The 71,850-nt window shown below is 50.0% G+C and overlaps 2 protein-coding genes across 2 annotated transcripts; one reads left to right on the top strand and one right to left on the bottom strand.

Moving 5' to 3' along the window:
- The first annotated feature begins 8,775 nt into the window (after positions 1-8,775).
- LOC137522323 (chemerin-like receptor 1) lies at positions 8,776-9,822 on the top strand. Its single transcript, XM_068242354.1, has one exon. The coding sequence runs from the start codon at positions 8,776-8,778 to the stop codon at positions 9,820-9,822; it is 1,047 nt and encodes a 348-aa protein (XP_068098455.1).
- Positions 9,823-32,976: 23,154 nt separating this feature from the next.
- Positions 32,977-35,039, bottom strand: LOC137522324 (vesicle-associated protein-like). The gene is made up of 2 exons (XM_068242355.1): positions 34,408-35,039; positions 32,977-34,126 (listed from the first exon to the last, which is right to left on the bottom strand). The coding sequence occupies exons 1-2, from the start codon at positions 35,037-35,039 to the stop codon at positions 32,977-32,979; spliced, it is 1,782 nt and encodes a 593-aa protein (XP_068098456.1).
- Positions 35,040-71,850: the final 36,811 nt, after the last annotated feature.

Raw genomic sequence — 71,850 nt, forward strand, 5'->3', positions numbered from 1 at the left:
CAGACTATAATTGCCTACTGTAAGTGACAGCATCATAGGAAAACAGTCATTAATAATGCACTCTGAAAGGAATATACATTTATATTTATATTTTAAAATTTTACAATTTTTTTCGCAATAGTAGTCCTTTAACCACTTGAGGACCGTGGTCTTACCCCCCCCCCCCCCCCCCCCAGTGACTAGGCAATTTTCTACAATCTAGGCCACTGCAGCTTTAAGGGCTTGCTGCAGGGCCACACAACTCAGCACACAAGTGATCCTCCCCCTTTTCTGCCCACGGACAGAGCTTTCTGTTGGTAGGCTCTGATCGCTCCCAGGTTGTTTATTTATTTTAACAATACATTTTCCAATTTTTCTATTATTTATTTTAAAACCCATGTTAGTCAGTCAGGGTGATCGGCTGTCATAGGCTTCAGCCATGACAGCAGACCATTGTCTTGCTGCCCAGGGAGACAGCCGTGTCACACAGCTGTCCCCAGTGCAGTGCTGTCATAGATCGCAGCGCTGTACAGACTAAATAGATTGTGGTTCGCCATCTAACGGTCTCCTAGTGGCGACCGCCGCTGGGAGACTGAAGGCGGAGCTCCGTCATTCATGCAGAGAGGCCCAGGCATCGGCACAGGCAATCTCCTGCAAAACCCCGCCCCAGGACTTCCCGCCGATTGGTGTGGAGTGGTCCTGGGGCTGCCGTCCTGCTCACACCGATTGGTGTGGAGTGGTCCTGGGGCTGCCGTCCTGCTCACACCGATTGGCGTGGAGTGGCCCTGGGGCTGCCATCCTGCTCACACCGATTGGCGTGGAGTGGTCCTGGGGCTGCCGTCCTGCTCACGCCGATTGGTATGGAGTGGCCCAGCGGCTGCCGTCCTGCTCACGCCGATTGGTGTGGAGTGGTCCTGGGGCTGCCGTCCTGCTCACGCCGATTGGTGTGGAGTGGTCCTGGGGCTGCCGTCCTGCTCACGCCGATTGGTATGGAGTGGCCCTGCGGCTGCCGTCCTGCTCACGCCGATTGGTGTGGAGTGGTCCTGGGGCTGCCGTCCTGCTCACGCCGATTGGTGTGGAGTGGTCCTGGGGCTGCCGTCCTGCTCACGCCGATTGGTATGGAGTGGCCCTGCGGCTGCCGTCCTGCTCACGCCGATTGGTGTGGAGTGGTCCTGGGGCTGCCGTCCTGCTCACACCGATTGGTGTGGAGTGGTCCTGGGGCTGCCGTCCTGCTCACACCGATTGGCGTGGAGTGGCCCTGGGGCTGCCATCCTGCTCACACCGATTGGCGTGGAGTGGTCCTGGGGCTGCCGTCCTGCTCACGCCGATTGGTGTGGAGTGGCCCTGGGGCTGCCATCCTGCTCACACCGATTGGTGTGGAGTGGCCCTGGGGCTGCCATCCTGCTCACACCGATTGGTGTGGAGTGGCCCTGGGGCTGCCATCCTGCTCACACCGATTGGTGTGGAGTGGCCCTGGGGCTGCCATCCTGCTCACACCGATTGGTGTGGAGTGGCCCTGGGGCTGCCATCCTGCTCACACCGATTGGCGTGGAGTGGTCCTGGGGCTGCCGTCCTGCTCACGCCGATTGGCATTGAGCAGTTGTTAGGCAGTTAACTGACTTCAAGAGGAACCTTGCAGAATGTTTTTACGGTATCACGTTATATGTTATGCAGTCAATGTTCACCCCGTATAAAATCTCTCCCCCCCCGGGATTTATCACAGGTGGTGACGGCTTTACTGCTGGCAGGTGCATCACTGCGGAACGTTTGTTTACTGTTTATTCCAAAGTAAGCAGAAACAACACCCCGTCTCCCTCAGTGCTCTGGGGCAGAAGGCTGTGTGACATCATAGCCTAGGCTGTGACATCATGAGGAGGGTGGGGCCACATATTAATGTGCAGCGATATATACTGTAGCTATAGGAAGTGTTTATGATGACCAGGAAAATTACCATAACATTGACTATCCTGAATAATGTATTATGTTCTGCTGTATGTTGTAATAGTGCCTCTTGTGAATTGGGTTCAATTCCTCAGCAGTAAGTTATTTTCATAAATACTTTATAGAGTGTATTTCTGAAGCTAATATCTAACACAATGCTAGCTTTGTATGTATAATAAAACGATGCTGAAACTGAAGTATTGTTAATGCATTTAGGTACAATCACTATCTATAGAGATAATTCCCATCCAAGAAACGTCATGGAGAAGCATGTGACTGATGTGATCAGATGACTGCTTTGGTAGTCTCTGAATGGCTGGCTGTGATCATGTGATCATGTTTCATTGCTGCCTCTTATTTAAAGAGAACCCGAGGTGGGTTTGAAGAATATTATCTGCATACAGAGGCTGGATCTGCCTATACAGCCCAGCCTCTGTTGCTATCCCAAACCCCCCTAAGGTCCCCCTGCACTCTGCAATCCCTCATAAATCACAGCCACGCTGCTGACAAACAGCTTGTCAGAGCTGCCTGTGTTTATCTCTATAGTGTCAGTCTGCTGCTCTCCCCGCCTCCTGCAGAACTTCAGTCCCCGCCTGCATCCCTTCCCTCCCTGCTGATTGGAGGGAAGGGACGGGGGCAGGGACCGGAGCTATGCAGGAGGCGGGGGAGCAGCTGAGACTGACACTACAGATGTAAACACAGCCTCACAGCATGGCTGTGATTTATGAGGGATTGCAGAGTGCAGGGGGACCTTAGTGGGGTTTGGGATAGCAACAGAAGCTGGGCTGTATAGGCAGATCCAGCCTCTGTATGCAGATAACATTCTTTAAACACACCTCGGGTTCTCTTTAAGCTTACACAGGAAGGGGAGGAGAGAAAGGATCGCTCTATCTCAACCAACCAATCAAAGATTTAAGCTACATCTGACTCCTACATACCCTCACACACAACTGCTGTTACCTGCAGGGGTCAGTATTTGATTCCTCAGGTAACAGCTTAAAGGAATACTATCGATACCCAAGTGTTGTAAAATGACAGTGTACAAATAATATCTAAGTAGCTGTGTAAACATTTTCCTACTTTTCATGTTAAATATCAGAGGCAAAAGTTGTAATTTATTGAGGATAGGATTTAGCTATATTGGGACAAATCAATTGCAGAAGGGGTGTCTGCTTCAATGCACAGCCAGAGTTGTAAATCAGACTACAGAAAGCAAATATCAAACATATCAGACTCTGAAAGCAAAAACAGTATGAAAAGCTGTGACAATTAGTTACATTTCCTCTGCTCTCCTCAGACACGTCAGTCAGAAACACAGGACACAGGAGCTGCAGCTGTTGGGAGCTCTCTTCTCTCTCACACACACAGAGCTACACTGATCAAGTGTGAGGGGAATTTCCCCTCTCCTCATGGCTCAGTCAGCCGTCAGTTTTGACGTCAGTAAACTTTGAAAGTATTTTGCTGACAGTATACAAAGAAGTTGCCACTAAAATGTATACACCAGTACTTAGCAGCACTTCCCATACAATTCCTGTGTCAATTGAAAAAAATATGTGAATCGATAGTATTCCTTTAAGGCTGACTTAATGTATAATGAAAGGTAATTGGTGCACACGTTTACACAACAATATATATAATAGCAATACAGAGGTAATAACCCCCAGTGGTGAGGGCCCACTGGTGGAGGTGAGGAGTAACCCCCAGTGGCGAGGGCCCACTGGTGGAGATGAGGAGTAACCCCCAGTGTCGAGGGCCCACTGATGGGGATGAGGAGGAACCCCCAGTGGCAAGGGCCCACTGGTGGAGATGAGGAGTAGCCCCCAGTGACGAGGGCCCACTGGTGGAGATGAGGAGGAACCCCCAGTGGCGAGGGCCCACTGGTGGGAGCGAGGTCAGACAGGCAAAAGTCGGCAACAGATCAGATTGGTAAAGGTACAGAATTGTAAGGCAGAATCAGAGTAAATATTCAGGCAGAAGTCAGCAACAGATCAGATTGGCAGAGGTACAGAATCGTAAGGCAGAATCAGAGTCAAGAACAGGCAAAGAGTCAACAACAAGTAATCAATACAATGTATATATATTTCCTAGTCTAGTGTGAAATCCCCGTGGTCCTGCCGGATCAAAGCACACAAGGATCTGACTAGGGTCTGAGCGCTAGCACCGTGAAGTATTCGCAACAACAGACAATGGGCTACTGGCATCTCCAAGCTTAAATGCAGACAGGCAATTCCAAGCGTCCCGCCCAGAATACTTCCACCAATCAGCTGACTCGTCTCCTAAGCCCATATAGGTCCTGCCGTTCCATGCGCGAGCGTGCCGACCTGACCCGATGTGCAGCAGAGAGACCTGTTCTGCCGGAAGCCGTGATAGATGTCTGCGATGATGCGGCGACAGCCATCATGACGTCAGACGCAGAAGCGGCAGTCGTGTTGCTTTCCGCCGCTGAGGTAATTCCACTATTCCTAACAGCTCCCCAGCTGTGCATGTTCTGCAGGCAGCCTCCCCTCTGCACAGGTGGGGTCATTAGTGTCTGGCAAACCTGTCCTGGTGTCTCCCCGGCGGTGCATGTTCTGCAGGCTCCTCCCCTCTGCACAGGTGGGGTCATTAGTGTCTGGCAAACCTGTCCTGGTGTCTCCCCGGCGGTGCATGTTCTGCATGCAGCCTCCCCTCTGCACAGGTGGGGTAATCTCAGCTACATGGAATCCACCTACACTGAGACACTGATGACCCCACCTGTGCAGAGGGGAGGAGCCTGCAGAACATGCACCGCCGGGGAGCCACCAGGACAGGTTTGAGAAACACTAATGACCCCACCTGTGCAGAGGGGAAGCTGCCTGCAGAACATGCACCGCTGGGGAGACACGAGGACAGATTTGAGAAACACTAATGACCCCACCTGTGCAGAGGGGAGGAGCCTGCAGAACATGCACCGCTGGGGAGACACAAGGACAGGTTTGAGAAACACTAATGACCCCACCTGTGCAGAGGGGAGGCTGCCTGCAGAACATGCACCGCTGGGGAGACACGAGGACAGGTTTGAGAAACACTAATGACCCCACCTGTGCAGAGGGGAGGCTGCCTGCAGAACATGCACCGCTGGGGAGACACGAGGACAGATTTGAGAAACACTAATGACCCCACCTGTGCAGAGGGGAGGAGCCTGCAGAACATGCACCGCTGGGGAGACACGAGGACAGGTTTGAGAAACACTAATGACCCCACCTGTGCAGAGGGGAGGCTGCCTGCAGAACATGCACCGCTGGGGAGACACGAGGACAGGTTTGAGAAACACTAATGACCCCACCTGTGCAGAGGGGAGGAGCCTGCAGAACATGCACCGCTGGGGAGACACGAGGACAGGTTTGAGAAACACTAATGACCCCACCTGTGCAGAGGGGAGGCTGCCTGCAGAACATGCACCGCTGGGGAGACACGAGGACAGGTTTGAGAAACACTAATGACCCCACCTGTGCAGAGAGGAGGCTGCCTGCAGAACATGCACCGCTGGGGAGACACGAGGACAGGTTTGAGAAACACTAATGACCCCACCTGTGCAGAGGGGAGGCTGCCTGCAGAACATGCACCGCTGGGGAGACACGAGGACAGGTTTGAGAAACACTAATGACCCCACCTGTGCAGAGGGGAGGAGCCTGCAGGACATGCACCGCCGGGGAGCCACCAGGACAGGTTTGAGAAACACTGGCCTGAGGAATACCAGCCTGCATGGAAACATCAGGGTAACAGCGCTTAGTTATTTAACTTAATCTGTTTTGTCACTTTACATTTTGAAAGTTTTATCAGTTGATTTAGGGGGATAAAAATCAATCAGTTAAAGGATGGGGAACCTACTGAGAAAAACATGTAAACACAGCACGGGACATACATTTTTTTCTGCAAAACATTTAAAATGTATTTTCTCAAAAACTAAAAGGCCTTTCCAACAAAAATGGAGACATATTCCCACCACTGATCCAGACCTATGTAGCAAACTTGGGCATAACAACATATAGTCGCGAGTGACCGTACTCACCCTGTCCATCCGTTCAGTCATCCTGATCACTCTCGTCACAGGGAGTGTTCTGCGCAGAATGCTTCCGGAAATGGGCGTGCGATTGAGACAGGAGTGCAGACAGGCCACGCATGCGAAGTCGCCTATGCCTTATGTTCAGGTCGCAAGTCAAAAATCAGGCTGAAATTGGTTTCATGTACCGATCGGACATGGTGGAAAATCTCAGGCTGACGGGCTCAATCAGGTGTGCGGCTGTAACAGTGTGCGATATTTGCAAATGACAAACGTGATGGAAACCCTTGGACCCGCCCCCTTAAATGCTACATGGAACCCCCCAACCCCCCAGTTCCATGCCTTAATACTTTACCTGTGTCACGTTTTCCCCTGAGTGTCCGACGTGAGGCACCAATGAGGAAGATGAGAGAAGATACTTGGGGACAGTGTCCAGGTAAAGTATTAAAGCTCAGGCACTGCGGGGGTTCATCTAACATTTGGGGAAGGCGACCAGGAGCGGGGAGATAAAGAGGCAGTGTCATGAGGCAGATTCCAAAAAGATTTCATGCTAAAACCAATCAGGAATGAGGATTATGGCGGCCAAAAGCTCTCTCTCTCCGATCAGAGATTGGTCTATCTCTTGGTCAGTTGGCCAGCAGAATCGCTAGATGTATCGGCTTCTGTATACTCCTTTCCCACTACGGAGCTGATCATCCCACTCACTTATCTCCTAAGCTTTCCCCTAGGTCAGCCTTTCACACCTCATCAGTAAAATGCCTTTCAGCCACCAGCAGCCCGGAAACACTCCGAATATTTTGTGATGACGTCTTTCTTCACCTACTTTTGGTTCTTTGTAATTTGCAACGAATGCTGAAAAGTTATTTTAAACAGAAACTGAAAAGTGATCTCTGGGAGAAAAAGTGTGGCCCATATGCAATGAACGTTTTCTCCTAAGTTTTCTCCCAGGTGATCAGTTTTTTCATCTTCTATTTAAAAGAGCTTTCAGCATTTTATAATTGTAAAAAGTACCATGATACAAAAACGTTGGACACGGCTTCACCACACAGTCTCTGGACCACGCTAGAGCCAGGTGTGCAAAACTCCAGCACAACAATGAAAAAGAAATGGTCCACACTGATCCAAACAGGACTCCTTTATTAATGGACATATCCACTACTCCTGACATCATGCAACTTTTTTCAAAAGTAGTAGAAAAAGTACTATCACAATGAATGTGTGCCTTTTCTTGCTTGCTGGAGGTTTTATAGGTGTTTTATTGACACAGCGTGAAAATATCAACTTGGAGAAAGCCAAGGAGTAAAAGTTAATTGCATATGGGCCCAGTTGTCAATAAAATGCCTTAAACCATCAGCAAGTGAGAAAACACTCCGAATAATGTTGACAGGACTTTGATACCTACTTTTTGGTACTTTTTCATTTGCAGAGGAAGAATAATCTCCCAGGAGACAACTTAGGAGAAGAATGGAATGGAATAAGGGCCAGTGTGTGGAGCTTATTTAAAACATGTGACTGTTGTGTGAAAAAGAGTCTAAAGATCTAACAGTCAGCTTGTGATGTCCCGTCTCTGTCTAGATACAAATCTCCAGTGATAAAATCAGAGAACATTACAAGCTGGAACATCATCTTCTCATTAGTACATAGCAAGGAAATGAACAGCGCTACTTAAAAACAGACTAGTGCCTACCTGCAAAAGTGTGCAAGCCCCACTTGTGGGGTCGAATACACACCGAGCATACACATGACCTGTCTACCACTACAGGAGGATGTTGGTTTCCTGTAACAGCTTGCATGCAACCTATTAAGTACTCGTCCCTCCCACTGCGAAGAAGTCAATCCTCCATGGGAGGGGCCTAACACTAACTAAATCCTAACCTATGTATACGCATAGCCTGGGTGCGCCTAATCAAATAAAATCGAAAATTGAAAATTGTGCAAAAGGTGGATCAGCGCAACACCAGGCCGCCTCCGAATGGCCTCCAATCAGAGGTGCGCTGAGCCCCCCCAGGAACTACAAACGCACCTTGAACCCAAACAGAAGCTCTGCATATACACCAAAAGCATGGCTGTTAAGTGGGAGCAGCTGACCAAAAACGAAATAAATTAAATAAATTAGTACATAGCAAGGAAATGAACAGCGCTACTTAAAAACAGGCAAGTGCCTACCTGCAAAAGAGTGCAAGCCCCACTTGTGGGATATAATACACACCGAGCATATACCGCGCGTCAACTGACTCCCCCTCCTAGATGCATAAAGGTCCTGTCGGTCGTCTTGCACGTGCGTAGCCCTTAACCTGTGAGCAATAGAAGGACCAGGCAAAGTCTCAGCATGTAACCGCGCAGAAGAGGCCGCTGGTTGATACGCGGAGATAGCCGCCATGCCGCTTGTCTCTGCGGCGGTATCTCCGCTATCGATTACAAAGGGGAAGTGGGTGCGACGTTATCGTTGCACCGCGCACTAATATAGGAGCACCCGCGCTGCGCGCGCAGTGTGTGGGGCTGCGCGTAAAGTAGCTTTGCACGCACTAGCAGAAAAAAATGGCTTTTCACACCTGCACTAACACTTAGCGCTGGTTAGTGAATCAAGGCCATAATTTGCAATGCGTTGTTGAGGCTCCTTCCATGCAGTCTACATACTGATGCAGCAAGTGGAAGCCATCTATCTCCAAGCACAGCTTTCTCTTCCTAGGTCAGTAGAGATGCAGGGAAAATGTTCCGGTCATTCTTCGTAATGAAGAGATTAACTATTGTTGTTGTTATTATTATTCTAATTAGTGATTTTAACATTATATTTTTTTTCTTTTCCACTATAGAACCTTTAATAGGAGAGTAAAATGATGGATGCAACCACAATTTCATTCAATTTTACGGACAATGCAACTGACTACTTTCTGCCCACAGATGAAACCGAGGAGGATACAGATCAAATTATCTTTCAGGTGACAAAAATATTGGCCATCCTTTTTGACAGCGTAGCTTTCTTCTTGGGGACTCTGGGGAATGGCCTGGTCATTTGGATTGCTGGATTTAATATGCGCAAATCAGTCAGCATAATTTGGCTCCTCAACTTGGCTTTTACTGACTTATTGCTGAACATCTTCTTAGCACTTCAGATAGTGGAGGAGATCATGGACGGTCACTGGGCCTTTAACCCGGTTATGTGCAATATGGTATTAACAGCTGTCTCCTTAAACATGTCTACCAGTGCGGTCTTTGAAATGATCATCAGCATTGACCATTGCGTAACTGTTACATGTCCGAAGTGGTCAGGAAATCATAGGACTCCCAAGTTGGCTTTAGTAATCTCAATACTTATCTGGATAATCTGTTCTATATTCACGTTTCCTGATTTTGCCTTCTCCGGCATTGCTCATGACCTAGACAATGATTTCTCCTACTGTGCTCCAGTATATGCAGAAGACCTCCATGCATTCTCTTGGTACCAAGCGATGTACTTTGTCAGATTTATATTTGTGTTCCTTATTCCTCTTACAGTTATGTTTCTGAGTCATGGCCTCCTCTTGCATTGGCAGAGGAAAAACAAGAGTTTATCTGGATCTAGTCAACCCTTCAAAAGAAGTGTTACGACAATACTATGTTTCTTCTGTATGTGGTTTCCCTTCTACCTCTGGCCTTTCCTACAATTTATGGACATTGAAATTAGCTTCCAAGTGGACTTAATTTTGTCTAACATTGTTTTTGCATTGGGTTTCATTGACAGTTGTATCAACCCCATTATCTATGCTTTTTCTGGAAGGGATTTCAAGGGGGGTATACTAAAGTCATTTCCATTTCTCTTGGAGAGCACGTTCCACGAAAATGATGAAACAAAGACTCAACGTGATCAGATTGTGGTGGAAACAGTCATACGTCAGACATAAATATACTAAATAGACGGACATGTTCGACTTGCATAGCAAAAAATCAGTAACATTTCAGTGTAGAGGATCAGGTATTAGTTTAGCTTGGCTCATGAGCGGTCAGCACAGTGCCCTCCTCCCTGGCTGAGTAGCCTTTTGGGGTATTGCAGAGTAGTGAGGTTGGTCCAAGGGCAGGTTCGTTATGGGGGTAGCACTAGATTAAGACATTACTTAATGTAAAGTACCAACACAATGAGGTAGCATTAGACTACATTGGAGTTCCAGTTATAGCCAGTTTGGAGTTAGAATAAAGCTTGGTACACACTTCAATTAGGATTGGCCAATCACTGACCAGTTTTACCACCTCCACGTAGAATGAGGGTTTACCGACACAATCAGTTTATAGTACTCTATATTCGGTAACCCTCATACTACATGGAGGTGGAATCTGAAGATGGTAAATTCATGGCGTGTTAGTGACTCCCGTTCACCAGCCACAAGCGGTGCACCGGCAGCCCCCGCAGGAAGTTGCATCCGAGCACAGCAGTTGTGCGCGGACATGACACTTTGCCGACACGTGTCTCGTGGCGGGTTACCAAACGCTGTCATTGCAGAAGATGGGCACATGTGGCCGCTACCCGGGATGATGAACTGACAGAAGGATGGGGTGGGGATGCCCAAAATATATGGGTGCTAAAACTTTAAAACATAACTTGTACATGAGAGGTAATCGCCTCCCTCTGCAGAAGATACAGACACCAGTTCAACTGGGAAAATATGTATCCAAAAACGTGGGTTTCGTGGTGGCAAAGGCTGTAGAGCTGTGCAGGTCACATATATAAACTTCTCAGACTTTTGTTAGATCGCTCTTAAAGTCCCTTTATTGTTGGTGCAATCCACCTGTAGAAGCATTTCAGGTGCCAAAACAAGAAAGAAAGGGATCTTCTCAGTCATGTCTCTCCAATACAACCTGTTCATGGAAGTGTAGACCGAACAAAGAACTGTCAACCACGGAACCCCTTCTACGGGATGATGAATTGCTCGACAAATGAGGCGTCTGGAAAAGAGGCCTTAAGATGATGGCCAACTGAGATAAATGTCAGAATCTATATCGGGTGTGGAAAGCTTTTACAATGGACAAACCCAGACTAAATAAACTATAAATGAATCATGTTCAAAAAGAAAAATAAGCAATGTTATTAAGTATGTTATTGTGAGTACAAGTCCTCCCTATTTATCAGTACCGAGGAATGTCACTCAGTAGAGGCGTAGTGTTATGTTTGCATTTGCAGTAATACTTCCTTGTATGTTTTCCCATTATAGCATTTTACTATCAGTTCAGTATTAAAACATTATTTTTGTGCCAAGAAGTTCTATGTTATGTAACTAATCTGCAGAAGTTCTTCCCTTGGAATTAGGAACTTCCTAATCTGCCATTCTGCAAATGAACACTAGATGGCAGCAGAACACATACAATGCATCTAGACCAGTTTCTAGTCAGTTGGTGACAGTGGCACAAGCTTTTGATAGCATCTTCCTGAGGTTACTGAACATTGCTGTATAAACTCCTGTGGCCATTCTTCTAGTCCGGCAGATATTATGCAATCCACCCCACCAGGAACAATGGATTTTTATTTTTGAAAGAAATGTGAAAAAAAAGAAATAGCGGAAGCTGCCATTTCGATTTCCCTTTAACCACTTGACCACTGAGGGTTTTTTCCCCTTTAGGACCAGCGCAATTTTCACCTGTCAGCGCTCCTCCTCCCTTTCTTTCGCCAATAAGTTACTCACAACGACATGATCTATATCTTGTTGTTTTCCAATTAGGCTTTCTTTGGCGGTACATTATGCTAAGAATTATTTTATTCTAAACACATTTTAACTGGAATAATGAAAAAAAATTATTATTTCTCCGTTTTCGGCCATTATAGTGTTAAAATAAAACGTTCTACTGTGAATAAAACCCACACATTGTATTTGCCCATTTGTCCCGGTTATTGCATCGTTGAAAATGTTTCCCTAGTACAATGTATGGAGCCAATATTTTATTTGGAAATAAAGGTGCATTTTTTCAGTTTTGCGTCCATCACTAATTACAAGCCCATAAATTAAAAAATAACAGTAATATACCGCCTTGGCCTTATTAACCACTTGAGGACCGTGCTGTCAAACCCCCCCCCCCCCCCCCTAAGGACCTGGACTTTTTTAGCAAAATAGGCCACTGTAGCTTTAAGGGCTCGCTGCAGGACCGCATAACTCAGCACACAAGTGATCCCCCCCCCCCCCCCCCCCCGCCCCTCCCTTTTTGCCCACCAACAGAGCTTTCTGCTGCTGGGGTCTGATCACTCCCCCAATGTTTATTTATTTATTTTTTGCAAATATTTATTTCTTTATTTTAGAAATAAAAATGCCTAATTTGTATTAATTTTGTAACCCCCCCCCCCCCCGCCAGCCAATCAGCATGATCTGCTGTCAAGGGCTTCAGCCTATGACAATGGATCACCTGTTTGCCTCCCAGGGGGACAGCTGTGTCACACGGCTGTCCCCAGCACAGCGCTGCTGTAGATCACAGCACTGTACAATGTTAATAGACAGTGGCTTTGCCGTCTAACAATCTCTGAGCGCTGATCGCTGCTGGGAGATGGAAGGCGGAGCGGGGGATCGGCACATCGGCACACACGATCACCTGCAATCACTGCCCAGAGCCATTCACGACAACCAGTGTGGAGCAGTCGGCAAGCAGTTCAAAAAGTTCAGTCCCTAAGGCAACTATTTGTGTATTTTTCAATGTCATTATGTATATATATATATATATATATATATATATATATATACACACACATATATATATATAAATAGTTAATTTTAGCTGTAAGTGTAGGTATTTTTCTTAAATAAAGTGTGTTATGCTGTACAGTAGTTTTACTATTTGGCCACAAGATGTGTGTCAATTTTTTTTACGATTTGCGTACATAAGGACATGAATCATAAATAATGCGCGGCAGTGTAACACCCGGAAGATACAATGACGCGGCGTTTAACCACTCAATGACAAGTGGATGTTTATAAAAATGTCGGGTGTGTTTGTGGAGAGTGCATCACCAGTTTGTTACATGAGGCACATGTGATATCATTGTAACCGAGAGAGTTGTAGAATACATTTTGGTGGGTCTTAAAGCTTGGACCCACCTCACATGAAAAATAGGTACGGACAAACTCAATCCAACATAAAAAAAGTCATTTTCTAAATTATGATCAAATTTGGGAAACTTAACAAAACTACAAGAGACATGTGTAATAACGTTTTTACCATGACAAGTAGTAGAATAGAGTTTAGACAGTTTTAGGGTTGAGGCCCATGTCTTGTGTATTCTTTTTAGTCACAAACCAAATCAAAGGCAATTATATTTTTGCATATGCTGTACCAAAATAAAAGACTTCTAACATGAAAACAAAGTGACAGAATATGAAAGAAACAATATATATGGTTACCTTAGAAACTTGGCTTTTTAAAATATGTATGCCATGAGGGTATATTACTATTATTTTTGCAAATAAGGTCTTAGAATCATCAATAGTAAACAATGAGAAAACAAAAACGAAAAACAGAAAAAAAGACACCTTTATTTTTAAATACAATATTGTCACCATACATTGTGCTGGGACATAATCTAAGGGTTGTTATAGCCAGGATGAATAAGCAAATACAATTTGTGGGTTTAACTTCTAGTTAGCACTGTTTATTGTAAAGCTATAATGAATGTAAATGGAGAAATAGTGTGTTTTTCAGTTTTATTTCTCTACCTTTCCCTATAAAATGTATTGAAAATAAGGTAATTACTAAACAAAATTATCACACGCTAAAAGCCTAATTTGTCCTGAAAAAAAAAAAAAATATATATAGATCATTTAGGTGTGATTAGTAGTAATAAAGTCATTGGCGAATGAATGGGAGCAGTGCTGATATGTGAAAATTAATTTGGTCCTGAACTTTGAAAACTAGAAACCTTTATGCTGGCCAGAAAAGTGATGGAAAAGATGTTTCAAGGGGTCTAACACCTGGAGGGGGGCATGGCGGAGTGGGATACATGCCAAAAGTCCCGGGGAAAAATCTGGATGTGACGCAAAGCAGCGTTTTAAGGGCAGAAATCACATTGAATGCTAAATTGCAGGCCTAATGTGCTTTAAAACATCTTGCATGTGTATACATCAATCAGGTAGTGTAATTAGAGTTCTGCTTCACACTGACGCACCAAACTCACCGTGTAACGCACCGCAAACAGCTGTTTGTGTAGTGACGGCCGTGCTGGACTGGTGCGCACCGTGGCCAGAGTGCAGGCCTCGGCGGTTTTCAAGCCCATATGGTGGCCGGGCTGTGGTAGCTCAATGACAGAACAACAGTGACTGTCCAGCTGATCAAATTTGGTCTGTCCACAATGAAGCAACGACCTTATTATCTTCTTGTATGTAGGTAGGCATAGGTAGGTGCCCCAGTATAGGTAGGTAGGCATAGGTAGGAGTCCCAGTATAGGTAGGTAGGCATAGGTAGTTATCCCAGTATAGGTAGATAGGCATAGGTAGGAGACCCAGTAGTTAGCTAGGCATAGGTAGGAGTCCCAGTATAGGTAGGTAGGCATAGGTAGGAGTCCCAGTATAGGTAGGTAGGCATAGGTAGGTGTCCTAGTATAGGTAGGTAGGCATAGGTAGGTGCCCTAGTATAGGTAGGTAGGCATCGGTAGGTGTCCCTGTATAGGTAAGTAGGAGACCCAGTATAGGTAGGTAGGTAGGCATAGGTAGGTGCCCTAGTATAGGTAGTTAGGCATAGGTAGGTGCCTTAGGTAGGTGCCCCTGTATAGGTAAGTAGGTGCCCCAGTAGTTAGGTAGGCATAGGTAGGAGTCCCAGTAAAGGTAGGAAGGCATAGGTAGATACCCTAGTATAGGTAGGTAGGTAGGTGTCCCCGTATAGGTAAGTAGGTGCCCCAGTAGATAGGTAGGCATAGGTAGGTGCCCTAGTATAGGTAGGTAGGCATCGGTAGGTGTCCCTGTATAGGTAAGTAGGTGCCCTAGTAGATAGGTAGGCATAGGTAGATGCCCTAGTATAGGTAGGTAGGTAGGCACAGGTAGGTGTCCCCGTATAGGTAAGTAGGTGCCCCAGTAGTTAGGTAGGCATAGGTAGGTGTCCCGGTATAGATAGTTAGGCAGGGCCTGGCTGGCACAGTAATAGCAATTACCAAGGTCCAGCAGCAACAGATAGGGCTGTATAATGCAGTGTCAGTGGGCAACACACACAAAAAAAAACACATCAGGAGAACATTAGCTCTCAAAAGAGCTGTTGTGGGGTGCTATTTTAGCAATAACAATCAGCCAGGAGCAAGCTAACAGGCCTACAAGAGCCTAACTAATCTTTCCCTATGAGAGTCTGCCAGCAGCTGTTCCTTCACTAATTAATGCAGGTACACGAGTGAGTGTAATAGCCAGCACTTCCTGCCTTTTATAAGGGGTGGGGGGGGAGTGGCTCCAGGAGGGAGTGTAGCCTGATTGGCTACAATGTGCCTGCTGACTGTGATGTAGAGGGTCAAAGTTGACCCTACTGGTGCACTATGGGGGCGAACCGAACTTCCGGAAAAGTTTGCGTTCTATGGCAAACGTGAACCACTGGAAGTTTGCCTGGAGCTGTTCACCGGCGAACTGTTCGGGCCATCTCTAGATATGGCATCCCACAATCCTTTCATACCCAAGGGACACTTTGTGAGTCATGGATGATGTGTCAGCATGGCCGGCCTTTGACCTGAGTGACCAGAGCAGTCGCTCAGGGCGCCGGCTTCCAGGGGGCGCACGTGATGTGCACTCAACTGGCCCTGGCCGCATTTCTACCTGCTGGCTGCGGCTGTGGACTCCGGGTTCGTCTGTGGCTGCTGCGAGTGGTAGCTCCGCCCCCTGGTGCCACTGGGGGTTATGGGGGGCGAAGACTCCAGGAACCTGCTGCTGCCTCTTGCTGAGTCTGTGTGAGCCATGCGTGCTAGTAGCTCCGCCCCCTGGTGCCACTGGGGATGATGGGGGCGGAGACTCCAGGAACCTGCTGCTGCCTCTTGCTGAGTCTGTGTGAGCCGTGCGTGCCAGTAGCTCCGCCCCCTGGTGCCGCTGGGGATGATGGGGGTGGAGACTCCTGGAACCTGCTGCTGCCTCTTGCTGAGTCTGTGTGAGCCGTGCGTGCTAGTAGCCCCGCCCCTCGCTCACAGGTGATGTCTGCGCACTAATCAGAGAGAGAGCTGCTTGTCACTCCTGGCCAGCTTCTGTCCCCAGCTACAAGCAGGAAAGTAAGATTCCCCAACTGCCTCCCGGTTGGGGGTTGCCCTTATACGCTAAAGGGGATCTGCATGTATACTATACACCATTTATCTGCCTAGCTATATACACTAAAGGGGAGGATCTGCCAATGTGAGTATTTTTCCTATTGCAACAAAACACCAGACCCACTGACTTCCCCCAACCCCATTCCAGCTACTGCTAAGACATCCCACAAGCGTTACATAGTGGGCTCCAGAGATGGCTGAACTGTTCATTGCCCAGTGAATAGTTTGCGGCGAACATGGGGTGTTGTCATTCGCCCCCTCAGGTGAACACTTGGGGCTTGATTCACAAAGCGGTGATAACTCAGTTATCACGCCTAAAAGACTTTAGGCGTGATAAGCGGTGCAAAGCTGAGTTATCACCGATTTGTGCTGCTCTTCGCGCGAAGCTCCCGCGCGCAAAGTTTTGCGCGCGTAGCGCACCGCGCTGCGCGCGCAAAGTCCCATAGGGCTCAATGGACGCTGCGCGCGAAGCACGGCACACTGCGCGCGCAGCGCGGTGCGCTACGCGCGCAAAACTTTGCGCGCGGGAGATCGCGCGAGTTTCTTCTTATCACTCCTAAACTGAGTTTAGGCGTGATAAAGGGCTTTTCACAGGCGTGCAAACACTTTGCACCGCTTTGTGAATCAAGCCCTTGGTGTGTTCCATTCGCCCGCCATACATTGTAATGGAGCCAAAAAGTGACCCGTCACCCCAGAGTCAGCAGACACATCATGTCAGCCAATCAGCTATCCCTCCAGCCTGGACTGCCCCCCCCCCCCCCCACCTATCAGAGAGCCAGCAGAGCAGACATTTTACACCATGACTGTGGCTGCTGTGCAGGAGACTAGGGACAGAGCTGCACTGCTATTAGGGAGAGTGTTAGTTAGGCCTGTGTTCTGTGTCCCCAGTGCAGTTTCTTGCTGCTACAATACCAATTCACCTTCTACATAACCCCAGAGCCCTTCTAAGGGCTGTGCTCTGATCTTGTGATATTGCTGTTCAGTGTCCACACAGTGCACTTTAGCTGTTGCAGACAGGTGCAGTCAGTGGTAAGTGCTACAGTAGTTCACCCAATCGCTCTTCTAAGGGCTATTCTTGTTCTTGCTATTGTAATATTTCAGTTCTGTGTGTCCAGTGAACACTTTAGCTTTGGGGACAGGTCTGCTGGTCCTAGTAGTGCACCTAACCCAATAATCCTTCACCACCAGTACTGGCATCTAGTATCCACTACTGCCCCCTGTATAAGGCCTCAGTGCAGAATCAGTGGGTTTTTTTTTTTGGGTCACTTAAAGGGAACCTGAAGCGAGTAAAATTATTTAAAGGGGATCTGTAACATGAAAAGATCCCCTGGGGGGTACTCACCTCGGGTGGGGGAAGCCTCCGGATCCTAATGAGGCTTCCCACGCCGTCCTCTGTCCCTCAGGGGTCTCGCTGCAGCCCTCCGTGGAGTCCAGGCAGTGGTGACGTCAATATTTACCTTCCTGGCTCCTGCGCAGGCGCTCTGACGGCTGTCGGCTCCGAAGTAGGTGGAAATACCCGATCGCCGTCGGGTCTGCTCTACTGCGCAGGTGCAAGTTTCCGGCGCCTGAGCAGTAGAGCGGACCCGACGGAGATCGGGTATTTCCGTGTAGTTTGGAGCCGAGAGCAGCCACAGCGCCCCCGCTGGAGCCTGGAAAGGTAAATATTGAACTGACAGTCGGGTATGTCGCCGGCTGTTCGGAGGGCTGCAGCGAGACCCCCGTGGGACAGAGGACGGCGTGGGAAGCCTCATTAGGATCCGGAGGCTTCCCCCACCCGAGGTGAGTAACCCCCAGGGGATCTTTTTAATGTTACAGATTCTCTTTAAAATAAACACATGAGATAGCTGCAAATGAATATTACATACTAACCTTGCCATCAGTTCACCATTTTCTTCTTACTGTGATCCCTTCCAGTTCTGACAATATTTTGTCAGAACCGAAATATACCAGTTGCTGTCAGTTTTATATTAGCAGCTGTCAGTTACAACTGAATGTGCAAGGTAATGTCCATGTTTCCCTATGGCTCAAGTGGCTGATATTACAGTTTAACAGTGTGCTGACCAGGAAGCTGTTATGGGGTAATGTCCTTTTTTTAAATGGTGGATGGAGAATTCCATTGATCACAGTGAACAAATGGGACCCAGGAGAGGAGAAAGTGATTGAGGATTAGACTACGCAGGAGGGGAAGTAGTACACTGTTAATGGCAGGGTTCTCAAACTTTGCACATTTGGTCACTGGGTATCCGGATTTAGTATTCAGGAAAATAGGTGGAGCCTAAAAAAAGCCAATCAAAATTCACCTGTTGATTTTCAAGGGAAATATTTACATTGCTGCCATTCTTACACTGTTAATGGCAGATGCCTCAAACCTGCTACAATTGGTCATTGGGTGCAGAGCCAGGACAAGGTCCTCCAGCACCCAAGGCTGAGACACCAAAGTGCGTCCCTCCCACCCCAGCCGTCGCACACTGATTGCTATTACACTAAGAGACTCCCCAGGGCCCCCAACCCCTCCTCCCCACCCCTGAAAAAACTCAATCTCTAGTTATCTGGCTTGCAGTCATTGCCATGTATCCCCTTCTCTTATTTCTCTCTGCTTCAAACACAATAGGGGAATGATAGCTGAGTGAGTTGTGCATCCCTCCTACACTGCGCCCTGAGGCTGGAGCCTCTCTGCCTCACCCTGCACCCCCTCCTACACTGCACCCTGAGGCTGGAGCCTCTCTGCCTGGCCCTGTACAGTATTATGGTGTGTGATGTTATTGGGAGGGAGGAGGGTGACTGGAGTGATAGCTGAGTGAGCTGTGTGTCCCCCCTACACTGCGCCCTGAGGCTGGAGCCTCTCTGCCTGGCCCTGTACAGTATTATGGTGTGTGATGTTATTGGGAGGGAGGAGGGTGATGGGAGTGATAGCTGAGTGAGCTGTGTGCCCCTCCTACACTGTGCCCTGAGGCTGGAGCCTCTCTGCCTGGCCCTGTACAGTATTATGGTGTGTGATGTTATTGGGAGGGAGGAGGGTGACTGGAGTGATAGCTGAGTGAGTTGTGTGCCCCTCCTACACTGCGCCCTGAGGCTGGAGCCTCTCTGCCTGGCCCTGTACAGTATAATGGTGTGTGATGTTATTGGGATGGAGGAGGGTGATGGGAATGATAGCTGAGTGAGTTGTGTGCCCCTCCTACACTGCGTTTTGAGGCTGGAGCCTCTCTGCCTGGCCCGGTACAGTATTATGGTGTGTGATGTTATTGGGAGGGAGGAGGGTGATGGGAGTGATAGCTGACTGAGTTGTGTGCCCCCTCCTACACTGCGCCCTGAGGCTGGAGCCTCTCTGCCTGGCCCTGTACAGTATTATGGTGTGTGATGTTATTGGGAGGGAGGAGGGTGATGGGAGTGATAGCTGAGTGAGTTGTACCCCCTCCTACACTGCACCCTGAGGCTGGAGCCTCTCTGCCTGGCCCTGTACAGTATTATGGTGTGTGATGTTATTGGGAGGGAGGAGGGTGATGGGAGTGATAGCTGAGTGAGTTGTGCGACCCCTGCTACACTGTGCCCTGAGGCTGGAGCCTCTCTGCCTGGCCCTGTACAGTATTATGGTGTGTGATGTTATTGGGAGGGAGGAGAGTGATGGGAGTGATAGCTGAGTGAGCTGTGTCCCCTCCTACACTGTGCCCTGAGGCTGGAGCCTCTCTGCCTGGCTCTGTACAGTATTATGGTGTGTGATGTTATTGGGAGGGAGGAGGGTGATGGGAGTGATAGCTGAGTGAGTTGTGTGCCCCCTCCTACACTGTGCCCTGAGGCTGGAGCCTCTCTGCCTGGCTCTGTACAGTATTATGGTGTGTGATGTTATCGGGAGGAGGGTGATGGGAGTGATAGCTGAGTGAGTTGTGCGCCCCCCTCCTACACTGCGCCCTGAGGCTGGAGCCTCTCTGCCTGGCCCTGTACAGTATTATGGTGTGTGATGTTATTGGGAGGGAGGAGAGTGATGGGAATGATAGCTGAGTGAGTTGTACCCCCTCCTACACTGCGCCCTGAGGCTGGAGCCTCTCTGCCTGGCCCTGTACAGTATTATGGTGTGTGATGTTATTGGGAGGGAGGAGGGTGATGGGAGTGATAGCTGAGTGAGTTGTGCGCCCCCTCCTACACTGCGCCCTGAGGCTGGAGCCTCTCTGCCTGGCCCTGTACAGTATTATTGTGTGTGATGTTATTGGGAGGGAGGAGGGTGATGGGAGTGATAGCTGACTGAGTTGTACCCCCTCCTACACTGCGCCCTGAGGCTGGAGCCTCTCTGCCTGGCCCTGTACAGTATTATTGTGTGTGATGTTATTGGGAGGGAGGAGAGTGATGGGAATGATAGCTGAGTGAGTTGTACCCCCTCCTACACTGCGCCCTGAGGCTGGAGCCTCTCTGCCTGGCCCTGTACAGTATTATGGTGTGTGATGTTATTGGGAGGGAGGAGGGTGATGGGAGTGATAGCTGAGTGAGCTGTGTGCCCTTCCTACACTGCGCCCTGAGGCTGGAGCCTCTCTGCCTGGCCCTGTACAGTATTATTGTGTGTGATGTTATTGGGAGGGAGGAGGGTGATGGGAGTGATAGCTGACTGAGTTGTGCGCCCCCTCCTACGCTGCGCCCTGAGGCTGGAGCCTCTCTGCCTGGCCCTGTACAGTATTATGGTGTGTGATGTTATTGGGAGGGAGGAGGGTGATAGGAGTGATAGCTGAGTGAGCTGTGTGCCCCCTCCTACACTGCGCCCTGAGGCTGGAGCCTGTCTGCCTGGCCCTGTACAGTATTATGGTGTGTGATGTTATTGGGAAGGAGGAGGGTGATGGGAGTGATAGCTGAGTGAGCTGTGCGCCCCTCCTAGACTGCGGCCTGAGGCTGGAGCCTCTCTGCCTGGCCCTGTACAGTATTATGGTGTGTGATGTTATTGGGAGGGAGGAGGGTGATGGGAGTGATAGCTGAGTGAGTTGTGTGCCCCTCCTACACTGCGCCCTGAGGCTGGAGCCTCTCTGCCTGGCCCTGTACAGTATAATGGTGTGTGATGTTATTGGGAGGGAGGAGGGTGATGGGAGTGATAGCTGAGTGAGTTGTGTGCCCCCTCCTACACTGCGCCCTGAGGCTGGAGCCTCTCTCACCTTCCGCAGAAGGTTTGGTTCGCGCGAACCTTCACGAAGCGCAATAGACTTCAATGGGGAGGCGAAGTTTGAAAACTAGAAACACTTATGCTGGCCACAAAAGTGATGGAAAAGATGTTTCAAGGGGTCTAACACCTGGAGGGGGGCATAGCGAAGTGGGATACATGCCCAAAGTCCCGGGGAAAAATCTGGATGTGACGCAAAGCAGCGTTTTAAGGGCAGAAATCACATTGAATGCTAAATTGCAGGCCTAACGTGCTTTCAAACATCTTGCATGTGTATACATCAATCAGGGAGTGTAATTAGAGTACTGCTTCACACTGACACACCAAACTCACTGTGTAACGCACCGCAAACAGCTGTTTGTGTAGTGACGGCCGTGCTGGACTACTGCGCACCATGGCGAGAGTGCTCTTCCTCACTCAGTAATGTCAGGTAATGTCTGACTGCCTTATCAACTTTCAATGGTTCTTTCTCTACCATTGTTAAAGCTTACATCTATTTTTTTTTAAAATACTTGTTCTGCTTGCTGTTCAGTACCTGCAACGAGAGTCTTATGGAGGGCAAGTCTGCTATTGTGAGTGACCACGGGTAATGGCCGGGGAATACTGGTTCAATTCCGGTCCGGAGTTGGAGCCTAAGAAACGGCTACCACCACACATCCAAGGGAGGCAGCAGGTATGGCATGCACGTCCCGAGGTAGTGACCAAAAATAACAATACAGGAGGACTTTCGAGGCCCTGCTGTATATGTGAAATGAATAAACTTAAAATCCTTTCACGAGAATCTGTTATGGAGGGCAAGTCTGATGGTGCCTTCACTGCGATTCACCAGGTTGGTCACCTCCTCAAACGGCCGCATGGTCCTGCATGCATTTCTCATCAGTGTCCAGTTGTTGGGCCAGAACATCCCCATCTCCCCAGATTGTGTCCTTCTACTGTAATTGTACAGGTACTGGGTGACGGCTTTCTCCTGTTCTAGCAGGCGAGAGAACATGACCAGGATTGTATTCCCACGAGTTGGTCTATCACATATCAAGCGTCTCATTGGCAAGTTTTTCTCCGCTTAATGTCCGCAAAACGTGCCACTGAACACAACAGCTAGGTATATGCAGTGATGAGGTGGGTTCACTGAACACAACAGGTAGGTATATGCAGTGATGAGGTGGGTTCACTGAACACAACAGGTAGGTATATGCAGTGATGAGGTGGGTGCACTGAACACAACAGGTAAGTATATGCAGTGATGAGGTGGGTGCACTGAACACAACAGGTAAGTATATGCAGTGATGAGGTGGGTTCACTGAACACAACAGGTAGGTATATGCTGTGATGAGATGGGTTCACTGAACACAACAGGTGGTAGGTATATGCTGTGATGAGGTGGGTGCACTGAACACAACAGGTAGGTATATGCTGTGATGAGGTGGGTTCACTGAACACAACAGGTAGGTATATGCGGTGATGAGGTGGGTTCACTGAACACAACAGCTAATTATATGCAGTGATGAGGTGGGTTCACTGAACACAACAGGTAGGTATATGCTGTGATGAGGTGGGTTCACTGAACAGTGAACACAACAGGTAAGTATATGCAGTGATGAGGTGGGTTCACTGAACACAACAGGTAAGTATATGCAGTGATGAGGTGGGTTCACTGAACACAACAGGTAGGTATAAGCTGTGATGAGGTGGGTTCACTGAACACAACAGGTAGGTATAAGCTGTGATGAGGTGGGTTCACTGAACACAACAGGTAGGTATAAGCTGTGATGAGGTGGGTTCACTGAACACAACAGGTAGGTATAAGCTGTGATGAGGTGGGTTCACTGAACACAACAGGTGGTAGGTATATGCAGTCCTGGGTATTACAATGAGCACCTGTCACACACAGACAAGTACCGCACAGGCACAGTGACACTGCGTGCGCTCAGCTCATGTAGGTAGGTGGGTGCACTGTGAACAACAGGTAGGTATATGCAGTGATGGGTATTACAATGTGCACCTGTCACACACACAGGTAGTTACTGAATGTGCTGGGCCTGTCAGTGACACACACAGTATGAATTACAAAAGCTGTCTATGCAACACAAGTGTCAGTGGGACACACAGAAAAAAAAATTGATCACAAGAACAAGAATAGCTCTCAAAAGAGCTGTTGTGGGGTGCTATTATAGCAATAAGAATCAGCCAGGAGCAAGCTAACAAGCCTACAAGAGCCTAACTAATATTTCCCTAGGAGAGTCTGCAGCAGCTGTCCCTTCTCTAATTACTGCAGGCACACGAGTGAGTAAAATGGCTGGAGGAGCCTGCCTTATATAAGGGGGGGGAGTGGCTCCACGAGGGAGTGTAGCCTGATTGGCTACAATGTGTCTGCTGACTGTGATGTAGAGGGTCAAAGTTGACCCTACTGGTGCACTATGGGGAAAGTTCGCCTTTCATGGCGAACGCGAACCACCGGATGTTCGCCTGGAACTGTTCGGGCCATCTCTATTAACTGCAGTCAAATAGATCAGCAGGGCTGCCGGGCAACTGGTAATGTTTAAAGGGAAATGGCAGCCTCCATATCCCTAAGGCCCGTTACATACTGAAAGCGTGCAGGAGAACGGCTCCTGCACGCGTTGTGGCGTGTCGTCGGGAAACTCCGGTGCAACGCTGAGTAGCGTCGGTAGTAGTTAATTAACCCGAAGGGGAAACGGCGATTCTCGACGATAAAATGCGCCAGGATGCGTCGTACCGCAACGTATCGAAACGCAGCGTCGGGTGTGAAAGGTAAAAGGAAAGTCTATGGACTTTTCTTTTACCTTGGTTAACGCAAAGTATAGACTTTGCGTTAAAACGCGGAAAATGGGCTCTGGTGTGAAAGAGCCCTAAGAGAAAAACTGTCCACAGCTCAACTACAAAAAATCACTACCAGGGAGTCAACCAGTCCACACCGGGATCCATGAGGTGCAACCGGCAAAAGGAAAACATAGGCTGGGTCTCTAAACCAGGATTTATATGCAATTCTAGCTATTTATTTACACCATAGTAGCAAAGTTCACAATGGTGATATAAATCCAGGTTTAGAGACCCAGTCTATGTTTTCCTTTTACCAGTCTCCATATCCCTGTCAGTTCAGCTGTGCGTTACATTTTCAACTTTTATTGAATATAATTTAGCGCTGACATCATCCACAGCAGGTCAGGAGGCAGAGTGTCCCTGCCGGCACTGGCCCGGCGAGGGGGGGAGGGGGAGACTCTGTACTACAGGTACACTTCTCCTGTCTCCAGCACCTGTCTCCTGTGTACAGAACGCATCTGGCAGATAAATGTACCTTCCCTTCCTAGAATGCTTCCTATTCACTCGATCCGTGCTGTAATTCCGGGGATTAGGGTGTGAAGGGAGAGGCTATAGACCAGGCAGTGAGATGATTAAACTGTGAAAGGGAACGCTGTAATAGGGGAATATATGAGATCAGTTACTGCTCTGGGATGAAGCAGCCTGCAGGGAGAGCACAGTGAGCAGGTTCAGCACTTGCTGGTGAGATCAGTTACTGCTCTGGGATGAAGCGGCCTGCAGGGGGAGCAGAGTGAGCAGGCTCAGCACTTGCTGGTGAGATCAGTTACTGCTCTGTGATGAAGCAGCCTGCAGGGGGAGCAGAGTGAGCAGGTTCAGCACTTGCTGATGAGATCAGTTACTGCTCTGGGATGAAGCAGCCTGCAGGGGGAGCAGAGTGAGCAGGTTCAGCACTTGCTGATGAGATCAGTTACTGCTCTGGGATGAAGCGGCCTGCAGGGAGAGCAGAGTGAGCAGGTTCAGCACTTGCTGGTGAGATCAGTTACTGCTCTGTGATGAAGCAGCCTGCAGGGAGAGCAGAGTGAGCAGGTTCAGCACTTGCTGATGAGATCAGTTACTGCTCTGGGATGAAGCGGCCTGCAGGGAGAGCAGAGTGAGCAGGTTCAGCACTTGCTGATGAGATCAGTTACTGCTCTGGGATGAAGCAGCCTGCAGGGGGAGCAGAGTGAGCAGGTTCAGCACTTGCTGATGAGATCAGTTACTGCTCTGGGATGAAGCAGCCTGCAGGGAGAGCAGAGTGAGCAGGTTCAGCACTTGCTGGTGAGATCAGTTACTGCTCTGTGATGAAGCAGCCTGCAGGGAGAGCAGAGTGAGCAGGCTCAGCACTTGCTGGTGAGATCAGTTACTGCTCTGGGATGAAGCAGCCTGCAGGGAGAGCAGAGTGAACAGGTTCAGCACTTGCTGGTGAGATCAGTTACTGCTCTGGGATGAAGCAGCCTGCAGGGGGAGCAGAGTGAGCAGGTTCAGCACTTGCTGGTGAAATCAGTTACTGCTCTGGGATGAAGCAGCCTGCAGGGAGAGCAGAGTGAGCAGGTTCAGCACTTGCTGGTGAGATCAGTTACTGCTCTGTGATGAAGCAGCCTGCAGGGAGAGCAGAGTGAGCAGGTTCAGCACTTGCTGATAAGATCAGTTACTGCTCTGTGATGAAGCAGCCTGCAGGGGGAGCAGAGTGAGCAGGTTCAGCACTTGCTGATGAGATCAGTTACTGCTCTGTGATGCAGCAGCCTGCAGGGGGAGCAGAGTGAGCAGGTTCAGCACTTGCTGGTGAGATCAGTTACTGCTCTGTGATGAAGCAGCCTGCAGGGAAAGCAGAGTGAGCAGGTTCAGCACTTGCTGGTGAGATCAGTTACTGCTCTGTGATGAAGCAGCCTGCAGGGAGAGCAGAGTGAGCAGGTTCAGCACTTGCTGATGAGATCAGTTACTGCTCTGGGATGGAGCAGCCTGCAGGGAGAGCAGAGTGAGCAGGTTCAGCACTTGCTGATGAGATCAGTTACTGCTCTGGGATGAAGCGGCCTGCAGGGAGAGCAGAGTGAGCAGGTTCAGCACTTGCTGATGAGATCAGTTACTGCTCTGTGATGAAGCGGCCTGCAGGGGGAGCAGAGTGAGCAGGTTCAGCACTTGCTGGTGAGATCAGTTACTGCTCTGTGATGAAGCAGCCTGCAGGGAAAGCAGAGTGAGCAGGTTCAGCACTTGCTGATGAGATCAGTTACTGCTCTGTGATGAAGCGGCCTGCAGGGAAAGCAGAGTGAGCAGGTTCAGCACTTGCTGATGAGATCAGTTACTGCTCTGGGATGAAGCGGCCTGCAGGGAGAGCAGAGTGAGCAGGCTCAGCACTTGCTGGTGAGATCAGTTACTGCTCTGGGATGAAGCGGCCTGCAGGGAGAGCAGAGTGAGCAGGCTCAGCACTTGCTGGTGAGATCAGTTACTGCTCTGGGATGAAGCGGCCTGCAGGGAGAGCAGAGTGAGCAGGTTCAGCACTTGCTGATGAGATCAGTTACTGCTCTGGGATGAGGCAGCCTGCAGGGAGAGCAGAGTGAGCAGGTTCAGCACTTGCTGATGAGATCAGTTACTGCTCTGGGATGAAGCAGCCTGCAGGGAGAGCAGAGTGAGCAGGTTCAGCACTTGCTGATGAGATCAGTTACTGCTCTGGGATGAAGCAGCCTGCAGGGAGAGCAGAGTGAACAGGTTCAGCACTTGCTGGTGAGATCAGTTACTGCTCTGGGATAAAGCGGCCTGCAGGGAGAGTAGAGTGAGCAGGTTCAGCCAGGGTCGGGCCGAGGCATAGGCTGGAGAGGCTCCAGCCTCAGGGCGCAGTGTAGGAGGGGGCGCAGAATTCATTCAGCTGTCATTCCTAATTGTGTTTGAAGCAGAAAGAAATAAGAAAAGGGGATACATGGCAGTGACTGCAAGCCAGATAACTAGATATTAAGGTGTTGGGGAGGTTGTGGGCCCTGTGGCACCTCTTAGTCTAATAGCAATCAGTGTTTGATGGCTGGGGTGGCAGGGATGGAGGGGCGCACTTTGGTGTCTCAGCCTTGGGTGCTGGAGGACCTTGTCCCAGCTCTGGGTTCAGCACTTGCTGATGAGATCAGTTACTGCTCTGGGATGAAGCAGCCTGCAGGGAGAGCAGAGTGAGCAGGTTCAGCACTTGCTGATGAGATCAGTTACTGTTCTGGGATGAAGCAGCCTGCAGGGAGAGCAGAGTGAGCAGGCTCAGCACTTGCTGATGAGATCAGTTACTGCTCTGGGATGAAGCAGCCTGCAGGGGGAGCAGAGTGAGCAGGTTCAGCACTTGCTGGTGAGATCAGTTACTGCTCTGGGATGAAGCGGCCTGCAGGGAGAGCAGAGTGAGCAGGTTCAGCACTTGCTGATGAGATCAGTTACTGCTCTGTGATGAAGCAGCCTGCAGGGGGAGCAGAGTGAGCAGGTTCAGCACTTGCTGATGAGATCAGTTACTGCTCTGTGATGGAGCAGCCTGCAGGGGGAGCAGAGTGAGCAGGTTCAGCACTTGCTGGTGAGATCAGTTACTGCTCTGTGATGAAGCCGCCTGCAGGGAAAGCAGAGTGAGCAGGTTCAGCACTTGCTGGTGAGATCAGTTACTGCTCTGTGATGAAGCAGCCTGCAGGGAGAGCAGAGTGAGCAGGTTCAGCACTTGCTGATGAGATCAGTTACTGCTCTGGGATGAAGCAGCCTGCAGGGAGAGCAGAGTGAGCAGGTTCAGCACTTGCTGGTGAGATCAGTTACTGCTCTGTGATGAAGCAGCCTGCAGGGAGAGCAGAGTGAGCAGGTTCAGCACTTGCTGATGAGATCAGTTACTGCTCTGGGATGGAGCAGCCTGCAGGGAGAGCAGAGTGAGCAGGTTCAGCACTTGCTGGTGAGATCAGTTACTGCTCTGGGATGAAGCAGCCTGCAGGGGGAGCAGAGTGAGCAGGTTCAGCACTTGCTGATGAGATCAGTTACTGCTCTGGGATGAAGCGGCCTGCAGGGAGAGCAGAGTGAGCAGGTTCAGCACTTGCTGATGAGATCAGTTACTGCTCTGTGATGAAGCGTCCTGCAGGGGGAGCAGAGTGAGCAGGTTCAGCACTTGCTGGTGAGATCAGTTACTGCTCTGTGATGAAGCAGCCTGCAGGGAAAGCAGAGTGAGCAGGTTCAGCACTTGCTGATGAGATCAGTTACTGTTCTGGGATGAAGCAGCCTGCAGGGAGAGCAGAGTGAGCAGGTTCAGCACTTGCTGATGAGATCAGTTACTGCTCTGGGATGAAGCAGCCTGCAGGGGGAGAAGAGTGAGCAGGTTCAGCACTTGCTGGTGAGATCAGTTACTGCTCTGGGATGAAGCAGCCTGCAGGGGGAGCAGAGTGAGCAGGTTCAGCACTTGCTGGTGAGATCAGTTACTGCTCTGGGATGAAGCGGCCTGCAGGGAGAGCAGAGTGAGCAGGTTCAGCACTTGCTGATGAGATCAGTTACTGCTCTGTGATGAAGCAGCCTGCAGGGGGAGCAGAGTGAGCAGGTTCAGCACTTGCTGATGAGATCAGTTACTGCTCTGTGATGGAGCAGCCTGCAGGGGGAGCAGAGTGAGCAGGTTCAGCACTTGCTGGTGAGATCAGTTACTGTTCTGTGATGAAGCAGCCTGCAGGTAAAGCAGAGTGAGCAGGTTCAGCACTTGCTGGTGAGATCAGTTACTGCTCTGTGATGAAGCAGCCTGCAGGGAGAGCAGAGTGAGCAGGTTCAGCACTTGCTGATGAGATCAGTTACTGCTCTGGGATGGAGCAGCCTGCAGGGAGAGCAGAGTGAGCAGGTTCAGCACTTGCTGGTGAGATCAGTTACTGCTCTGGGATGAAGCAGCCTGCAGGGGGAGCAGAGTGAGCAGGTTCAGCACCTGCTGATGAGATCAGTTACTGCTCTGTGATGAAGCAGCCTGCAGGGAGAGCAGAGTGAGCAGGTTCAGCACTTGCTGATGAGATCAGTTACTGCTCTGGGATGGAGCAGCCTGCAGGGAGAGCAGAGTGAGCAGGTTCAGCACTTGCTGGTGAGATCAGTTACTGCTCTGGGATGAAGCAGCCTGCAGGGAGAGCAGAGTGAGCAGGTTCAGCACTTGCTGATGAGATCAGTTACTGCTCTGGGATGGAGCAGCCTGCAGGGAGAGCAGAGTGAGCAGGTTCAGCACTTGCTGGTGAGATCAGTTACTGCTCTGGGATGAAGCAGCCTGCAGGGGGAGCAGAGTGAGCAGGTTCAGCACTTGCTGGTGAGATCAGTTACTGCTCTGGGATGAAGCAGCCTGCAGGGGGAGCAGAGTGAGCAGGTTCAGCACTTGCTGGTGAGATCAGTTACTGCTCTGGGATGAAGCGGCCTGCAGGGAGAGCAGAGTGAGCAGGTTCAGCACTTGCTGATGAGATCAGTTACTGCTCTGTGATGAAGCAGCCTGCAGGGGGAGCAGAGTGAGCAGGTTCAGCACTTGCTGATGAGATCAGTTACTGCTCTGTGATGGAGCAGCCTGCAGGGGGAGCAGAGTGAGCAGGTTCAGCACTTGCTGGTGAGATCAGTTACTGCTCTGTGATGAAGCAGCCTGCAGGTAAAGCAGAGTGAGCAGGTTCAGCACTTGCTGGTGAGATCAGTTACTGCTCTGTGATGAAGCAGCCTGCAGGGAGAGCAGAGTGAGCAGGTTCAGCACTTGCTGATGAGATCAGTTACTGCTCTGGGATGGAGCAGCCTGCAGGGAGAGCAGAGTGAGCAGGTTCAGCACTTGCTGGTGAGATCAGTTACTGCTCTGGGATGAAGCAGCCTGCAGGGGGAGCAGAGTGAGCAGGTTCAGCACCTGCTGATGAGATCAGTTACTGCTCTGTGATGAAGCAGCCTGCAGGGAGAGCAGAGTGAGCAGGTTCAGCAGTTGCTGATGAGATCAGTTACTGCTCTGGGATGGAGCAGCCTGCAGGGAGAGCAGAGTGAGCAGGTTCAGCACTTGCTGGTGAGATCAGTTACTGCTCTGGGATGAAGCAGCCTGCAGGGAGAGCAGAGTGAGCAGGTTCAGCACTTGCTGATGAGATCAGTTACTGCTCTGGGATGGAGCAGCCTGCAGGGAGAGCAGAGTGAGCAGGTTCAGCACTTGCTGGTGAGATCAGTTACTGCTCTGTGATGAAGCAGCCTGCAGGGAAAGCAGAGTGAGCAGGTTCAGCACTTGCTGGTGAGATCAGTTACTGCTCTGTGATGAAGCAGCCTGCAGGGAGAGCAGAGTGAGCAGGTTCAGCACTTGCTGATGAGATCAGTTACTGCTCTGGGATGAAGCAGCCTGCAGGGAGAGCAGAGTGAGCAGGTTCAGCACTTGCTGGTGAGATCAGTTACTGCTCTGTGATGAAGCAGCCTGCAGGGAGAGCAGAGTGAGCAGGTTCAGCACTTGCTGATGAGATCAGTTACTGCTCTGGGATGGAGCAGCCTGCAGGGAGAGCAGAGTGAGCAGGTTCAGCACTTGCTGGTGAGATCAGTTACTGCTCTGGGATGAAGCAGCCTGCAGGGGGAGCAGAGTGAGCAGGTTCAGCACTTGCTGATGAGATCAGTTACTGCTCTGGGATGAAGCGGCCTGCAGGGAGAGCAGAGTGAGCAGGTTCAGCACTTGCTGATGAGATCAGTTACTGCTCTGTGATGAAGCAGCCTGCAGGGAGAGCAGAGTGAGCAGGTTCAGCACTTGCTGATGAGATCAGTTACTGCTCTGGGATGGAGCAGCCTGCAGGGAGAGCAGAGTGAGCAGGTTCAGCACTTGCTGGTGAGATCAGTTACTGCTCTGGGATGAAGCAGCCTGCAGGGGGAGCAGAGTGAGCAGGTTCAGCACCTGCTGATGAGATCAGTTACTGCTCTGTGATGAAGCAGCCTGCAGGGAGAGCAGAGTGAGCAGGTTCAGCACTTGCTGATGAGATCAGTTACTGCTCTGGGATGGAGCAGCCTGCAGGGAGAGCAGAGTGAGCAGGTTCAGCACTTGCTGGTGAGATCAGTTACTGCTCTGGGATGAAGCAGCCTGCAGGGAGAGCAGAGTGAGCAGGTTCAGCACTTGCTGATGAGATCAGTTACTGCTCTGGGATGGAGCAGCCTGCAGGGAGAGCAGAGTGAGCAGGTTCAGCACTTGCTGGTGAGATCAGTTACTGCTCTGGGATGAAGCAGCCTGCAGGGGGAGCAGAGTGAGCAGGTTCAGCACCTGCTGATGAGATCAGTTACTGCTCTGGGATGAAGCGGCCTGCAGGGAGAGCAGAGTGAGCAGGTTCAGCACTTGCTGATGAGATCAGTTACTGCTCTGTGATGAAGCGGCCTGCAGGGGGAGCAGAGTGAGCAGGTTCAGCACTTGCTGGTGAGATCAGTTACTGCTCTGTGATGAAGCAGCCTGCAGGGAGAGCAGAGTGAGCAGGTTCAGCACTTGCTGGTGAGATCAGTTACTGCTCTGGGATGAAGCGGCCTGCAGGGAGAGCAGAGTGAGCAGGTTCAGCACTTGCTGATGAGATCAGTTACTGCTCTGGGATGAAGCGGCCTGCAGGGAGAGCAGAGTGAGCAGGTTCAGCACTTGCTGATGAGATCAGTTACTGCTCTGGGATGAAGCGGCCTGCAGGGAGAGCAGAGTGAGCAGGCTCAGCACTTGCTGGTGAGATCAGTTACTGCTCTGGGATGAAGCGGCCTGCAGGGAGAGCAGAGTGAGCAGGCTCAGCACTTGCTGGTGAGATCAGTTACTGCTCTGGGATGAAGCGGCCTGCAGGGAGAGCAGAGTGAGCAGGTTCAGCACTTGCTGATGAGATCAGTTACTGCTCTGGGATGAAGCAGCCTGCAGGGAGAGCAGAGTGAACAGGTTCAGCACTTGCTGGTGAGATCAGTTACTGCTCTGGGATAAAGCGGCCTGCAGGGAGAGCAGAGTGAGCAGGTTCAGCCAGGGCCGGGCCGAGGCATAGGCTGGAGAGGCTCCAGCCTCAGGGCGCAGTGTAGGAGGGGGCGCAGAATTCATTCAGCTGTCATTCCTAATTGTGTTTGAAGCAGAAAGAAATAAGAAAAGGGGATACATGGCAGTGACTGCAAGCCAGATAACTAGATATTAAGGTGTTGGGGAGGTTGTGGGCCCTGTGGCCCTCTTAGTCTAATAGCAATCAGTGTGTGATGGCTGGGGTGGCAGGGATGGAGGGGCACACTTTGGTGTCTCAGCCTTGGGTGCTGGAGGACCTTGTCCCAGCTCTGGGTTCAGCACTTGCTGATGAGATCAGTTACTGCTCTGGGATGAAGCAGCCTGCAGGGAGAGCAGAGTGAGCAGGTTCAGCACTTGCTGATGAGATCAGTTACTGCTCTGTGATGAAGCAGCCTGCAGGGAGAGCAGAGTGAGCAGGTTCAGCACTTGCTGATGAGATCAGTTACTGCTCTGGGATGAAGCAGCCTGCAGGGAGAGCAGAGTGAGCAGGTTCAGCACTTGCTGATGAGATCAGTTACTGCTCTGTGATGAAGCTGCCTGCAGGGGGAGCAGAGTGAGCAGGTTCAGCACTTGCTGATGAGATCAGTTACTGCTCTGGGATGAAGCAGCCTGCAGGGGGAGCAGAGTGAGCAGGTTCAGCACTTGCTGATGAGATCAGTTACTGCTCTGGGATGAAGCAGCCTGCAGGGGGAGCAGAGTGAGCAGGTTCAGCACTTGCTGATGAGATCAGTTACTGCTCTGGGATGAAGCAGCCTGCAGGGGGAGCAGAGTGAGCAGGTTCAGCACTTGCTGATGAGATCAGGGGCCGTATCCTGTTAGAGGTGATAAGTAGATTGCAGATGGAGCCACTTTTCTCCTTTCCATCGGGTGAGGATTACCGGCAAATCCTATTGCTGGTTTCCCTTTGCACGATGGCTTATTACAGAGCATTACTCAGGGGAAACCCTGACCGATGTACCCATGTTCCAGGCGAAGGGGGGGCGGGATTTTCCTCTGTGGTACTGACCACGCTCATGTGGAGGTTGGTGGAAGAGATGTGGAGATCCACCACCATCCTCCCCTGCTGCATCACTTCCACCAACCTCCACATTGCTGCCACCAACCTCCATATCACTTCCACCAACCTCCATATCACTTCCACCAACCTCCACATTGCTGCCACCAACCTCCACATCACTTCCACCAACCTCCACATCACTGCCACCAACCTCCACATCACTGCCACCAACCTCCACATCACTGCCAACAACCTCCACATCACTGCCAACAACCTCCACATCACTGCCAACAACCTCCTCATAGCTGCCACCAACCTCCATATCACTTCCACCAACCTCCATATCACTTCCACCAACCTCTATATCACTTCCACCAACCTCCATATCACTTCCACCAACCTCCACATTGCTGCCACCAACCTCCATATCACTTCCACCAACCTCCATATCACTTCCACCAACCTCCATATCACTTCCACCAACCTCCACATTGCTGCCACCAACCTCCATATCACTTCCACCAACCTCCATATCACTTCCACCAACCTCCACATTGCTGCCACCAACCTCCATATCACTTCCACCAACCTCCATATCACTTCCACCAACCTCCACATTGCTGCCACCAACCTCCATATCACTTCCACCAACCTCCATATCACTTCCACCAACCTCCACATTGCTGCCACCAACCTCCATATCACTTCCACCAACCTCCATATCACTTCCACCAACCTCCACATTGCTGCCACCAACCTCAATATTACTTCCACCAACCTCCATATCACTTCCACCAACCTCCACATTGCTGCCACCAACCTCCACATCACTGCCACCAACCTCCATATCACTTCCACCAACCTCCACATTGCTGCCACCAACCTCCATATCACTTCCACCAACCTCCACATCACTTCCACCAACCTCCATATCACTTCCACCAACCTCCATATCACTTCCACCAACCTCCACATTGCTGCCACCAACCTCCAAATTGCTGCTATTAACCTCCACATCACTGCCACCAACCTCCACATCACTGCCACCAACCTCCACATCACTGCCACCAACCTCCACATCACTAGGTTGCACAAGAGAATAGGATGTGTGCTCTGACCAGTCAACTCCTGACTTAAATACTGGCTGCCTCAAATCTATTGACACTTCATATCTTGGGGGTACAAGGAGGCCTACACGCAATATATTGCATGGGCCAACTCCTGCAGGAAGCACAGGTGGATGGTTCAGATCCTGCATATTCTGGTGGGTGAATGCAACATGCAAACGCTTTGCCATTTTAAATTAGTCAATAGACTTAAGGCAGCCAGTACATAAGTTAGGAGTTGACTGGTCAGAGCACACATTCTTTTCTCTTGTGCAACCTCCACATCACTGCCAACCTCTACATCTCTTCCACCAACCTCAACATCGCTGCCACCAACCTCCACATCACTGCCAACAACCTCCACATCACTGCCAATAACCTCCACATCACTGCCAACCTCTACATCTCTTCCACCAACCTCTTCATCTCTTCCACCAACCTCAACATCGCTGCCACCAACCTCCACATCACTGCCAACCTCTACATCTCTTCCACCAACCTCAACATCGCTGCCACCAACCTCCATATCACTGTCAACAACCTCCACATCACTGACAACCTCTACATCTCTTCCACCAACCTCAACATCGCTGCCACCAACCTCCATATCACTGCCAACCTCTACATCTCTTCCACCAACCTCAACATCGCTGCCACCAACCTCCATATTACTGCCAACAACCTCCACATCACTGCCAACCTCTACATCTCTTCCACCAAGCTCAACATCGCTGCCACCAACCTCCATATCACTGCCAACAACCTCCACATCACTGCCAACCTCTACATCTCTTCCACCAACCTCAACATCGCTGCCACCAACCTCCACATCACTGCCAACCTCTACATCCCTTCCACCAACCTCAACATCGCTGCCACCAACCTCCATATCACTGCCAACAACCTCCACATCACTGCCAATTGCCAACATCCACATTGCTGCCACAAAACTCCACATCGCTGCTGCCAACCTCCACGTCACTGCCAATCTCCACATTGCTGCTATTAACCTCCACATCACTGCCACCAACCTCCACATATCTTTCGCCAACCTCCACATATCTGCCACCAACCTCCACATCGCTGCCACCAACCTCCACATTGTTGCCACCAACCTCCACATCACTGCCACCAACCTCCCCATTGCTGGCACCAACCTCAACATCGCTGCAAACCTCCACATTGCTGCTATTAACCTCCACATAACTGCCACCAACCTCCACATCGCTGCCAACCTCCACATTGCTGCTATTAACCTCCACATCGCTGCCACCAACCTCCCCATCGCCGCCATCAACCTCCCCATCACTGTCACCAACCTCCACGTTACTGCCACCAACATCAACTTCGGGCCTCAACCTCTACATCGCTGTCAGTCACCACCCACATCACTGTCTTCAACCTCCACATAACTGCCACCAACCTTCACATCCCTTCCCATCTGTACCAATCTGAGGCATACTCTAAGCAGTCTTGTGGTGTCTCATGTCAAATTCAATATGCAGGTCCTGGAAGCTGTGTGACATGATGCCCAACACTATGTAATACCCCGACAGCCAGGGGCACCTCGTCCAACAAGCCGACCAAGTGGTTGCTTGGGACGCTGTGCGGGGGGTGGGTGTGCTGCTGGGGGGGGACCGTGCCCAACCCTCACCCCGATTGTGGGACCCCCCAGGTGAACTGGTTTGCAGTGTCCAATAGACGCCACACAAATTCACTCCCCGGCGGCCTACAGCTCACCTCGGCCTGCAGAAGTCTTCCGCCAGGCAGAGATGGGATGCGGGAAGATGTCGTCTGAAGCTCTGCACTGGAGACTATTTGTGTCTCCAGTAGAGGGCTTTAGGCGCCATCTTCCCATAGCCCTGTTCTCTGCATGTGTCAGCACGGGACTTTCACAGCAACTGGCTGCAGGTAGATCATCGGGGGAGCTGCATGCTGGGAGAGGAGTCTTCTGCAGGTGAGTAAATGCTTTTTTTTTTTTTTTACAGGTGCACATTATTTTCTGGTGAAACACTGCACCCATTATGATTAGTTTCTGGTGGAACATTGCTGCATTACGATTATTTTCTGGTGAAACATTGCTGCATTACGATTATTTTCTGGAGAAACATTGCAGCATAATGATTATTTTCTGGAGAAACATTGCAGCATAATGATTATTTTCTGGAGAAACATTGCAGCATAATGATTATTTTCTGGTGAAACACTGCCCCCATTATGATTATTTTCTGGTAAAAAATTTCTGCATTACGATTATTTTCTGGTGAAACATTGCTGCATTACGATTATTTTCTGGAGAAACATTGCAGCATAATGATTATTTTCTGGTGAAACACTGCCCCATTATGATTATTTTCTGGTGAAATATTGCAGCATTACAATTATTTTCTGGAGAAACATTGGTCGCATTATGATTATTTCCTGGAGAAACATTGCTGCATTTTGATTATTTTCAGGTGAAACATTGCCGCAAAATTATTATTTTCTGGTTAAACATTGCTGCATTAAGATTATTTTCTGGTGAAACATTGCTGCAATACGATTATTTTCTGGAGAAACTGTAATGAATAGCAGAGATGCCGTCGCGCGGTCTGGCGGCGGGGCGGCTGTCTCTGCGTTCAGACTGGCGGTTTCCACACAGCAACATGTGTCTGGTTTGCCTGGGCCTTCTAGTGCACACAGATGGAGAGCTACGCGCGCGCGCTAGAAGACAGGACCTTTAAGCCAGCAGGAGAGGTATCAGCTGATCAGGACGATCAGCTGATCCCAGCAGAACTCCTGATTGGCTGAGTGGTGCAAGGCGGCGCTGCGGAGTGCTGTAGTATATATAGATCTTGCTTGTCAGTTGCTGGTTGTCTGCCGTTGCGAATACTTACGTGTGAGCACTCAGACCTCAGTCAGATCATACAGTGTGTTAGAACCAGGTGGACCTGAGAATTCACACTTAGCCAGATTCCGCTCGTTATTTACTGTGTTATACTTTAGACCAGTTCCAGGGTGTTGAGACCAAGGACCTCACACCCAAGCTTAGGATTACTGTGTCATTACTGTGTTATACTTTAGACCAGTTCCAGGGTGTTGAGACTAAGGACCTTACACCCAAGCATAGGATACTGTGTTATTCTTTAGACTAGTTCCCGGGTGTCGAGACCAAGGACCTCACACCTCAGACTAGGATTGTGCTTGTTATCTGTTATGACCTCTGGCTCTGTTCACTTCTCTCTTGTTTTCTGATTCGGTACCTCTGCCTATCTGTCTACCAGTTGCCAACCTTGCCTGTACCCGGTTACCGAATCAGCCTTCTGTCTCTGTACCTTATCTGCTCGTTTGTTGCCGACCTGGCCTGCCCGACCCTTCTGGGTGTCACTCATCTCTCGAGTGATCAGTCTGTCTGTACTACCTGTGACACTAATCCACCAGGTAGCAGTTAGCTGCAAGGACCTCCTGCTCCTCAGAGAGTCCTCCCTACAGTGCAGCCAGTGGCCTCTATCCCATAGGAGTCCCCTGGTTGCAGTACAGTCTGATTCCCAATCCATCTGGGAATCCTTGGCTGCAGTACAGTCTGATTTCCAGTCTACCAGGGAATCACTGGCTGCAAGATTATCTCTATCTCCTTCTCTTAAAGAGATAGTCCCTGCACAGCCGGGGGCCACCTGCTCCTCAGGTGGTCGCTGCCCACAGTATATCTGTGTCTCACGCCCCACGGGCGATAGCCTACAGTTGCACCAAACACTTACACTTCATTAGGTGTCCAGAGGTTAGTCATACTTGTATTATTGGTGATTCTGCAGATCATCCATAATCAGGTATACGCAGGGGCGTAGCAATAGGGGGTGCAGTGGTAGCGACCGCATCGGGGCCCTTGGGCCAGAGGGGCCCCGAAGGGCCCTCCCTCAACTACAGTATTAGCTCTCTATTGGTCCTGTGCTCATAATAATCACTTCTATAGATACTTTGAATAGTGGTAATCATTAACAAGCTGTTCCCCATCCCCTTCTTGCTCCTCTGACATTGTAGTCACCATTGGCAGGTTTTGGTGTGCGCCGTACCAATTGTTATGTATAGAGTGCTTGAGGGGCCCCATTGTAAGACTTGCATCGGGGCCCACAGCTCATTAGCTACGCCACTGGGTATACGTCTGTATTGTTGATGATTCTGCAGATCATCAATAATCAGATTCTCTCTGTGTGCTGACACCAATCGTTACAGAACGGCAGACCTAGAAAACAAAACAGACACACTCAACAGCAGTATTGATGGACTAACCACCTCGGTGGAGAATTTCATCAGGGTGTTGGATGGCCAACAGACCCAGATTACCGCTTTGTCTGGGTCCATACAGGTCCTTCAAACGGCTGTGAATGCAATGCGATCTCCTCCAGTTACAGACTTACGCATGTCTGTACCCAAAAGGTTTTCTGGTCATAGATCTGACTTTCAGAACTTTAGAAATCGAGTATTGTCTTATTTTTAGTTAAGACCTAACTTATCGGGAACTGAGGCACAGAGAATTACTTTTATAAAGACCCTCTTGTCAGGGGATTCTCAAACATGGGCATATAGCCTTCAGGCAGGGCATGAGGCTTTGTCATCAGTTGAGGAATTGTTTAAGGCTATTGTGAGGGATAGCGGACCCACTGCCAACAGGCATGAGGCAGCGGGCTCCGCTTCCCGGACTCCCAGCGCCGGCGTGCCGCTGAGCCGACTCCGCCGCGCAGTTGCCTCCCATGGGGTTTCCTTCGCCGGCACTCACCCGGCGCTTGGCACGCACGCGCGCGAGGAGACAGGAACTTTATTGTTCCCGAAGAGGAGTCAGCTGACCAGGCTGGTCAGCTGACTCCAGCAGGGCCAGCGATTGGCTGGGCAGCTGGGGGACGCTGCTAGAGCGTTCCCCAGCATAAAAGGAGCTCTCTGGCAGTTGCTCCTTGTCTGCTGTCGTGAATACACATCTCGTGTTAGCGCTCAGACCTTAGTGCAGTTCCCTGGTGTTGATGCTAAGGATTTCACACCATAGCTTAGGAATATTGTTGTATATTGATCTGTGTTTTGACCTTTTGCTATCCCTGACTACTCTATCTCTTGCTGATCTTGTACCTTTGCCTATCTGATTTTTGTTGCCGACTTCTGCCTGTTTAACGATTACTCTTCTGTCTTCCACTCCTGTACAGCCGCCGCCATCTCTGTTACCGAACCCTTGCCTGTCTGACCTTTCTCCCTTCAGTGGGACGTCTCCCACTGGAGGGTTATCTCTGAGGCTTGCCTCTCTGAGACGCCTGCCCCAAGCAGACGATTACTGCTGGGGGTCGAGATTCCTCACTCTGCCTGGTTAGAGGATCTCACTCACGGGGTTCCCATTCAGAGGTAACCACACCTCTGAGGAATTACCGTGTGGTGGACATTTCCACACTATCTGATTCCAGACAATCTGTCTTTATTGTGTTCTTTTGCTGGTGTCCAGAGGTTTGCAATATATCGGATTATCGGTGATACTGCAGATCATCAATAATCAGATTCTCTCTGTGTGCTGACACCGATCATGACAGAACAGCAGACCATTGGTATGGAAGCACTACGCAGTCAGATCGAGACTCTAACCACCTCGCTTAATAACCTCATCGAGGTGGTTAATACACAACAGACTCAGATCAACCAGTTGGCTGGGTCTGTACGGGTCTTACAGACGACTGTGGCCACAGTGCAATCCCCTCCGGTCACAGATCTCCGCATGTCAGTGCCCGAAAAGTTTTCAGGGCAAAGATCTGACTTCCAGAATTTTTGTAATCGGGTGTTATCCTATTTTGAGTTACGACCCACCCAGTCAGGTTCTGAGCAGCAAAGGATGACTTTTATTAAGACCTTATTGTCCGGGGATTCGCAAACCTGGGCATATGGTCTTCCACCCGAAGATACGGCTCTCACGTCAGTTGAGGAATTTTTCAAATCAATGGCTATAATTTATGATGATCTGGATGCTTCGATCATTGCCGAGAGGAAGCTAAAGACTCTCAGGCAGGGTCGAGACACGGTTGAGGTTTACGCGGCAGAGTTCAGAAAGTGGGCTGTGTCATCTAGGTCGGGATCTTATGCCTTGTTAGACTGTTTTCTGTCAGGCTTATCAGACTCAGTCTCTGAATTAATGTTGGGACACCCAGAGCACAAGTCCGTGGACGACGCCATTTCTTTGGCAATACGGGCGGACCGCAGATTGCGCTATCAGTGCCAATCGAGAGGCAGGAATGCAGTGAGAGTTTTTTCTCATGCGTCCTCATCGCCAGCTCCTTCTACCGACGAACCGATGCAAATCGGACATTCTCGGTTGATTTGAGCAGAGAAAGAGCGTAGAAGGGCAGAGAACCTTTGTCTATATTGTGCAGAGCAGGGTCATATTGCTCATAATTGCCCCAGGAAATCGGGAAACGCTGCTGTCTAGGTGTAGTTAGAGGTAATACCCTAGACGCACAGAACTTACCTCTAAATCAGAATAATCGGTAACTTCTCCCGTGTTCCGTTTCCTGGGGGAATTCCACAGCTTGTACTGAAGCTTTTGTGGACTCAGGGTCCGCAACCAATTTTATTGATTATGATTTTGTGAAGGGACTGGGGGTTCCCTTACAACCTTTAGACCGACAGATAGTCGTCACCGCAGTAGATGACTCTCCTCTACAGTGTAGATCACCTCTCTCTCAGACCCCAAGGTTGTAATGTACGATAGGGGTTCTACTTAAGGAGAGTCTACAGTTTCTTGTTTTGCGCATGGCAACCTCCACCGTTATTCTTGGCATGCCCTGGTTACAGCTCCATTCCCCACAGATAGATTGGGCCTCAGGTCAGTTACTCAGCTGGTCACCTTATTGCCATACCCATTGTTTGGGGAGGGTTGCCATGTGTGCTGCCAAGGTAGAGGTCAAGGGGATACCCACACAGTACGCTGAGTTTGCGGATGTGTTTTGTCCTAAATCCGCTGATAAACTCCCACCACATCGGAGTTTCGATTGTCCTATCGACCTAAGAGCTGGTTGTATGCCTTCTAAGGGTCATCTCTATAATCTCTCCGGTCCGGAGAAACAGGCAATGCGGGAGTACATTACTGAGAACCTGGCAAAGGGGTTCATCTGCCCTTCTCGGTCACCGGCCGGGGCGGGGTTTTTTTCCGTTAAAAAGAAAGATGGTGGTCTTAGACCCTGTATTGACTACCGAGGTCTAAACAAGATCACCATACAGAATCGTTATCCATTACCTCTGATAGATGATCTCTTTGGCCAGATTACCAATGCCACTATTTTTTCAAAATTGGATCTACGTGGGGCATACAACCTGGTACGCATTAGGGCTGGTGACGAGTGGAAGACGGCCTTCAATACACCCGACGGGCATTACGAGTATCTAGTTATGCCCTTCGGGTTGTGTAACGCCCCGGCCGTCTTCCAGGACTTGATTAATGAGGTTTTCAGGGAGCTGTTGGGGAGGTTTGTCGTGGTATATCTCGATGACATATTGATTTTCTCCCCAAACCTCGTGGAACATCGCAAACATGTCAAATACGTGTTGAAGAGATTGAGACAAAACCTACTGTATGCAAAACTCGAGAAATGCCTCTTTGAGGTCACTCGAATTCCTTTTCTGGGATACATCATCTCAACGTCAGGGCTATCGATGGACCCAGAAAAGATTTCGGCAGTCCTAGAGTGGTCGCAACCGGTGGGCTTGAAGGCACTGCAGAGATTCCTTGGTTTTGCTAATTACTACCGGAGATTTATTAAGGGATTCTCTTTGGTAGTAGCCCCTCTGACTAGTCTAACCAAGAAAGGGGCTGACCCTTACCAGTGGTCATCGGAAGCCCAGGCCGCATTCAATACCCTGAAAAAACTGTTTTGTTTGGCACCCATACTGAGACATGTCAACATCGCTCTTACCTTCATAGTAGAGGTAGATGCCTCAGAGATCGGGGTGGGGGCTGTGCTGTCTCAGCGCTCGGGTCTGCAGGGCAAGACACATCCTTGTGCCCATTTCTCACGCAGATTCTCTCCTGCTGAGAGAAACTACGATGTGGGCAACAGGGAACTGTTGTCCATCAAGTTAGCCTTCCAGGAATGGCGCCATTGGCTGGAAGGTGCAGAGCACACAATTACTGTATACACTGACCATAAGAACCTGGAGTACATTGAAGGGGCTAAGAGGCTCACTCCTCGTCAGGCCCGCTGGTCCCTATTTTTCTCGCGTTTTAGATTTGTTATCAGGTACACTCCAGGTTCCAAGAACATTAAGACAGACGCTCTCTCCAGATGTTTTGAACCAGAGACAGCTCAGCCCGCTCTCCCCGAGAGCATTGTACCACACAAGGTGGTGCTGGCAGCCACTGAGACCTGGGAGGACTGGGCGGTCACACTGGCACCTCACCAGCTAGATACCCCAGAAGGGAAACCGGAAGGGGTCCTCTTCGTTCCACTCCCATTTTGTTTGCAAATTATGCAGCTATTCCATGCCCATAAGGGGTCACCCGCACTCTAGATCTACTCACAAGGTGTGTTTGGTGGCCTTCATTGGCCTCGGATTGCAGGGAATTCGTCAGAGAGTGTGTGGTGTGTGCCAGGAGTAAACCGTCTCGCCAGGCTCCAGTGGGTACCTTACAACCCTTGCCAGTTCCAAATGAACCATGGACCCACCTATCCATGGACTTCATTGGCGAGCTTCCCAAGTCAGAAGGTATGACTGTGATATGGGTGATCGTGGACAGGTTCAGCAAGATGGCCCACTTTGTTCCTCTTATAGGATTCCCATCAGCTCAAGACTCAGCCGACCTCTTCATACAGCACATCTTCCGATTACATGGGATTCCGGATGATGTGGTATCGGATAGAGGAGTCCAATTTATATCAAAGTTTTGGAGGGCTTTTCGCCATAATTTGGGTATGAACCTGTCCTTCTCGTCTGGGTATCACCCACAAACCAACGGGCAGTCCGAGAGGGTGAATCAGGCACTAGAACAGTTTCTGAGGTGCTATATGGCAGATGCACAAACAGATTGGGTTAAATTCCTGTCCTTTGCGGAGTTTGCACACAACAACCTGAGAAGCACTTCAACGGGCTTGTCCCCTTTTCAGGTTGTGTCAGGAAGGTCTCCTAAATTTTTCCCATTGCCGGTGTGCTCCTCTCCCTTCCCAGCCCTGGAAGAGTGGCAGAGGGGGGGCAAGTAAAGGAGAATTTAGGAGTAGCCTTCCAGAATCAGAAGAAACAGGCCGACAAGAGATGGTCTGTTGAGTGGCACTTTTCTCCTGGAGACATGGTGTGGGTGTCAACAAGACATTTGGCACTCAGACAACCGTCCACCAAATTGGGGCCTAAGTTCATAGGGCCTTATCCGGTGGCTAAAAAGATCAATGAGGTCTCATATGTTTCGTTGTTAAAGCCAGCAGTATATGTGGATTCCTTTCCCCCCCCCCAGTGATAGTGGAGGGCCAGACAGAGTACGAGGTTGGGAAAATTTTGGATTCCCGGCTGGTACAGAAATCCGTACAGTATCTGGTCCATTGGAAAGGGTATGGGGTGGAGGACAGATCTTGGGTACCAGAGAATCGCATGCATGCTGTGAAATTAAGGAAGAGGTTTAATCAGTCACATCCAGAGAAACCGGGTAGGAAGTGTCCGGAGTCCACTCCTCAAGAGGGGGGTACTGTGAGGGATAGCGGACCCGCTGCCAACAGGCATGATGCAGTGGGCTCCGCTTCCCGGACTCCCACCGCCGGCGTGTCGCTGAGCGGGGCTGTGCGGTCGGCGGAGTCCGCATGCTTGCATGTCCGCATGCTGGGCGGACTCCGCCGCGCAGTTGCCTCCCGTGGGGTCTCCTTCACCGGCACTCACCCCGCGCTTGGCGCGCACGCACTGGAGGAGACAGGAACTTTATTGTTCCCGAAGAGGAACAAGCTGACTCCAGCAGGGCCAGCGATTGGCTGGGCAGCTGGGGGACGCTGCTAGAGCGTTCCCCAGCATAAAAGGAGCTCTCTGGCAGTTGCTCCTTGTCTGCTGTCGTGAATACACATGCTGTGTTAGCGCTCAGACCTTAGTGCAGTTCCCTGGTGTTGATGCTAAGGATTTCACACCATAGCTTAGGAATATTGTTGTATATTGATCTGTGTTTTGACCTTTTGCTATCCCTGACTACCCTATCTCTTGCTGATGTAGTACCTTTGCCTATCTGATTCTTGTTGCCGACTTCTGCCTGTTTAACGATTACTCTTCTGCCTTCTGCTCCTGTACTGCCACCGACATCTCTGTTACCGAACCCTTGCCTGTCTGACCTTTCTCCCTTCAGTGCCCCAAGCAGACGATTACTGCTGGGGGTCGAGATTCCTCATTCAGCCTGGTCAGAGGATCTCACTCACGGGGTTCCCATTCAGAGGTAACCACACCTCTGAGGAACTACCGTGTGGTGGACATTTCCACACTATCTGATTTATTACTGTCTTTATTGTGTTCTTTTGCTGGTGTCCAGAGGTTAGCAATATATCGGATTATCGGTGATACTGCAGATCTTTAATAATTGGGTATATATCGGATTTTTGGTGATACTGCAGATCGCCAATAATCAGATTCTCTCTGCGTGCTGACACCGATCATGACAGCTATGGCCATAATTTATGATGATCCGGACATTGCTTCCACCGCTGAGAGGAAGCTTAAGACTTTACGTCAGGGTAAAGATCCGGTAGAAGTTTACGCAGCTGAATTCAGGAAGTGGGCTGTGTCAGCTAGGTGGGGCTCATTAGCATTGTTAGACTGTTTCTTATCAGGGTTGTCAGACGCAGTCTCAGATTTGATGTTAGGACACCCTGAACCATAATCTATTGATGAGGCAATCTCTTTAGCAGTACGGGTTGATCGCCGTTTACGCTATCAAAAACAAACCCGGGGTGTAACGATCAGTGTAACACAGAGAGGATCTGATTACCGGTGATCTGCAGTATCACCGAGAATGCAGATATATACCAGATTATTGATGATCTGCAGTATCACCGATAATCAGATATATCTCTAACCTCTGGACACCTGAGTGATAAGAGTGTCTTGGTGCAACAGTAATACTTTGAGGAGCGCACCTGGAAGACAGGTGCAAGAGCAGATAGGAATACTGCTCAGCAACTGGTTCCTTCCGTAGTCTGGACTCTCCCTGGGGAGGAGTCAGACAGAAAGAGGGAAGGACAGAACGTGAGTGACACCAATGGAGAAGTGTCACAGACAGATCTGTGAACTATCTCCAAACAGGAGAGATAGTTCTCGAGGTCGGACAAGCCAGGTCGTTAACACACGGACAGATCAAGTACAGAGACAGGAGGCAGATGCAGAATCCAGAGACTAGCCGAGTTTTGGCAACAGAGTATCAGAGTGACAAAGGTACAAAATCAAAGATCAGAAGAATGGTCAGGAAAGCAGAAGGTCATAACAAATAATCAAGAATGCCTAAGCTAAGGTGTGAGTTCCCTGGCCATCAACACCTTTGGAAACTGATCTAGAATATAATACAGATAATAACAGAATTCCTAGACTAAGGTGTGAGATCCTTGGCCATCAACACCTTTGGAAACTGGTCTAATAAACACAGATACTGACAAGGTCTGAGTGCTACCACGTAGTGATCGCAACGCCAGACACCAGAGAAATGACCAGCACCCAGTATATATACACCAGCGCTCACCAGCGCCTCCCCTAAGTGCTGGACCAATGAAAGCTGCTGAAATTGTCAGCTGACCGGCTCGGTCAGCTGACCCTCTTCTGACTGTCATAAAGGCCCTGCCTCTCTGCGCGCGCGCGCATCCTCCTGAGCCAGTGTGGACTATCAGTCCCAGCCACACCAGACATGTGTTGTAATGTTTCTGCTGTGTTGGATGCGGAATCCACCGCACCGCTGTCTGAGCGTGCGGCGTTTTCTCCGCATTCAGCATTACTGATAGAAGTAGGCATATGCGTGCAACCTGCCGCGTCGGACGCGGAATCCGCCGCCCTGTTGTCTGAGCATGCGGCGGTTTCTCCGCGCTCCGACTGCGCCAGCTGCCAAGTTAAACACAGAATCAGCCGCCTTACTTTGAGTACTAGCGGCGGCTTTTCCGCGTTTCCTCACAGTACCCCCCCCCCCCCCCTAGGAGTGGACTCCAGACAGCTCCTACCGGGTTTCTCAGGATACAAAGCGTGGAATTCCTTTTTCAATTTGTCCGCGTGCATGCGACATTCAGGTACCCATGTTCTTTCCTCCATACCATACCCTTTCCAGTGAACTAGATACTGTACTGAGTTCTGTACTAACCGTGAGTCTAAAATCTTTTCTACCTCGTACTCAGGTTGGTCATCCACAATCACAGGAGGAGGAGGAGGAGTGGCACCCACATGGACTGCTGGCTTAAGCAGGGACACATGAAAAGATCTAACCCCACGCATGCTGGCAGGAAGATCAATGGCATAAGTAACATTGTTGATCTTCCTGGTAACTGGAAAAGGACCCACAAACCTGGGACCCAACTTGGGCGAGGGTTGTTTCAGGGCCAAATGACGGGTGGACACCCAGACGAAATCTCCTGGTTGGAACTTCCACTCTAAAGAACGTCTCTTGTCAGCTTGACCTTTCTGACTTTGAAAAGCTTTTTCCAAATTATTCTTTACAATCCCCCAATTGTCCTTAAATGATTTTTGCCATGCCTCCAGAGCTGGAAACAGAGTGGAAGCTACTGGCAATGGGGAGAACTTGGGCAACTTCCCAGTGACCAGTAACCACCTGAAATGGCGCAAACCCAGAGGAAGAGCTTTTCAAATTATTGTGCGCAAATCCTGCGAATGGCAAGAACTTGACCCAATCATTTTGCGCATCCGCAACATAACATCTTAAAAATTGTTCCAATGACTGATTCACTCGCTCAGTCTGACCATTGGTCTGTGGGTGGTAGCCCGATGAAAATGACAGTTCCATACCTATTTGACGACAAAATGCCCTCCAAAATCTGGAAATAAATTGGACTCCCCGATCTGACACTATGTTTTCCGGAATACCATGTAGTCGGAAAACGTGGATGATGAAAAGGTCGGCCAGTTCCTGGGCCGAGGGGAGTCCTTTCAAGGGCACAAAATGGGCCATTTTACTGAAACGGTCAACTACCACCCAAATGACCGACATGCCCTCAGACTTCGGAAGTTCCCCCACAAAATGCATGGAAAAGTCGGTCCACGGTTCACTCGGGGTGGGCAAAGGCTGCAATGTTCCCACAGGTGCCAGACGGGAGGGTTTACCCTTTGCACGCACTGCACACTCTCTAACATACATCCTTGCAGTCTGTTGCCAATGAAGGCCACCAAGCACACCTAGCGACTAGGTCCTGTGTTCTGGAGGCCCCAGGATGTCCAGCATTCTTGTGCGAGTGGAACATCTGCAATATTTGAAGGCGAAAAGGCAGTGGCACAAACATAACCCCTTCAGGCTTTCCCTCAGGAACATCCTGTTGGAAAGGGCTTAAAGTCTCCCTCCAGTCTCTCCAAGTTTCTGTGGCTGCCAACACAACCTTCTGTGGAATAATAGTGTCTGGGTCTGAGGGCTGTGCTGTCTCTGGCTCAAAGCATCTGGACAGGGCATCTGCCTTAACGTTTTTACTACCAGAAGTGTACATAATTATAAACCTAAATCTCTAGAAAAACAAATGACCATCAAGCCTGAGGGGGGCTCAATCTCTTAGCCCCCTCAATGTATTCCAAATTTTTGTGATCTGTGTAAACCGTAATAGTATGTTCTGCCCCTTCTAGCCAATGACACCACTCTTCAAAGGCCAATTTAATGGCTAGAAGTTCCCTGTTACCTATATCGTAGTTTTTCTCTGCCGGTGAAAACCTACGAGAGAAATAGGCGCACGGGTGCAATCTGCCCTGCAACCCAGAACGCTGAGACAGCACAGCCTCTACTCCCACCTCTGAGGCGTCTACCTCAACAATAAAGGGATAGGAGGTGTCTATGTGTCTCAAAATGGGTGCAGAGCAAAACAACTCTTTCAAAGTGGAGAAAGCAACTCGAGCCTCAGGGGACCAGTGGTTTGTATCTGCCTCTTTTTTAGTGAGACTGGTAAGGGGTGCTATGACTGTGGAGTACCCCTTTATGAACCTTCTGTAGTAATTAGCAAATCCCAAAAACCTCTGAAGGGACTTCAGGCCCACTGGCTGGGGCCACTCCAACACAGCAGAGACCTTAGCAGGGTCCATAGAAAGACCTGAGGTGGAAATTATGTATCCCAAAAAGGTGACAGAAGTTTTCTCAAAAATGCATTTCTCCAATTTGGCGTAAAGCATGTTCAGTCTTAGTTTGTTCAGCACAAACTTGACGTGAGTTCTGTGCTCGGAAAGGTTGTCTGAGAAAGTAAGTATATCATCTAGATATACTAGAACAAATTTACCCAACACCTCCCTGAATACCTCATTGATTAGTTCTTGAAAGACGGCCGGGGCGTTACACAACCCGAAGGGCATCACCAGGTATTCGTAATGCCCGTCGGGTGTGTTAAAGGCCGTCTTCCATCCATCGCCCTTTCTAATTCGCACCAGGTTGTATGCCCCCCGTAAATCCAATTTCGAGAAGATCTTAGCGTTGGTGACCTGTGTGAATAAATCGTCTATCAAGGGTAATGGATAGCGATTTTTTACTGTAATCTTATTCAGACCCCGGTAATCAATGCATGTCCAAAGGCCTCCGTCTTTCTTCTTAACAAAAAAGAAACCTGCTCCGGCAGGCGACCGGGAAGGGCGAATGAACCCTTTGGCTAAGTCTTCACGGATGTATTCCTGCATGGCCACTTTTTCCGGCCCAGACAAATTGTATAGATGGCCTCTAGGGGGCATACAACCCGATCGGAGATCAATAGGACAATCGAAAGAGCGATGTGGAGGAAACTTATCAGCAGCTTTGGGACAAAATACATCTGAAAACTCAGAATATTGTTCTGGTACTCCCTCCACCCGAATCCCGGTCTGACCCAAGGTCACCTTCACTAAACAATGACTGAGACAATGGGCTGACCAGCTTGTTAGCTGACCCGTGGCCCAATTAAACTGACGGGAATGAAGGTGTAGCCATGGCATGCCAAGGATGACTGTGGAGGTAGACATGTGTAATACAAAAAACTGTAATTTTTCCCTATGCAGTACCCCTATAGTGACTTCCACCTCTGGTGTCTGAGACAGAGGATGGTTACGTTGCAGGGGGGAGTCATCCACTGCCGTAACCTGGATGAGTAGTTTTACCGGGGTAAGCGGGATACCCAATCTCTTTGCAAATTCGTAATCCATGAAATTAGCCGCTGAGCCGGAATCTACGAAGGCCTCAGAGACTTTAGATTTGTTCTTCCATGTAATCGTACACGGAAGAAGTAATCGTTTATCTTCTAGGGGTGAGAGTCGTACGCCTAGGGTATTACCCCCAACTACTCCTAGGCAGTAGCGTTTCCCGACTTCTTAGGGCAATTCTGCACTCCATGACCCCCCTCTGCACAATAAAGACACAACTGTTCAGAAATCCTGCGTCTCCACTCCACTTGAGACAATCTGGACCGGCCAATCTGCATTGGTTCAGGTGGAGGTGAGGCGGGAGGAGATGGAGTCACAGGAGGCGCAGCATAGGACACCATTTTAATGTTGTTTTTACCCCGGGTCTGCTTTTGATAGCGTAATCTGCAATCAATCCTAATGGCCAATGAAATGGCCTCATCAATGGTTCTAGGTTCGGGCTGACTTAACATAAGATCTGAGACCTCATCTGATAACCCTGATAAAAAGCAATCTAAAAAGGGCATAGGTGTCCCACCTGGCTGAAACTGACCACCTCCTAAATTCTGCAGCATAATCCTCGACTGGACTCTTGCCTTGACGTAACATCTTGAGCTTCCGCTCAGAAGTCGAGGCAATGTCTGGATCGTCGTAAATTATCTCCATGGCTTTAAAAAATTCATCTACCGAGGTTAAAGCTAAATCTCCGGCGGGTAGACTGTATGCCCAAGTTTGGGAATCGCCTGATAACAAGGTCTTAATAAATGTGACCCTTTGGGCCATAGTTCCTGAAGATCTAGGTCTCAACTCAAAGTATGATAACACTCTACTTCTGAAATTTCGAAAGTCAGATCTGTGACCAGAAAATTTCTCAGGTACAGGCATACGTATGTCTGTGCTAGGAGGGGATCGCACTTCATCTACAGCTGTCTGGAGGGTACGTACGGATTCAGACAATGAGTCTATTAAAGTCTGATGACCACCCAGTACTTGGTTGATGTTATCCACCGAAGTGGCAAGTGTGCCCAGATGGCTGTGTGCGTCCATTTGTTTTTTGGTCTGGCGTTCTGTAACGATCGGTGTAACACAGAGAGGATCTGATTACCGGTGATCTGCAGTATCACCGAGAATGCAGATATATACCAGATTATTGATGATCTGCAGTATCACCGATAATCAGATATATCTCTAACCTCTGGACACCTGAGTGATAAGAGTGTCTTGGTGCAACAGTAATACTTTGAGGAGTGCACCTGGAAGACAGGTGCAAGAGCAGATAGGAATACTGCTCAGCAGTGGCGTAGCAATGGGGATAGCCGCCATAGCGTTGCTACGGGGCCCCGCGGCAGCGCTACGTCACAGGGGGCCCGCAGCTGCCCGAGAGGACTTTTTTTTTTTGTTTTGTTTATTTTTTTTTTGTTTCGCCGGGCCCCCTCCCTCACCTCAGTGCCCCCCCCCCTCCTTTTATCAGCGGCGGGAGGTGAGTCATATACAGAAGGCTCCGGCGGGGGTAAGCAGCCACTAGAGGTTCAGCTGCTTCCGGGCTACGGTGTCCCCACTGTATTGCTGCTCGCACCACTTCCTGGTCTATTGCGAGCAGCAATACAGTGGGGACACCGTAGCCCGGAGGCAGCTGAACCTCTAGTGGCTGATTACTCCGACGGAGCCTTCTGTATATGACGCACCTCCCGCCGCTGATAAAAGGAGGAAGGACCCCAGGTGAGGCAGCTACCTCCCCTCCCGCACGGCTACCTAACTGCCCACCCTCCCACCCGGCTGCTACCTAACTGCCCACCCTCCCACCCGGCTACCTAACTGCCCACCACCTAACTGCCCACCCGGCTACCTAACTGAGGGCTACCTAACTGCCCACCCACCCACCCGGCTACCTAACTGCCCACCCACCCACCCGGCTACCTAACTGCCCACCCTCCCACCCGGCTACCTAACTGCCCACCCGGCTACCTAACTGCCCACTACCTAACTGCCCACCCGGCTACCTAACTGAGGGCTACCTAACTGCCCACCCACCCTGCTACCTAACTGCCCACCCACCCGGCTACCTAACTGCCCACCTGGCTACCTAACTGCCCACCCTCCCACCTGGCTACCTAACTGCCCACCCGGCTACCTAACTGCCCACCCAGCTACCTAGCTGCCCACCCGGCTACCTAACTGCCCACTACCTAACTATCCACCCTCCCACCAGGCTACCTAACTGCTCACCCTCCCACCTGGCTACCTAACTGCCCACCCTGCCTCCTAACTGCCTACCCTGCCACCCAGCTACCTAACTGCCCACCCAGCTACCTAGCTGCCCACCTGGCTACCTATCTGCCTACCCTGCCACCCAGCTACCTAACTGCCCACCCGGCTACCTAACTGCCCACCCTGCCACCTGGCTACCTAACTTCCCACCGGCTACCTAACTGCCCACCTTTCTACCTAACTTCCCACCCGGCTACCTAACTGCCCACCTTTCTACCTAACTTCCCACCCGGCTACCTAACTGCCCACCCGTCTACCTATCTGCCTACCCTCCCACTCGTCTACCTATCTCCCTACCCTCCCACCCAGCTACCTAACTGCCTACCCAGTGCATTGCCTGCACCGCAAATAGTGTGCCAGCCTGTCCAACCACCATCCCTCCAGGTAATTAATGTTAGCCCACTATAGACCTAACTACATATACTGCATTTTGTGGGGAAATCTGGCGACAATCTGATTGCATTTTGTGGGGAAATCTGGCGACAATCTGATTGCAATTTGTGGGGAAATCTGCCAACAATCTGGTTGCATTTTGTGGGGAAATCTGCCGCCAATCTGGTTGCATATTGTGTGGAAATCTGCCGACAATCTGGTTGCATATTGTGTGGAAATCTGCCGACAATCTGGTTGCATATTGTGTGGAAATCTGCCGACAATCTGGTTGCATATTGTGTGGAAATCTGCCGACAATCTGGTTGCATATTGTGTGGAAATCTGCCTACAATCTGGTTGCATATTGTGTGGAAATCTGCCGACAATCTGGTTGCATATTGTGTGGAAATCTGCCGACAATCTGGTTGCATATTGTGTGGAAATCTGCCGACAATCTGGTTGCATATTGTAGGGAAATCTGCCAACAATCTGGTTGCATTTTGTGGGGAAATCAGATTGCCCCACAAAATGTTTGGGTGGGAGGTCCGAGGTCTGTGGGGTTGGAAGGTCGAGGGGGGGGGGGCATAATTTTTTTTTTGCTATGGGGCCCAGTCATTTCTAGCTACGCCCCTGCTGCTCAGCAACTGGTTCCTTCCATAGTCTGGACTCTCCCTGGGGAGGAGTCAGACAGAGAAAGGGAAGGACAAAACGTGAGTGACACCAATGGAGAAGTGTCACAGACAGATCTGTGAACTATCTCCTAACAGGAGAGATAGTTCTCGAGGTCGGACAAGCCAGGTCGTTAACACACGGACAGATCAAGTACAGAGATAGGAGGCAGATGCAGAATCCAGAGACTAGCCGAGTTTTGGCAACAGAGTATCAGAGTGACAAAGGTACAAAATCAGAGATCAGAAGAATGGTCAGGAAAGCAGAAGGTCGTAACAAATAATCAACAATGCCTAAGCTAAGGTGTGAGTTCCCTGGCCGTCAACACCTTTGGAAACTCATCTAGAATATAATACAGATAATAACAGAATTCCTAGACTAAGGTGTGAGATCCTTGGTCATCAACACCTTTGGAAACTGGTCTAATAAACACAGATACTGACAAGGTCTGAGTGCTACCACGTAGTGATCGCAACGCCAGACACCAGAGAAATGACCAGCACCCACCAGTGCTCACCAGCGCTTCCCCTAAGTGCTGGACCAATGAAAGCTGCTGAAATTGTCAGCTGACCGGCTCGGTCAGCTGACCCTCCTCTGACTGTCATAAAGGCCCTGTCTCTCTGCGCGCGCGTCCTCCTGAACCAGTGTGGACTATCAGTCCCAGCCACACCAGACATGTGTTGTAATGTTTCTGCTGTGTTGGATGCGGAATCCGCCGCACCGCTGTCTGAGCGTGTGGCGTTTTCTCCGCATTCAGCATTACTGATAGGAGTAGGCCTATGCGTGCAACCTGCCGCGTCGGACGCGGAATCCGCCGCCCTGTTGTCTGAGCATGCGGCGGTTTCTCCGCGCTCCGACTGCGCGCCAGCTGCCAAGTTGAACGCGGAATCAGCCGCCTTACTCTGAGTACTAGCGGCGGCTTTTCCGCGTTTCCTCACACGGGGTAAGAATACTGTAAGATATGTCTCCTACGCCTCTCCTCCACCCGTGTCGCCTCCACCAGAGCCAATGCAAATTGGACATTCAAGATTGACACAGGTGGAAAAGAATCGCAGGAAAACAGAACAACTCTGTTTGTACTGTGCAGAGGAGGGTCATAAGGTACAGAATTGTCCTAAAAAGTTGGGAAACGCTGCCGCCTAGGTGTAGTCAGAGGTAATACCCTAGGCGTGCAGTTATTACCTCTGAACAATAATCGTCTGCTCCTTCCCTGCTCTATCACATGGGAGGGTCAGACTGTTCCCACTGAAGCTTTTCTAGACTCTGGTTCACTGGCTAACTTTATAGACTACGAGTTTGCAAAGAATTTGGGGATTCCCTTACTCCCGTTAGACCAAAAGCTTTTGGTCACTGCTGTAGATGACTCTCCTCTGCAAAGTAGACAACCCCTTTCTCTGATCCCTGAGTTGATACTTAATGTTGGGGTGCTACACAAAGAGAGTCTACAGTTTCTGGTCCTGCGTATGGCAACCTCCACCATTATTCTTGGCATGCCATGGTTACAACTTCATTCCCCTCAAATTGACTGGGCTTCAGGTCAGCTAACGAGCTGGTCTACCCATTGTCATCATCACTGTTTAGCGAAAGTAACCATAGGAAACACCAAGATTCAGGTTAAAGGGGTGCCAACTCAGTACGCAGAGTTTGCTGATGTATTCTGTCCCAAATCGGCAGATAAACTTCCCCCTCTTCACCATACCTTCGACTGTCCCATCGATTTAAGATCTGATTGTATGCCTCCAAGGGGTCACCTCTATAATCTATCTGGGCCTGAGAAACTGGCAATGCAGGAATAGATCAAAGAGAACTTGGCCACGGGTTTCATCCGTCCCTCTCGTTCACCAGCAGGGGCAGGATTCTTTTTTGTAAAAAAAAAAAAAAAAAAAAAAAGATGGAGGCCTTCGTCCCTGCATTGATTATCGAGGCTTGAAGAAGATTACAGTGAAAAATCGTTATCCATTGCCCTTGATTGATGATTTGTTCACTCAGTGTAACGATCGGTGTAACACAGAGAGGATCTGATTATCGGTGATCTGCAGTATCACCGAAAATACAGATATATACCTGATTATTGATGATCTGCAGTATCACCGATAATCAGATATATCTCTAACCTCTGGACACCTGAGTAATATGAGTGTTTGGTGCAACATTAATACTTTGAGGAGAGCACCCGTATCGAGGGTGCAAGGCAGTAAGAGATACTGCCCAAAGAACAGGTTCCTTCCAATGGCCTGAGGCTCCCCAAGGGGCGGAGCCAGGCTGAGAGTGGGAAGGACCAGAGTGTGAGTGACACCAATGGTGGAGTGTCACTGACAGGTCTGTGAACTATCTCTAAACAGGGGAGATAGTTCCCGAGGTCGGACAAGCCAGGTCGGCAACAGACAGACAGATCAGATACAGAGACAGGAGACAGATTCGGAATCCTAAGACAAGCAGGGTTTGGCAACAGAGTATCAGATATAGCAAAGTACCAAATCAGAGATCAGGAGTGTGGTCAGGAAAGCAGAAAGTCATAACAGATAATAAACAATGCCTAGTCTTGGGTGTGAGCTCCGTGATCATCAACACCCTGGAACTAGTCTGATATATAACAGAATGGTAACACAAGTCCCTAGTCTTGGGTGTGAGGTGCTTGATCATCAACACCCTGGAACTAGTCTGATGTATAACAGAATAACAACAACACAGATTCTGACAAAAAGGTCTGAGTGCTTCCACGTAGTGATCGCAACGGCAGACACCAGAGAAATGGCCAGCACCCAGTATATATACTATAGCGCTCTCCAGCGCCTCCCCTAAGTGCTGGACCAATGGGAACTGGTTGAATTGTCAGCTGACCGGCTTGGTCAGCTGACACCCTTCTGGCTGTCATAAAAGCTCTGCCTCTCAGCGTGCACGCGTCCTTCTGAACCTGTGTGGACTATCAGTCCCAGCCACACCAGACATGTGTTGTAACCCATCCGCTGTGCTGGACGTGGAACCAGCCGCACCGCTATCAGAGCATGCGGCTGTTTCTCCGCGTTCAGCCATGCTGACAGATGTAGGCCTATGCGAGCAAACCGCCTCCTTGTTCTCAAGACATGCGGCGGATTCTCCGCGTTCAGTCATGTTAGCAGATGCAGGCCCACGCGCGCAACCTGCCGTGGTGGACGCGGAATCAGCCGCCTTGCTCTGAGCACCCGCGGCGGCTTTTCCGCGTTTTCTCACACTCAGGTTACCAACGCCAAGATTTTCTCTAAACTAGGTTTAAGAGGCGCATACAACCTAGTTCGAATTAGAGATGGTGACGAATGGAAGACGGTCTTCAACACACCCGACGGGCACTAAGAGTATCTGTCACGGACGGTTGCGGGGCCGCAGGCGCGTCCTGTAACCGCCCGTGAAGAAAAAGCGATCGCACTCGATTCTCTGCATCGATTGCGCTTCAAATCGATAGAATCTGGATTTATTGTGTAGGAGGTCTGCAGTCCTTTCTCAGCAGAGAAATAGCATCGCCTTAACTGCAGGATGGCTCTTTTGATATGCTAACGAGCAGGGGCAAACCCTTGAGTTCAGAAAGCTTGTCCCAGCTGATTTCACATTCAGATGCTAATTACAGGAACCATAAGGTTCCTTTCATAGAGGGAGATCCCAAGAAGCAGACACAGCTGGACTCCAGTCAGGCTGACTCCAGCCTTAGCAGGAAGAAATGAATGTACTATATAATCTTTTGCCCATTTACAGAATACAATAAATAGGGTGGTTATGAGAGCGGTATCATTGGATCCGTAGGGTCATGCTGGATCTCTTGATACCAGTTGAGAGGGGCCCGGGGCCCCTACAACCCAGGTATGAATCTACCCAGGACCCTGATCTGCTGCACTAGCCATGTCGGATATCATATTAATCTGTATTTTCCTCCAAGTATGAAGCTGTTACCCCCCTAAATGTAACGTGTATGGTTCAGGAGTTACAGCAATTCATAAGTTTAGCTCTAAAATCTCTCAGAGGGAATGAACTGTCATTTGCTGGTAGCTCAGAGGGGGCCGGCATTGCCACACCCCCAAACCAGCTTCATCAAAAGCACAGAGCCAGCAGGCGGGCTTGAGTCCTCCACCCTGAAAACATCTTGAACTCATCGGTGCCAGCTTGAGGAAATGCTGGCATCCACCTGGTCTGAACTCTGAACTTTGATTGAAACCCAGAACTCTGATTTTTCCCACAAAAAGGACATCTTTCCAGGAACTAAGTATTTTTCTCCCTTCTTTTATTTTTTATACTGGCTATTACTGTTTTAATAATTGTTGATTTTAATAATTGTCTGTATATATTAATTATTTATATTGCTGTGAATAAAAGACTTCCTCCAAGTCATTCACTGTTCCGCTACCCTGCTTATCAGCACACACAGAACTGATCCCGGGTCTCTGAAGATACGCTACTGTTTGTTTTTTTGTTGGCTAGACAGAATACCGTGTGTTTAACCGTTTTATTCGCAGGACTAGTCAGTCAGTAAATCGGGTCCACTGGCCCATACCAGTGGTGGTGGCAGATACCGTGGAATCGTGTGTACGTTGTAATTACCCGTGTCTCACAGGCTCCCTTCTGGGCTGTCTGCGGCTAATTCTTAACGGTTCCTGCGCATTGACTGCGACCAGAGTTCGCACGATCTGTGCGCTGGCACCGTTTAGAAGGCTAAGTGCGGTCAGACCACTAGGGCTCCTGTGACAGTGGTAGGCAGCGGTTGGGACCTGTGTTGTGCTGAAAAGTATCTAAGATAGCGATAGCGCTATCGAGAAACGAACTAATTCGTTGCTGTAGCTGGAAGGCAATATATTTTTTATATATACAGAGAGACTGTGTAGCCAGTACCCCTCCCCAAAAGTTTTATTTTATTTGGCGTGGAAATGTCCGGGAACTACAAGAAAATGTGCCTGGCGGACCTGCAAAATCTTTGCCAAGAGAGAGGCATTGATGTCGGCCGCAAGAAACAAGGGGACCTGGTAACGGAATTGTTTCAATGGGATACCCAGCAACTGCAGGAGCTGGATGTGTCTGCTGAGGTAGACGCTGACCCATCTGACTCAAGGCAAGGGGAACCAGAGACTGAGACTCCTGACCGTACAGAGGTTGTGCATCCTGAGGGCCCTGCATCAACAGTTACGCAGGAGAATGTCAGTGTGGACCCCAATCCCAGAGTTTCTGAATGTACTCGCCCGGAACTGGCCAGTACTGGACTGTCCATTTGTACTGATCCGATAATGCAGCAGGCATTACGACAGCTGATGGAGACGGACCTGGACAAGTACCTGCAGTACATGCGTGAGGAGCGCCAATCTGCTGCTGCTGCACGCCACGCGGAGAGGGATGTCGCTGAGCGAGAACGGGAGCGCCAATCTGCAGAGGCGTGGGAGAGACGACAGCATGAGCTCGACATGGCAAAGGTTCAACAGGCCAGCCGGAGTTCACCGCCCAGCCTCCCTGCTGAAGGAGCTGCAGCACCCGTAAGTGCAAAATTTTAATTTGCTAATATTGAGAAAGACACAGACATTGACTTGTTTTTGCGGTCTTTTGAAAAAGTGTGCCGTCAGTATCGTCTGTCCCAAGATCAGTGGGCCAGACATCTGACACCTTTGCTGCGCTACAAAGCGCTTGATGCCTTCGCAGAATTGCCTGCGGAGAAGGATAATGATTATGCTGCTATAAAAGACGCTATCATTACTAAGTACCAGCTGACGCCAGAAGCCTATCGGAAAAAGTTCAGGGCCTGGCAGAAAAAGTCTTCTGATTCGTACCGAGATGTGGTCAGCAGCTTGCTCACCACACTCCGCCAGTGGACTCTAGGCCTCACCAAAGGGTCTAATGATGTCCTGGAGGACTTGATAGTCCTGGAACAATTTCTGAACATTTGCCCTGCTGACGTACGCCAGTTTGTGCTAGAACGCAGGCCGGCTTCAGCAACTGTCGCTGCAGACCTTGCTGAGACTTTTGCAACTACCCGGGTGGCTGATACACGCAGAACCGTCCCATCCAGCTGGAGAGGAGGTCAGCCCAATACCTCGGCAGACTCTCCTGCCCCTGTGAGCCGTCAGCCACAGAGGCCATCCAGCACAGCTTCTGCACCCAGGGCTGCAGCCCCTGGAGAGGTCACCTGTCACTACTGCCGCCAGCCCGGACACATGAAATTCGACTGTCCGGAGCGGAGACAGACACCACCAGCACCTGGATCATCTGTATCCCCTGTACCTCACCCACAGCAGAGGCAACCCGCCAGCGAACCACAGCCTGGATCATCGGATTTTGTCCTGTTTGCCCGTGGGAAGGAAATCCGCGACCGAACCGACCAGCAGCAACTTGTTAGAGTGAACGGCAAAGTTGTCACCGGATTTCGAGACACCGAAGCTGACATCACGTTAGTTCACTCACACCTTGTGCTAAAGGAGAGCATCAGCTCCAGCCGATCCCTTGCCCTTACTGGAGTAGAGAGCACCCTTTTTCACATAGCCCACGCGAGAGTGAAGCTGGATTGGGGAGGAGGGGTCCACGAAAGGGTTGTTGGGGTTATGAAGGATCTCCCAGTCCCTGTGTTGCTGGGGACTGATTTGGGCAAGCTTGTGTCCTACTATGAACCTGCCCCGACTGCCTTGTCGCTCACGGAAGGAGACGGACTCTCCACCCACCACCAGGTACTTTATACACTTGGGGGAGCACCAGGGGGAGGTGGGTTGAATGTGCCCAGTTCAAGGGTACCAGGTTCCATAGTGCCTGCTTCAAAGGCACCTGAGTTTGATGTACAGACTGTCTGTTGTGATGATGCTGTAACTGTACCTGAGTTTACTGTACAACCTGTCTGTAATGAAAAAATGTCTATACCTGTCAATGTCATTTCTGCATGCAATGATGATTTGAGTAATGTCCGTCTGTGCCATTCTGACAGTGTACCTGTGCTAGCAGTACCGCGCAGCTGCACTGCTCAGAACCCGAGCTCAGAACAGGTGGAGGGGGTTCCGGCCTCCTCCCCCTCCTCTGACCGCAGGGATGAGACCTTTCAGCCGCTGGCCTCGTGTGACATGAGCCAGTTGGCTGAAACTGACAGCGCCGTATTCTCAGCCGCACTACAAAGTGACCCAAGCCTGGAGGTGCTCAGGCAGCAAGCCGCTGAGCCCCTCGCAGACGGGGCCGCTTTCAAGGTGTACTGGGAAGGTGGGAGACTGTACAGTGAGTCTGTACAGCCCCCTACAGGTAGATCCCACGTGAATACCAAATGGCTTGTGGTGCCGAGTGCGTTCAGGGGACATGTGCTGAAATCCGCACATGGTAATCCTCTGACAGGGCACTCAGGGGTCCGCAAGACACTTGCCGGTATTCGGAAACAGTTTTATTGGCCCCGGATGAACAGGGATGTAGCAAACTACTGTGGAGCATGTGCCGTCTGTCAGGAGCTGGGAAGGTCCAGGGATTCCCGCGGGGTTCCCTTAGGTCCACAGCCACTTAGCGGGGGAACCCTGCGTGGGCTGGCTGTTGACCTAACCAACCCACTGCCTGTTGTCAGCAGTCCCGGCAGACACCACGTCCGACTGCAGTGGCGCAAACGCCCTGTCCAGAACGGTCCACGTCGGGTCAACCCTGAGGGTAGCAGACCGCGACCGGTCCAGGGGAACCGAGCCACAGGCTTCAATAGGTTTTTCCGCCGCACCGGCAACCCGAGACCCGTCAGCCAGGTTGGCCGACACGCAGCGGGCAGCCGACCCCAGAACGCCAACGGGAAACTAGATCAGATCTCGCAGGTTAGCGGCAACGACACACATCTTGCTGATGAATGTCTATCTGCCTTCTCCCCAGGGGGTGCTGTCACGGACGGTTGCGGGGCCGCAGGCGCGTCCTGTAACCGCCCGTGAAGAAAAAGCGATCGCACTCGATTCTCTGCATCGATTGCGCTTCAAATCGATAGAATCTGGATTTATTGTGTAGGAGGTCTGCAGTCCTTTCTCAGCAGAGAAATAGCATCGCCTTAACTGCAGGATGGCTCTTTTGATATGCTAACGAGCAGGGGCAAACCCTTGAGTTCAGAAAGCTTGTCCCAGCTGATTTCACATCCAGATGCTAATTACAGGAACCATAAGGTTCCTTTCATAGAGGGAGATCCCAAGAAGCAGACACAGCTGGACTCCAGTCAGGCTGACTCCAGCCTTAGCAGGAAGAAATGAATGTACTATATAATCTTTTGCCCATTTACAGAATACAATAAATAGGGTGGTTATGAGAGCGGTATCATTGGATCCGTAGGGTCATGCTGGATCTCTTGATACCAGTTGAGAGGGGCCCGGGGCCCCTACAACCCAGGTATGAATCTACCCAGGACCCTGATCTGCTGCACTAGCCATGTCGGATATCATATTAATCTGTATTTTCCTCCAAGTATGAAGCTGTTACCCCCCTAAATGTAACGTGTATGGTTCAGGAGTTACAGCAATTCATAAGTTTAGCTCTAAAATCTCTCAGAGGGAATGAACTGTCATTTGCTGGTAGCTCAGAGGGGGCCGGCATTGCCACACCCCCAAACCAGCTTCATCAAAAGCACAGAGCCAGCAGGCGGGCTTGAGTCCTCCACCCTGAAAACATCTTGAACTCATCTGTGCCAGCTTGAGGATATGCTGGCATCCACCTGGTCTAAACTCTGAACTTTGATTGAAACCCAGAACACTGATTTTTCCCACAAAAAGGACATCTTTCCAGGAACTAAGTATTTTTCTCCCTTCTTTTATTTTTTATACTGGCTATTACTGTTTTAATAATTGTTGATTTTAATAATTGTCTGTATATATTAATTATTTATATTGCTGTGAATAAAAGACTTCCTCCAAGTCATTCACTGTTCCGCTACCCTGCTTATCAGCACACACAGAACTGATCCCGGGTCTCTGAAGATACGCTACTGTTTGTTTGTTGTTGGCTAGAAAGAATACCGTGTGTTTAACCGTTTTATTCGCAGGACTAGTCAGTCAGTAAATCGGGTCCACTGGCCCATACCAGTGGTGGTGGCAGATACCGTGGAATCGTGTGTATGTTGTAATTACCCGTGTCTCACAGGCTCCCTTCTGGGCTGTCTGTGGCTAATTCGGTCAGCCACTAGGGCTCCTGTGACAGTATCTGGTGATGCCCTTCGGGTTGTGTAATGCTCCGGCCGTCTTCCAGGAGTTGATTAATGAGGTATTCAGGGAGGTGTTAGGGAAGTTCGTCTTAGTATATCTGGACGACATTCTGATCTTCTCTTCCAATCTGTTGGAACATCGAAAACATGTCAAGTTTGTGTTAAGGAAATTAAGACAGAATTCACTTTACGCTAAATTGGAAAAATGTCTCTTTGAGGTAACCTCTGTTGCCTTCTTGGGGTACATTATCTCTACGCCTGGCCTCTCCATGGATCCTGGAAAGGTTTCTGCTGTTTTGGAGTGGCCCCAGCCTGTAGGATTGAAGGCACTCCAAAGATTTTTGGGCTTTGCCAACTACTACAGGAGATTTATAAAAGGGGTACTCCTCAGTGGTCTCGCCTCTCACCAGTCTCACCAAGAAGGGTGCTGATACTTACCACTGGTCAGCAGAGGCACATTCTGCTTTCTCTACACTGAAAAAACTGTTCTGTTCTGCACTCATTTTAAGACATGTGGATGTCACCTTCCCCTTTATTGTGGAGGTCGATGCATCAGAGGTTGGGGTGGGGGCTGTATTGTCTCAGCGCTCTGGTTTGCAGGGCAAACTCCACCCATGCGCTTACTTTTCTCGTAGGTTTTTACCCGCAGAGAAAAACTAAGATATTGGCAACCGGGAGCTTTTAGCTATTAAATTAGCTTTTGAAGAGTAGCGACATTGGCTAGAAGGGGCAGAGTATACTATCACAGTTTATACAGATCATAAAAACCTGGAGTACATAGAGGGCGCCAAGAGACTTAGCCCTCGTCAGGCCCGGTGGTCTTTGTTCTTTTCAAGATTCAGATTTGTTATAACGTATACCCCTGGTAGTAAAAACATCAAGGCTGACGCCTTTCCCAGGTGTTTCGAGCCCGAGACGGTACAGCCCTCAGCCCCTGAGACCATTCTACCTCAGAAGGTAGTCCTGGCAGCCACTGAGACCTGGAAGGATTGGACAGTCACTCTGAGTCCCTACCAACAGGATGTTCCAGAGGGGAAGCCCGAGGGGGTGATGTTTGTACCACTACCTTTTCGTCTGCAACTCTTATATCTGTTTCATTCCCATAAGAATGCAGGTCATCCCGGGGCCACCAGAACTCAGGATTTACTGGCCAGATGTGCTTGGTGGCCTACATTGGCAACAGATTGTAAGGAGTTTGTGAGGGAATGTGCAGTGTGTGCTAGGAGTAAGCCTTCTCGCCAGGCACCTGTGGATACTTTACAAGCCTTACAAGTTCGTGTGTTGCCTACCTGGCCTGCCCGACCATCCTAGCTGTCACTCATCCCTCGAGTGATCAGTCTGTCTGTACTACCTGTGACACTAACCCACCAGGTGTCAGTTAGCTGCAAGGACCTCCTGCTCCTCAGAGAGTCCTCTCTGCAGTGCAGCCAGTGGCCTCTATCCCATAGAAGTCCCCTGGCTGCAGTACAGTCTGATTCCCAATCCATCTGGGAATCCTGGGCTGCAGTACAGTCTGATTTCCAGTCTACCAGGGAATCACTGGCTGCAAGATTATCTCTATCTCCTTCTCTTAAAGAGAAAGTCCCTGCACAGCCGGGGGCCACCTGCTCCTCAGGTGGTCGCTGCCCATAGTATATCTGTGTCTCCCGCCCCACGGGAGATAGCCTACAGTTGCACCAAACACTTACACTTCATTAGGTGTCCAGAGGTTAGTCATACTTGTATTATTGGTGATTCTGCAGATCATCCATAATCAGGTATACATCTGTATTGTTAATGATTCTGCAGATCATCAATAATCAGATTCTCTCTGTGTGCTGACACCAATCGTTACAGAAACATTGCTGCATTATGATTATTTTCTGGTGAAATATTGCAGCATTACAATTATTTTCTGGTGAAACATTGCTGCATTACAAATATTTTCAGGTGAAACATTGCCACGTTATGATTATTTTCTGGTGAAACATTGCTGCATTACGATTATTTTCTGGTGAAACATTGCTGCAAAACGATTATTTTCTGGTGAAACAAAAATAACTAAATAAATAACTAAATAACAAAAACAGATATTTGACTTGAGCAGCTTAAAGAGACTCCGAAGTCTCATAAAAAATCATGTTTTTAATTAAAAAAAATGTGTTTAACATCTTTGCCCTACCTAAACCGCCACATCCCCGCCGCTGTAATATTTCTAAATCCCCCCTAACTCCCCGGGGGGCAATCCGGGCAGCGCTTCCGTGAGAGGCAAAGTTATGAGCCGCAGCTCTGCCTCTCAGCGCGTCTATCAGCCCGAATCGCTGCCTCTGCCCGCCCCACTCTCAGTCTTCCTTCACTGAGAGGGGCGGGGGGAGAGGCGGAGATCCGACGCTGACAGACGCGTGTGAGGCAGGGCTGCGGCTCATAGCTCTGCCTCCAACAGCAGCAAAACCCATGACCAAGAAAGTCGTGGATTTCGCGGGGAAGGGGGGTGGAGTTAGGGGGGTTAGACAGATTTCAGTGGTGGGGATGCAGCGGTTTAGTTAGGGCAAATATGTTAAACACCTTTTTTAAAGGGATACTGTAGGGGGTCAGGGGAAAATGAGTTGAACTTACCCGGGGCTTCTAATGGTCCCCCACAGACATCCTGTGCCCGTGCAGCCACTCCCCAATGCTCCGGCCCCGCCTCTGGTTCACTTCTGGAATTTCAGACTTTAAAGTCTGAAAACCATTGCGCCTGCGTTGCCGAGTCCTCACTGCCCCGATGTCACTGCACATGCCCAATATGGTCTGTGCCTGCGCCGTACGTTCCTGGTGACATCAGGGGGGGGCGAGGACATGGCAACGCAGGAGCAGTGGTTTTCAGACTTTAAAGTCTGAAATTCCAGAAGTAAACCAGAGGTGGGGCCGGAGCATCGGTGAGTGGCTGTACAGGCACAGGATGTCTGTGGGGGACCGGAGCATCGGTGAGTGGCTGTGTGGGCACAGGATGTCTGCGGGGGACCATTAGAAGCCCCGGGTAAGTTCAACTCATTTTCCCCCTACAGTGTCCCTTTAATTAAAAACATGATTTTTAGGAGACTTCAGTGTCATTTTAAATAACGCAGGGACGTTTATGATTCCAGATTTCGGGAAGATATTAAGTCATGTCTGAGCAGCGTCTGGCGTCCGACTGAAGACATCAGCAGAGTCAATACGTACATAAAACTGATATCACTGCTGTTAAAGTGTGACATTTGAGATTTGTCAGCATTAAAGGCATTTTAAAGCCACACTCCTCAGAAAAAGAATCTCTGATTAATGCTGAAAAGGCTTAGAAACTATTTGGGGTTTTTACGGCTGTTTGTATCCTCGGACGGGAGAGTTTCTGTCACTTCTCACCAAAAAGGAAGTGTTTCAGTCCATCAGGGACGGAGGTGAATCCTGGCAAATGGCGGTACGGGCACTTCTCTTGAGTGGGCAGCCCTTTAAGGACAAGCGTTGCCACTGGCAGTAAGCGTCCATGTAAACCGGCCCTTAGGGTCCCCAGAGGAAGACTCTGGCTCATGCTGGATTAAATTGCAGAATTAATTATACTAGATTTTTCACCAATTAGGGTGCATACACATGTACAATTTTGATTGGCCAGTGATTGGCCAATTTTACCATTTCCATGTAGTATGAGAGCTACATAATCTGTTCATGATGTTCACAGTGGTGCATTGCGGTGCGATACAGTAATGCAGAATGTCTGTGAGTCAGTGGTGTGTTGTGGTATGGTGTTACTGCCAGCCCCGTTTCTAGGAGCGGGCCAGGCAATTGTCTCACCGGGGGGCAGGAAGCTGGACACAGAGCAGCAGGGTGCCGCGTGATCATAGCATGGAGCTCAGAAGGTGAGTTATTACTAAGACCCCCCCTAGCCACTGCCGGGCATGCAACAGAGGAGAAAGCATTAAGGGCGGACCCGAGAAGAGAATGGAGGAGTTGGACCCCCTCCCCATACCTGAGTCCCAGCACCTCTCCCCTCCTTCACTGTAATACCCCAGCCTGCGGGGGAGAGGGAGGCATCTATACCTGGCTACAGAGCAGGGACAAGGTCCTCCAGCACCCAAGGCTCTCTCTCTCTCTCTCTCTCTCTCTCTCTCTCTCTCTCTCCCCCCCCCCCCCAGGGGATGCTCAGAGTCAGGCCTGGGTGGCTGCCTGGTGCACAGTTGCAAAATAACTTCGCGCGCTGCAAATTCCCCCCTGTAAGCCCCACCTGCCAGCCCTTGTGCCCCCTTTGAGCCCCCCCCAAAAATCTGAAGCTGGAGCCGTCACTGCATATAATTTACCTACAGGGCATGAAGCACTTCGGTCAGTTGAAGAATTCATCAAGTCCATGGCCATAATTTATGATGACCCAGACATTGCGTCTACCTCTGAGCGGAAACTAAAGACCTTGCGTCAAGGCAAGGATCCAGTGGAAGTTTATGCAGCTGAGTTCAGGAAGTGGTCAGTGTCGGCTAGGTGGGGGGCTTTTGCACTACTGGATTGTTTCTTATCAGGGTTATCAGACGCAGTTTCTGGACTGATGTTGGGATACCCTCAACCTAAAACACTTGAAGAAGCAATCTCTCTGACAGTACGTGTTGATCGTCGGTTATGATACCAAAAGCAAACCCGTGGTAGGGACAGGGTTAGATATGTCTCTCATGCTACTACCCCACCTGCCTCACCGCCACCTGAGCCAATGCAAATTGGTCACTCCAAATTAACTCATTCAGAGAGAAATCGTAGGAAAACTGAGCAGATTTGTCTATACTGTGCAGAGGAGGGTCATATGGTGCGGAATTGTCCCAAGAAGTCGGGAAACGCTGCCGCCTAGGTGTAGTCAGAGGTAATACCCTGGGCGCGCAGTCTTTACCTCTACACAACGATCGTCTGCTACTCCCTTGTTCGGTCACATGGGAGGGTCAGACTGCTTCCACGGAAGCCTTTATTGATTCTGGTTCAGATGCTAATTTTATCGATTACGAGTTTGCAAAGAAATTGGGTATACCCATGCTTCCCTTGAATCAACCAATCTTGGTCACTGCGGTAGATGACTCTCCTCTGCAGAGTAAACGCCCCTTGTCCCGGACTCCTAATGTGCATCTCAAGGTTGGGGTATTACATGGGGAGAGTCTGCAATTTCTGGTCTTGCATATGGCAACCTCTACCGTCATTCTTGGCATGCCCTGGTTACAGATTCACTCACCTCAGATAGACTGGGTTTCAGGTTAGCTAACGAGCTGGTCATCCCATTGTAATCATCATTGTTTAGCAAAAGTATCCATGGGTAATACCAACATTCAGGTTGAAGGTGTACCGAGACAATATGCAGAATTTGCAGATGTCTTTTGCCCAAAGTCTGCAGACAAACTTCCCCCTCATCGTGCTTTTGATTGTTCTATCGATCTGAGATCTGGTTGTATGCCGCCCAGGGGTCATCTTTATAACCTTTCTGGGCTGGAGAAACTAGCTACGCAGGAATACATTAGGGAAAACTTGGCGAAAGGGTTCATACCTCCTTCTCGGTCACCAGCAGGGGCAGGGTTTTTTTTTTTGTCAAGAAAAAGGACGGAGGTCTCCGTCCTTGTATTGATTACAGAGGACTGAATAAGATCACTGTGAAAAATCGCTACCCTTTACCATTGATTGACGATTTGTTCACACAGGTGACCAACACCAAGATTTTTTCTAAGCTAGATCTCAGGGGTGCATACAATCTGGTTCGCATCAGAGATGGTGACGAATGGAAGACGGCCTTTAACACACCTGATGGGCATTACGAATCCCTGGTGATGCCCTTCGGGTTGTTTAATGCGCCAGCCGTCTTCCAGGAGTTAATTAATGAGGTGTTCAGGGAAGTGTTGGGGAAGTTTGTTCTGGTTTACTTGGACGATATATTGATCTTTTCGTCCAATCTTGCTGAGCATCGCAAGCATGTCAGATGGGTATTAAAGAGGTTACGACAGAATCAGCTGTATGCCAAACTTGAGAAATGCCTCTTTGAAGTAGAATCAGTAGCCTTTCTGGGTTACATCATCTCCACTTCTGGTCTCTCGGTGGACCCAGGGAAGGTTTCTGCTGTCCTGGAGTGGCCTCAGCCCGTGGGGTTGAAGGCACTCCAGAGGTTCCTGTGGTTTGCCAATTACTACAGAAGGTTTATTAAGGGCTACTCTACCATCATCTCCCCTCTCACCAGTCTCACCAAGAAAGGGGCTGATACTCATCATTGGTCACCTGAGGCTCATACAACCTTCTCAACCTTAAAGAAACTGTTTTGTTCTGCCCCAATACTGAGGCATGTTGATGTCGCCCTTTCTTTCATCATGGAGGTTGATGCCTCAGAGGTGGGGGTAGGAGCAGTGTTGTTACAGAGGTCAGGATTGCAGGGCAGGCTGCACCCATGTGCTTATTTTTCTCACAGGTTTTCACCTGCCGAAAAAAATTATGACATCGGCAACCGGGAGCTCCTGGCCATCAAATTAGCTTTTGAGGAATGGCAACACTGGCTGGAGGGTGCAGAACATATTATCACTGTTTACACAGACCACAAGAATTTAAAGTAGATCAAGGGGACTAAGAGACTAGGCCCTCGCCAGGCCCGGTGGTCCCTGTTTTTTGCAAGATTTAGATTTATAATCACGTATACTCCCGGAAGTAAGAATATCAAGGCCGATGCGCTCTCTAGGTGTTTTGAGCCCGAGTCTGTGCAGCCCGCTGCTCCTGAGACTATCCTGCCTCCAAAGGTAGTTCTGGCAGCCACTGAGACTTGGAGAGATTGGTCAACCACTTTGAGTCCTTACCAACAGGATGTTCCAGAGGGAAAGCCAGAGGGGGTCATGTTTGTGCCACTGCCCTTCCGTTTACAAATTCTGAGTTTTTTCATTCTCACAAGAATGCCGGTCATCCTGGAGCCACCAGAACTCAGGACCTACTAGCTAGGTGTGCCTGGTGGCCTAGTTTGGCTTCTGATTGTAGGGAATTTGTAAGGGAGTGCACGATCTGCGCGAGGAGTAAGCCTTCTCGTCAGGCTCCTGTGGGCACGTTACAGTCCTTACCAGTCCCCAATGAACCCTGGACTCATGTTTCCATGGATTTTGTGGGTGAACTCCCTCGGTCTGAAGGCAAGTCGGTCATTTTCGTTTCAGTAAGATGGCGCACTTTGTCCCTCTGAAAGGACTCCCCTCGGCCCAGGAACTGGCTGATCTCTTCATCCAGCACATCTTCCGGCTGCATGGCATTCCGGAAAATGTAGTGTCAGATCGGGGAGTCATATTTGTTTCAAAATTTTGGAGGGCCTTTTGCCATCAATTAGACATGGAACTCGCATTCTCATCAGGCTACCACCCTCAGACCAATGGCCAGACCCGAGAGAGTGAACCAATCTCTGGAACAATTTCTCAGGTGCTATGTTGCTGATGCACAAACGGATTGGGTAAAGTTTTTGCCATTCGCAGAGTTTGCGCACAACAACCTAAAGAGCTCTTCTTCTGGGTATTCCCCTTTTCAGGTAGATCACCTAAATTTGCTCCCCTGCCAGTCGCTTCCACTCCTTTTCCAGCTCTGGAGGACTGGCAGAGGGCCCTGAAAGAGATTTGGGGAATGGTTAAGAGGAACCTAGGGAAAGCTTTCCAAACCCAGAAGAAGCAGGCAGATAAACATCGGTCGGTAGAGTGGAGATTCTCCCCTGGAGATCTGGTGTGGGTATCCACTCGTCATTTGGCCTTGAAGCAGTTGTCACCCAAGCTAGGTCCTAAATTTATAGGACCATTTCCAGTGGCCAAGAAGATTAATAATGTCACATATGCTATTGATCTCCCAACCAGTATGAAAGGTGTGAGATCATTCCATGTGTTTCTGTTGAAACCAGCAGTACAGGTGGACTCCTCCCCCCCACCCCCCACCCCCCCTGTGTTGGTGGATGACCAACCAGAATATGAGATTGAAAAGATTCTGGATTCTCGCCTGGTGCAGAATTCTGTGCAATATCTGGTCCACTGGAAGGGATATCGCATAGAGTAGAGATCTTGGGTGCCAGACTGCCGCATGCATGCGGAGGATTTGAAGAAAGAGTTCCATGATTTACATCCTGGAAAGCCTTGTGGTAAGTGTCCGGAGTCCACTCCTCGGGGGGGGCACTGTGATGAATAGCGGAAAAGCCGCCGCATGTTCTGACAGCAAGGCGACTGATGCAGCGTCTGATGCAGCGGTTTGTCCGCGTCAGCATGCGTCTGGAACTAATGGTGCACATGGGAAGAATGGCATGGGGACCGCCGCGTGTTCTAACGGTGAGGTGGTGGATTCCGCGTTCAGTGCGGCGGTTTCCCCGCAGCAACATGCCTCTGGGGTTTCTGGACCTAGTAGTGCACACAGATGGAGAGCTACACGCGCGCGCTGCAAGACAGGCTCTTTATACCAATAGGAGGAAGATCAGCTGATCAGGGCGGTCAGCTGATTCCTGCTCAGCAGTGGTGCTCACAGACAGGTCGTGATCACGCTTACGCGTGGATTCACGACCATTTTGACGCATTCCGCCTCGGACACGCTAAGCCGTGAATAGATTTTCATCCACGAAAATCTGCTTCGGCTCCGCGTGAATGCGGACAGAAATCCGCATTCACGCTCGTGAAACCCGGCGCTGAAGTCGTGGTTTGCGGAAATGCGTCAAACTATGCGGAAGTGACACATTGCAGGCCAATCAGAGTGCCCCAGCCAGGCCCTAGCAACCAATCACAGGAGGGGAGCTATGCCCTCCCCTCCTGAATATAAAGCGGCGGCCATGATGGAAAAGCTCTGTCCTTGCTAGACTGTGGTGCTGAGAGGATTATCTCCAGGCCATTGTTGTTTGAGCAAGTGCATTTATTGTGTTAAAAACAAAGCGTTTTTTTTGCTAACACTGCTCTTATACTGTACGCAGTTAGCTAGTCAGTGAGTGATTGCTGTAGTTAGTTGTAGTCAGTGTAGTGTAGTGGGAGTCTAGTGATTATTTAACCTCCTTGGCGGTAATCCCGAGCTGAGCTCGAGGTATGCCGATGGAGGTCGCCGCTCAGGCCCTGCTGGGCCGATTCTAATTCTGTAAAAAGCAGCACACGCAACCGGCACTTTGCCAGCCGCGTGTGCTGCCCGATCGCCGCCGCTACGCGGCGATCCGCCGCGTGCAGCGGCGAAAGAGGGTCCCCCCAGCCGTCCGAGCCCAGCGCAGCCGGAACAAACAGTTCCGGCCGGCGCTAGGGGCTGGATCGGGCGGCTCTGACGTCAGGACGTCGACTGACGTCCATGACGTCACTCCGCTCGTCGCCATGGCGACGAGGAAAGCGAAACAAGATAGGCCGCTCATTGCGGCCTATCTTGTTACTTTCGATTGCCGGAGGCGATCGAAAGTACGCTTCCGGAGCGCCCTCTAGTGGGCTTTCATGCAGCCAACTTTCAGTTGGCTGCATGAAATATTTTTTTTTTAATTTAAAAAAAACCCTCCCGCAGCCTCCCTGGCAAAATAAATAAACCGCCAGGGAGGTTAACTGTGTGTAGTGCAGGTAGGTTCCGTGCTGCAGTGTAGTCAGTGTAGTGGGAGTGGGGATTATCTGTGTGTAGTGCAGGCAGGCAGGTTAGTGCAGCTGCAGTGTTCACTTGTATATTCCAGTGACAGTTATACACTTGTACTATTTGCAGGCAGCCAGTCACACCGCCGGCGCCGCCACTCTCTGCCAGCGCTGTTCATTCATTCTGTCAGTGACCTTGTGCCGTGCCCAGTGCCCACTGCTCGCTCGCTGGCATATAAGCATCTCATTACACAGTGTGACATCCTTGTGTGCCCACTGCATCCTTCAGTGACCTTGTACTGTGCCCACTGCATCCTTCAGTGACCTAGTTGTATATCCAGTGCCCACTGCTGTGCCCACTGCATCCTTCAGTGACCTAGTTGTATATCCAGTGCCCACTGCATCCTTCAGTGACCTTGTACTGTGCCCACTGCATCCTTCAGTGACCTAGT

The sequence above is a fragment of the Hyperolius riggenbachi genome, chromosome 6 (genome assembly GCF_040937935.1).
Source record: "Hyperolius riggenbachi isolate aHypRig1 chromosome 6, aHypRig1.pri, whole genome shotgun sequence".
NCBI lineage: Eukaryota > Metazoa > Chordata > Amphibia > Anura > Hyperoliidae > Hyperolius > Hyperolius riggenbachi.

Bases quoted from the DNA above. Each gene is read 5' to 3' on its own strand.
- LOC137522323 (XM_068242354.1), top strand. From the start codon at position 8,776: ATGATGGATGCAACCACAATTTCATTCAATTTTACGGACAATGCAACT.
- LOC137522324 (XM_068242355.1), bottom strand. From the start codon at position 35,039: ATGGAGGTTGGTGGCAGCGATGTTGAGGTTGGTGGAAGGGATGTAGAG. The intron at 34,127-34,407 runs GTGTGCTCTGAC...TGTGCAACCTAG, and splicing joins GTTGCACAAGAGAAAAGAAT to TGATGTGGAGGTTGGTGGCA.